This window comes from Cucumis melo, chromosome 1 (genome assembly GCF_025177605.1).
Source record: "Cucumis melo cultivar AY chromosome 1, USDA_Cmelo_AY_1.0, whole genome shotgun sequence".
NCBI lineage: Eukaryota > Viridiplantae > Streptophyta > Magnoliopsida > Cucurbitales > Cucurbitaceae > Cucumis > Cucumis melo.
This window is the reverse complement of record NC_066857.1, coordinates 15,232,059-15,303,290: the sequence shown is the minus strand read 5'-3', so window position 1 is coordinate 15,303,290 and position 71,232 is coordinate 15,232,059. Positions and strand designations below refer to the sequence as shown.

The 71,232-nt window shown below is 33.4% G+C and overlaps 7 protein-coding genes across 15 annotated transcripts in view; 5 read left to right on the top strand and 2 right to left on the bottom strand.

Annotated features, from left to right (window-relative positions):
• The window catches only part of LOC103490209 (uncharacterized), a 9,218-nt gene extending 7,970 nt beyond the window's left edge, over positions 1 to 1,248 (top strand). The window contains exon 13 of the mRNA XM_008449613.3: positions 292 to 1,248. Coding sequence (XP_008447835.1) covers positions 292 to 945 — 654 coding nt within the window. The 3' untranslated portion in view covers positions 946 to 1,248. The remainder of the gene's footprint in view (positions 1 to 291) is intronic.
• A 2,768-nt stretch (positions 1,249 to 4,016) lies between these two features.
• Positions 4,017 to 5,858, bottom strand: LOC103490208 (amino acid transporter AVT3B). Its single transcript, XM_008449612.3, has one exon. The coding sequence runs from the start codon at positions 5,686 to 5,688 to the stop codon at positions 4,375 to 4,377; it is 1,314 nt and encodes a 437-aa protein (XP_008447834.1). The 5' UTR covers positions 5,689 to 5,858; the 3' UTR covers positions 4,017 to 4,374.
• An 8,129-nt stretch (positions 5,859 to 13,987) lies between these two features.
• LOC103490207 (alpha-1,3-mannosyl-glycoprotein 2-beta-N-acetylglucosaminyltransferase) lies at positions 13,988 to 23,013 on the top strand. Of its 2 annotated transcripts, none has more exons than XM_008449610.2 (19): positions 13,988 to 14,225; positions 14,478 to 14,528; positions 14,972 to 15,059; positions 15,765 to 15,827; positions 16,321 to 16,355; positions 16,445 to 16,521; positions 16,610 to 16,655; positions 16,779 to 16,841; positions 18,807 to 18,873; positions 19,733 to 19,801; positions 19,880 to 19,949; positions 20,049 to 20,110; positions 20,765 to 20,855; positions 20,954 to 21,047; positions 21,198 to 21,260; positions 21,343 to 21,381; positions 21,496 to 21,666; positions 22,247 to 22,375; positions 22,571 to 23,013. In XM_008449610.2, exons 1-18 carry the CDS (start codon positions 14,157 to 14,159, stop codon positions 22,352 to 22,354), a joined length of 1,326 nt encoding a protein of 441 aa, XP_008447832.1. In that variant the 5' UTR covers positions 13,988 to 14,156; the 3' UTR covers positions 22,355 to 22,375; positions 22,571 to 23,013. The 2 variants fall into 2 exon arrangements, with proteins under 2 accessions (XP_008447832.1, XP_050945850.1); XM_051089893.1 differs by having other exon boundaries at positions 13,994 to 14,225; positions 14,478 to 14,619.
• Positions 23,014 to 24,789: 1,776 nt separating this feature from the next.
• Positions 24,790 to 31,882, top strand: LOC103490206 (protein NUCLEOLAR COMPLEX ASSOCIATED 4). Its single transcript, XM_008449609.3, has 15 exons — positions 24,790 to 25,295; positions 25,404 to 25,496; positions 25,590 to 25,663; positions 25,958 to 26,019; positions 26,103 to 26,130; positions 26,580 to 26,674; positions 27,630 to 27,697; positions 27,815 to 27,916; positions 28,333 to 28,391; positions 28,479 to 28,653; positions 29,345 to 29,518; positions 30,041 to 30,197; positions 30,792 to 30,849; positions 30,930 to 31,035; positions 31,298 to 31,882. Exons 1-15 carry the CDS (start codon positions 24,906 to 24,908, stop codon positions 31,469 to 31,471), a joined length of 1,815 nt encoding a protein of 604 aa, XP_008447831.1. The 5' UTR covers positions 24,790 to 24,905; the 3' UTR covers positions 31,472 to 31,882.
• Positions 31,883 to 32,730: 848 nt separating this feature from the next.
• Positions 32,731 to 42,293, bottom strand: LOC103490205 (uncharacterized protein At5g43822). Of its 8 annotated transcripts, none has more exons than XM_008449605.3 (6): positions 41,875 to 42,293; positions 41,672 to 41,790; positions 40,864 to 41,043; positions 40,461 to 40,517; positions 39,904 to 39,977; positions 32,731 to 33,309 (listed from the first exon to the last, which is right to left on the bottom strand). In XM_008449605.3, the coding sequence occupies exons 1-6, from the start codon at positions 42,004 to 42,006 to the stop codon at positions 33,269 to 33,271; spliced, it is 603 nt and encodes a 200-aa protein (XP_008447827.1). In that variant the 5' UTR covers positions 42,007 to 42,293; the 3' UTR covers positions 32,731 to 33,268. The 8 variants fall into 8 exon arrangements, with proteins under 8 accessions (XP_008447827.1, XP_008447828.1, XP_008447830.1 ...); XM_008449606.3 differs by having other exon boundaries at positions 41,672 to 41,781; positions 41,875 to 42,284; XM_051089859.1 differs by lacking the exon at positions 32,731 to 33,309 and adding an exon at positions 34,181 to 35,831 and having other exon boundaries at positions 41,875 to 42,284.
• Positions 42,294 to 46,630: 4,337 nt separating this feature from the next.
• On the top strand, positions 46,631 to 52,513 carry LOC103490204 (glutamate receptor 3.2). The gene is made up of 6 exons (XM_008449604.3): positions 46,631 to 47,535; positions 48,622 to 49,967; positions 50,127 to 50,404; positions 51,152 to 51,183; positions 51,267 to 51,661; positions 51,925 to 52,513. Exons 1-6 carry the CDS (start codon positions 47,220 to 47,222, stop codon positions 52,324 to 52,326), a joined length of 2,769 nt encoding a protein of 922 aa, XP_008447826.1. The 5' UTR covers positions 46,631 to 47,219; the 3' UTR covers positions 52,327 to 52,513.
• A 1,476-nt stretch (positions 52,514 to 53,989) lies between these two features.
• Positions 53,990 to 56,104, top strand: LOC103490202 (40S ribosomal protein S11-like). The gene is made up of 6 exons (XM_008449603.3): positions 53,990 to 54,126; positions 54,233 to 54,273; positions 54,399 to 54,499; positions 55,344 to 55,488; positions 55,577 to 55,666; positions 55,754 to 56,104. The coding sequence occupies exons 1-6, from the start codon at positions 54,115 to 54,117 to the stop codon at positions 55,842 to 55,844; spliced, it is 480 nt and encodes a 159-aa protein (XP_008447825.1). The 5' UTR covers positions 53,990 to 54,114; the 3' UTR covers positions 55,845 to 56,104.
• Positions 56,105 to 71,232: the final 15,128 nt, after the last annotated feature.

The window sequence follows — 71,232 nt, the reverse complement described above, 5'->3', positions numbered from 1 at the left end:
AAAATGTACATGTCTTATCTATATAAAAGTGTTAAATATATCAATATGTATGTTTCTTTCTTTTTTTTTTAAGAAAAGAAACTATACATATAAACATATATATATAATTTCTTTTTCAATACCTATGAATTTGAAATTTCTTTTATCTGTTATTTTATCTTTCATGGTGATCCTGGAATCGACTTGTTAAATTGTGCTTGTTGCCTATGTTCATTTTGCTTCGTTTATTCATTAAGCTGTTAATGAGACCTGATGATGCATAATATTTAATTTTCCATTTGCTCTTTCTAGACCGACAATGATGTAAACCGGGACAACTACTTTTTCGATTCTGGGGATTTGGGCTTGAATCCTATCAGAACGGATCCGTTCCAGGCTAAGAGAAGCACCTTTGCTTTTGACGAGTCGGTTCCCAGCACCCCACTCTTCAACTCGGGCAATTCGCCGCATAATTACCACGAGGGATCAGAAGCAAACTTTGACAGTTTCTCGAGGTTTGATACTTCCAGTGTGCACGATAGTGGTTTTTTTCCACCACGTGAAACATTTTCACGCTTCGATTCAATGCGGAGCAGTAGAGATTTCGACCAGGGTTCTGGATTCTCATCATTTGGTCAATTTGATACAACGCACAGCAGTAGAGACTTTGACCAGAGCGGACCCTCGTCACTGACGCGTTTCGATTCAATGCGTAGCAGTAAGGACTTCGACCAGGGATTCCCTTCGTTGTCACGATTCGATTCGATGCAAAGCAGCAAGGACTTCGACCAGGGATTCCCTTCATTTTCAAGATTCGATTCAATGCGCAGCAGCAAAGACTTTGACCAGGGTCATGGATTCCCATCATTTGATGATCCAGATCCTTTCGGATCAACTGGGCCGTTTAGGGCGTCCCTTGATAATCAAACTCCAAAGAAAGGATCAGATAATTGGAGTGCATTTTAGCCAGGTTTGCGTTGCTCATTCTACCTATACGATCTATTTTGTCTAGAGCCTTCTAGAACGGTTTAAGCTGTGGGATTATATGATATTATTTGAGATGTAGGTTTGTCCTCAGTGTGCCATCTTTGCCTCAGGTTGATGCTTGTCATGTATTTTTTTTTCCTCTTTCTTTTCATCTTGTGTATTCAATTTTTTATATAAATTTTAAATTCATTTGTATGTTTTTCTCCCTTAACTTTTTGAAAAAAGAGAATCCTTTGTAGCTTTGGCGTGAATTAATTTGCAGAAGTATTGTTTCCTGTTGAATTATGATGCCCGAGACTTCAGTTACTATGTAATTTTTTTTTAAATTGTAAAAAACACCGTTAAAGTTTGCAATTATACTATCAAACTTTTCATTGTAAAAGTTGAGCTCTCAAACTTATATAAGTATTAATATTAGAGTTGGACCCTCAAACTTATACGATGGTAGAAATTGTAACAATTGTATGAGTTTGAAACTTTTATTTTTCTCATTTAGGGGTCCAATCTACTACAATTATAAGTTTGAGGGTTAAGTAGGGTGTAATTGCATCAACCGTCATATTTGATATTTGAGTTCGCCTTTTTTTTTTTTAATCATCATTATTGCATTTTGAGTCATTTTACGATGTTTTTGCTAAATAATGAAGTACACGTGTATTAGATTTTTTTTGCTTTGTTTTAAATCTTTATGTACTTTGAGTTTTATGTTTCTATTTCGAATGATATTTGTTTTTACTTCTGGAAATCCTTGGAATTATCTCTATTTACTTTTCAATGTGTCTCTTGTTTGTGTGCTTATTATACTTTTCTTTTTTTTCCATTCAGCAATCGTGAGATGAAAAATTGAGCCACATAACTCAAGCTTATATGTGTATATAACTCAAGCTTCAATTTGCCTCCTTATACGTGTCAAATATAACTCAAGCTTCACTTTGTCTCCTTATATGTTTGTATATATATTATAAAAATAATAACAACTATGGAATATATTAGGTAGTCTTTTAACAAATTTCTTTATGGTTAACTTAGAACATTTAGTGCGTGCTGGAATCAAACTCATTTATAAAACCCAAATGGGAAGAGAACTCAACCAAACATTATTTAGCCATAGTAACCTATCACTCTTAGCAACACCATCAAGCCAAATTAACTTTAGATCGAAGATATGGACATAAGAGATGAATTCAAGTGAGGATGATAACCTAAATTTCTCCCCGCCAAACTCGAACTTCACTTTAAAATACTAGCTTCTCCAAAATTATGAAGTCATATTAACCATCGAGAATCTCAAATTGTTAAGTTTTCTTGTACGATAGACGTGTAATTGCTCTTGTTATTAATATTAACCATTGTCTAGTTTCGAGTTAAAAGCATGTATTTTTTAGTTAAAACGATTGGATTACCTCATCTAATTTTCTTCTAATGATCTAGACTAAAATATATGCTCGTCACTAATAATCATCGGAAACAAATATCAACTATGTTGAATGTAACTTTAGTCACAAATAGATAAAAGAAGTAAGGTACATTTATGCACTGAAAAAATAAAAGTATGAAAAATATTTAGTGCTACGATAGTACATACCATCTCCATTGATTATTTGATACGATATTCCATAATTTGTTAATTTATAAATATTTATTGTGTGAACTTTATACAATTCTTAATAAATAGAGTATAAAATTTTTTCACACTATCGTAAGTTCGTAGTCCTAGAAATTTAGTAGATAAATTGTAAAAGTATTCCCAATTTAGGGTATCAAATCCTTCTTAAAAGTTGATATAGTTTTAAGAGTTTACAACAATGATTGTTTATTTAGAAATTTAGAACTTTTGTATTCTAATATTGTAATCCTAAAAAGACAGTGTAAGAAATAGCATTCTATATTGAATTAGGTTGACAACAATTGACTAATATAATATGCTTTAAAGGTTGTCTCATACATACAAACAGATAAATAAAAATAATCATTTTGGTTCTGAATTTTCACATTTGTCTCTTCCGGTGCCTAATTTTTCTTTCAATTAAAACAAATAACCGTTTTGATCTTTGTTCGATCTCAATAAAAATTATCCTCGAAATATTAAATTTAAGATTTAATAAATATAAGAGTAATTTAGGTAGACGTAACAAAATCCAAAAATTTTTACGACCTATATGGTAAAATAAGAAAAACTTATGATACGTGATCAACTTTTTCATAAACTTTATATATCCCTTGCAATTAATATTTTCTTTACGATTTATTAATCTCCGGTCATCTGGGTGCAATTAAGGCTTGGATAACTAAAGGCAGAAGTTTTTCATCTTGGGGCATATCTCGGAGCTTTCTCGACTGAATTGAAAGATAGTGGTTTTAGAGATGGAACTCAGGTCAACTTGGGGAGTTTCCAAGCGAGACTGGGAACATAGAAGGATATTTAAGGATTCTCGAGTAATTTTGGGCTTGAGTCTGACCGAGATTAAAGGTAAAAAAAGGAATTTTGAAAGATCTCGAAGCTATCTTGAACTTATTTCGATCGAGAGTAACCACACGATCGTGTTCTTTCATTCCGACGCGTGGTATGTTCGAGATTGTATATCGAAATCTATACGATTGTGTATCATGTGCATGTAGCCGACTTATCGTATGTTGACAAGGTAATTTTGGTATTTTACAATGTGGGTCTGTGAGTTTTTTTTTTTTTCGTTTTCAAAATTGTTCTACTAATTGTAAATATTTTGTCAATTTATTATATTTTTTAAAAAATCTTAAAATAAGAGAATCTTTCAAAAAAAATAGAAAAAGAAAACAAACTATTTATAAATACATACTTTTGTAAATTTTTCTTATAGAAATGAATTCTTAAAATTTATAGCAAAAATGTTAATAAAAAATAAAAAGTAATGAAAAAACTGAAGTTTAGAAGCTAAATTTAAGATTTATTTATCTAAAGACCAAAGACAAAAATTGAACAAATATAAAAACTAAAAATAAAAAATATTGGTCTGATTGAGAATAGTGGGGAAGGGAGAAATAAAAAATAAAAACCAACAAACAAATGAAAATGTTGAAAATAATAATCAACAACTTTTAATTTAAAATCCATTGTACAATACAAAGTACAATTATTTGAAGTATAAACTACAATACATCATAATATACCCAAAAGGCCAAAACTATAAACAAGATCTTAAGATTCTTAATTAACCACATATACTCAACGTCATAATATTTCCATAATTAAACCTTCTTGAAAGCATTAAATAGAAACAAAATAACATCAAACCTCCATTGATATATGAATCTCCTTGAAGCTTTGCATGATGAAGATGGATGATATGAAGAAGCTAAGTTGAGTTCCTTAGCAAAAGAGAGCAACCCCATCATTTTTCATCTTTGAATGAAACCTCAAGAGAATTAAAACTACTTCCATTTGTAAGCTGAAATTGAAGAAGATTCTTTAGCAAAATACATCTGTTCAACAGCACTAATAGTTCCAGCAACTCCAAGAACAATCCCAGAAACAACAATGAACAAATCTACACACCATCCTTTCCATCCCATTTCTTCTTTGAAAACAAGTAGATGGAAGAATGCAGGAAGAACAAAACCCAATGAACAGCACAATCCACTTCCAACCAATGACAAGAAATCTGTAAAATTAGGAACCCACATAGCCATTAAAGTTGCTAATACAACAAGTAACCATCTCAGCCAAACACAATATCTTCCTCTTGAGAATCTTCTCTCAATAATCTCATAAGCTGGATTCATCATCAATGGCATAGTGAAGAATAAGTTTATACAGAGACCTAGTTTAACAATGGCGCTTAATAATCCAGGACCCATGTTTGAAGTAATCACATCACTCGTTTCTTGTCCAAAAGCAAAGTAACCCAGAACCCCAAATCCACCATATAGAGCAGCAATAAACGCCATTGAAGTACCTAATATCTTACCAAATTGATCTCTGTCTTTCATCTCTGATTCTAGAGGGAGAATCATGGCGATTCCTTCAAAGGCGTAAGCAGCTACTCCCATGCCGTAGAAGAAAACTGATAATCCTCCAAAACCTTCCACTGGAGGCCGATTCTTTAAGAAAACAGAAACATCTTCAACAATCACCACTCCCATAGCTCCTAGATCAACTACATCTGCAAAAATACTCAATGGAGCCAAATGAGTAAGGGATTTGATCGAATTCAGACCCAATTGGAAGGGTAAACAACCAATTATGTATAAGATTTTAGGGGAAGCTCCCAGAAAATCGGAGCCTAAAGCCATGGAAGATGAGTTGAACAAAGTGCTCAACGTATTGCCGATGAAGACTAAATACCCAACGCAGAAGCCGGTTTGAGCTAAAATAATTAGAATATCAACGATCGCCCGGCCAGATGAGCCACAGATGGTAAATCCTAAATCACCAAAAGAATTGATCTCGGAGGAACCGTCGGCGACGAGCTTCCGACGAGTGTAGACGAGAAGCATCATGCAGTAATAAGTGACGGCGGCGATGGAGAAGAGCATCATGAGACTCATAATCCATCCGGTGCGCTTGAAGGCATAAGGAAGGCCGAGAACACCGGCGCCGACGATTGAGATGAAGACGTTGGCGAAGGTCTTTGCTTGAGAGGACCGAGGGAGTCCGCCACCAAGGAGGGGTGTGTTTTCTCCCGGTGAAGGAGGCTTCCGGCTGTGAGCGGAGGAGTAGACGGGTGAGGTCTTTTCGTTCCCCATTAATTCCGGCGAAAGAAAGAGGTTGATGAGGTGTTGTGTTTGTGTTGGTGAATGAAGGAGAAAAGGATTATCTGCAAAGTTTGGAGATGATGATTTAATGGATGATTTTGAGAGAGTTTAGATAGGAATTTTCATTTCATTTCTTTCCCTAAATATAATTTTGGTTCTTTAGTTTTTTTTTATATATATATATATAAAACAAAAAAAATGATAATAATAAAACAAATTAGCAAATTATTTATTGTTATTATTTCTATGGTATGATATAAAAAATTTAATCAAATATAGTTAGAAAAATGATTGTAAATTTGCTCGGAAGTAATTGGATAGAATCGTAAAATTTGTTATACTTTGCACATGTTTTAGTACATTTTGCTATATTTGAAAAATATCATATCCTCTATTATTATTATTATCATCGTTTATCAATTATTATTAAAGTTTGTGGGTAACTTTAGCTATATTTTTAATAGTTGAATTATAGTAATTATATTTTCAAATAACTCTAAATCTAATGTTTATCTAAGTTGATCGAATAATAACAATAATTTTATAAAAAAATAAATATATGAGAATATTATTTAAAATGTTACGGTTAAAAATGGTTATATTTTTAAAAATAGCAAAATATTAAAATAATATAACAAAATTCATCATACTGTTTGTAATCAATTTGAAATTTTTTTTGCTAGTTTCATTTCATTTTTTTTTTAATTTTTGCTATACATAAGAATTACTCTTAAAAATGCTATATATGAAGAAAAAATTGATGATGAATTAGCATGACAGACTAAATTTAAAATTTAGTGAATTATAAATTTGAAAGTATGTAAACTAAATTTAAATTTTAATAAATTTATTAGAATTGCATGGACTCTAGTTGAATAATTAAAGTATGCAAATTAAATTTGGAATCAGCTTGAAAGTGATATTTTAACATTTTTTTATTCAAATCTATAAAAATAACGATATATAATTATTAAAAGTAATAATAAACCTTTTGCATTATATTTTGGATATAGTTTCTATTTTTCTTTCTAAAATGTTTAACAATTATTACAAAGCATAGTGATCAATGCGTCTATCTTGGTTAATACACAAACACAAATGTATTTACAATCACGAGATAGAACGTTTGAATCTTTTATTCCCATGGTTTGGAAAAAATGAACAACCTTAATCGGACATCAACCTCTACATTTAAATATAAAATTTAGACAATATATCAAATAATGAGCTACATAATACAATATTCTAGGGAAAAAAAATACTTAAAAAGTCAAAAAAATTATTTAACATCGATAAAGCATTTTAATTTCTCTTGCAATTATTAACAATATTAGTATACATTCTTTTTAAAATTTTCTTCTCTAAGATAATATTAACAATTATAAAAGAATAAATTGAAAAGAAAAACATAGATTAATCGACCTTTTTTTATTTTATTTTAAATTCTGTCGACTATAAATATAGATGAACATTAATAAAAGTGTACCATTTATAAAATTTTAAACTTGATTATGTTGTGTAAATATTTTTAGCAATGTTGTTATTTATAATCATTTATCAATATATTAATACATAAACTATCAAATAAACTATTAAATTGATAAATTCTAAAGGTTAATTTTCATAAATATAACAAATTACTTCAATATTTACGGCTCGTGTAACAAAGTCAACGAAGTTAGTTATTTTTTAAATATTCCAAGTCACTCTTATGTCTTTCTTCTCTTCTTCGATGCAATTTCTTTCTATCATCTATCTTCTTTTTCTCTCTTTTTTTATTTGTGATTTATTTCCATCGTGTTTTTTATTTTTCTTTTTCTGTTTTATATGTTGTTTAGATTTGGGGAAGCAAAGCGATTTCTTTTCATCGTTTTTCTTCTTTTCCTCTGTTTAGATTTGGGTAATGTATAAAAAATCTTGAAAAAAAAATCGTTCGAGTAGCCAAATCTAAACGATCGTCTAGAAAAAATAAACAATAGTGTAAACAACTCTAAAAGATTGTGTACTAAAAGAATTTTAAAAAAAAAATCGTTTAGCCAAATGTAAAGGATCATGTGCTAAATAATATTGAAAAAAAATAAAGGATCACCAAATTTTGAACAAAAAAAATCATTTAGATTTAACTACCCAAATCTAAACGATCAAAGTACTAAAAAATAGCAAAATCTAAACAATCATACCAAATATATTACACGTTGATGGTATGGTTGACATGACATTTTTTGTATTTTCTATTGGAGTCTGTGTACTTTTTTCGTTTTCAAAATCGTTTTATAGTATAAACATTTTATCATTTTGTTATATTTTAAAAAAAACCCCAATTTTAAAGCATGAGAAAAAAAAAGTAAAACTTGTGAACTAAAACATGCATTTGCCTATTTTGGTTTTCTTTTTTAAAGTGAAATTATATTATGAATTTATTATTCTTCAATGAAGATAAAAACAAAAAATGGAACAATCATTCTATTTTGGCTTCATTACATTAATTATTAAAGCACGCAATGTATAGTCCTCTAAGAATAAAACACCTCATTTTTCTTTATTTAAAAAGTAAATAATAATAATAATAAAAACAAAACACGTAATGTATAATTAATTATATACGCGACTTCGATATGTCAATTGAACTATGTTCGATTCTCTCATACTGAATTAATAAATTTTTAGCTAAATACATATTTATACATGATAATTTTTGCATCGTTTATAGTTTATATTTTTGAGATTTAAAAAAATTATATGTTCATTGTTGTTAAGTTGTATTAAAGTTGGCTTGTCTTCTACCTATAGTACTTAAAATTTAAATAAGGATTCAAATATTTTATTTGACCAAACTAACCGTTCTATATTTTGTTAGACATATAATGATTAGTATATAGGTAGTGATTATTAATTTTTTAGTACTTTATGGTTGTATCTATGTTGTTTAAAGATTCTTCATTTTGATGGAGATTAGTTAACTACTACAAAAAAAAAAAAAAAAAAAAAAATGTTTACATAACTTTGAAAAAAAAATGTCATTATCAATTTTCATGACTATTTTTTTCTACCATTAAAGTAAGTGTACAGATGACTCGTGAAGAGAGTGTTATGATTGATTGTTTCATAACACTTTATTTTAATCAATGATAAATGTCTATTGTCACTTAATATTTATCATTATACTGTTTTGTATGACAAATTTACATTGTTAATAAATGTTTCGAGAGTTGACTTTCTCTGTTGATTAAGCATTTACCTTGACAGTGAAAATCTGTTACACAAAATGTTAATGTTGACATATTTATAGTGCCAATAATATTGTAATGATGACATATTTATTGATACATCATTGAATTGCGATAATTGACAGTATGCTAAAGTCATATAACTACATCTCACAACATTCTTTATATGTCAAAAGTTTGTTTTTATTATGGATACCCTATTTGTTTCATATATGTTGTTATACTTTATGCTTCCTTTAATTTTGACATCAAACGATATACAAACGTAAACATGAATTTTCATATATAGTAGAGTATATCGTTTATAGAATGAAGCTATAGATAACAAAATTAGTAACTAAACTTTGGTTAAGCCATTTCAAATCAAATAAATATGAATGTTCATTTATATATCATTCAACCTTAGCATCATGTGAAATATTGAACATGATCATATGCTATAGGGTGATGAATTGCTTTTTTGAGTTATTATAGGATGCCAATAAAAAATAAAACTTTGAAGTTTGTAACTATTTGATCTTTAAATTTTTCAAAAAATTGTTTTTCAGATTCTTGAGTTTTCAATTTTTTTTAGTTATTGGACACTTAAATTTTTAAAAGTGGCTCATCAATTATAAACTTATCTACTTAAATTGAAAGTTTAAGGTTTTAATAGGTATAAAATTTAATTTTATATCAAATAGATCGATTATTTCTTTAAAAGTTTAAATATGCCAAGGACACATTATACACATTTAAAAGTTCAAGAATTTATTTGACCTTTTCGACAACTTATAACCAATTAATTGATACAAATTTTAAATTTAGTAACTATACTTGTGATTTACACTTAAAATATCCCGAAGTTAGCTCGATCTAATGACATTGCAACCTCAAATGATGTAAACTATTCTAATGTGGCAAGAGATTACATGTGTCACATACAATTTTTTAGAAGAAGAGACATTTTAAACAGTCTCACTCGATTGGTCATGAAGGGAATGCACGAGTAATCTATAAAGAGAGATCAGCTCTGCGACCTTACTTTTGTGTGTTTATTAAGCTCGGCATCACACCAGTGGAAAGATCTCTCACGTGGTCGGTTCAAAAAGTGAGACGCCAAGATCCAATCGCAAACCATAAGTTAATGGATTGGCTCATTGATTTCGAAGATATATTATGGATAATTGACATGAGTGTGTGACCACACTACCCTTGTCTTTTGCTTGGCAAGTTATTGAGTCCATTGTTCTGTTGCATCCATGGTCTGCCCCACTGCTTTGATCACTCATCCATTATATATTTATATTTAAACTTTTCAAAGTAACTCTAAATGTTAATAGTATTGTTTTTAAACATTTGAATTTTAAAATGTTCTAAAAAACACTTGGAGTTGTCGTTAAATTGACAAGTAAAACTGACAACAATAGTTATGTTAAAAACTCAAGTGCGTACATGACATAATTTATTCAAATTGATTCGATAATTAAAAAGTAAAGATTAATTTTATAGACGATGTTGTAAATGACTTTAATGATGCATTTTGAATTGAAAAACAATGGTAACAACACGATCTTAAAACTTATATATATGTTTGAAAATGAAGGGTGAACGATACTATATATGCTTTCCTATATTTACTGTCAATTGTCTCGTCATTTCATTTAATTTATTTTATTAGTTCATAGTACTTTTTAAAACATATTTCTCAATGTTAATGTTACTGCATTAGTATATTCAAGATATGAAATGTGAAAAATGTCTTCTCTAACAATAATTCTTTTCGCTTTACAGTAATTTCAAACAAATTTTAAACAATGCGAAACTATTGCTTTCTGATTTAAATTCTTGCAGCCTTAGGCGCATCTAATCATAAGCTTTAGAAAGAATTACTCTTTTTCGTAATCATACCTTTCTTTTAAACATTGTCATGAATTTTTTTGAATGATCATGTACAACAATTTTGAAAAACAAAATTGTTTAGATTTTGGTAGCCAAATATAAATGATAAATATGTGTAGAAAATCTAAGCATCACGTAGCCAACCATCTTTACTACCAAACATATTATGCGCAAGTGGTCAATTGATCGGGTGCTGATGGAGGCGTTTTTGGAATTTTCCATTGTGGACTATGAAATTTTTCCGTTTTTGAAATTGTTTTATAAAATGTAAATATTTTGCCGTATTGTTCTATTTTTTAAAATACCCATTTAAAATATTAATGAAAATGAAAATTAATGCTCATTCGATAACTATGGTGTATTGTTGTTAATTTGCAAGTGCTATCCGCTTTTAAATTTGTTACTTTTGTAATTTATAAAATGTAGTGATATGAATCCTATGTAACGACCCAACTCCTTAATTATACCAAGTCGAAGTCATTACTATTTTAAAAGACACATAAAATTTATAAATTTTTAAAATAAAAAAATAACACAAAACCTCGAATTTCTCATTTAAAAGCATAAACAAATGTATATGAAAATAAATCTAAAATAAAATCCTAACTCGGGCCCTATCTAATTTTAGAGAAATAAAATAACAATAAAAAGAATAAACTAAAAATGCAAATACTGGAAATCCGAACAATGACATAAAGCGGAAGCAAAATGATCCCTATGGCTCGCCACGATCACTTCTTGTCAGTGCCTGAAAAATTTAAATAAGAAAAAGTGGGTATAAAAATATACTCAGTAAGGGACCCACTATTAGTCCCACTAGGCAACTATTAACTTTCTATAAAAGTCCTGTAAAGTGGTATCCCTGAACTTGCACGTTCCCGAACACGTGCAATCTGTGATCTCTTAGGAACATATCTGGTCTTCGGTGAACCCAAGGGAACACCTAGGACAAACTGGTCTTAGCATACCCGAAAGAAACACCAAGACAATCGGGCTGTGAGTGACCCCATCGAACCACTCATAATCATGTCTATGTCAATGTCATACTGGACTGGTGACCTCGTCGGGCTACACAATCATAAAAAGGTGGTGATCCCGAGGGACACCCATGTGGGTACGACTCTAATAGAAAAGCTAACAGCTCACTTTATCCGTAGCATGTAAAATGTCATTAACATTTTTATAAACATGACATATCATAACAATCACAACATACTTAACTAATATCGCAAACATAAACATAACGCAGTCATCCTCATCAACATATTGCTAGTCTACATAACATCAGTCCACGACATCAGTCATCAATAGAATGTCAGTCATCATCAATAACATTGAGTTATGCAATTTAACTATCATCCAAACATAATCATAAATACATGCGCTTGATTAATTTCAGTCGGAAGTCTAGTAGTAGAATCTCTTATTTGGAGATTAGCTCATAGCAAAATTATCCTAACAGTCACGATCAACCTCCCCAGTCAATCCCTAAGCACAAATGAACCCAATAACTGAAATTAATAAACTAATTACTAATTGCCTAGGGTCCAATTCCAATTATCTCAATTTACCCAAAGTTGAAGATAATACCAAATTTATCTTTGGTTTAGGAAACTTCCTCGGCTCAACCCCTAATTGACCTATCAAGAAAATAATTCAATTAAATCCACGATTAAATTATGTAAGGTCTAAAATTGATCTTTGTTGGGAAACAACCAACATCCAAACAAAACTTACTAAAAATAGGTTAGGTGGCTCAAACGGCTAGGAAAACAGGGGTGGCTCGGCTAAGGCTTTGAAAACGGCTCTGGTAGGGGCGGCTGGCACAGGCTTGGGCGAAGGTGCGGGTTTGGGTTCGGTTTGCAGCGACGCACAAGACATTTGACGATTTTGACGACGCGACGGACGGAAGGCTCGACGAGTTGCGACGATTTTTGCTGCTCGACGGAAGGGCGAGCGAAGATCGTCCGGCTGCGGCATTCGGCGGTTCGCGACGGTCATACAGAGACGGAACGAAATCGTCTCGATGACGACGCGGAGACGGGTGGCTTGCACGACTCGACTGGTGGCGCTGCTGCACGACGGAAGGACGAGCGGGGGAGACCAACGACGACGGATGAGGGATGGAAGTCGACTCGGCACGATGACTAGGGTTTCAAGGGGAGATGAGTACTCTTTTTTTTTTTTTTCCACTTTCACGCTTTAGGAGGGTTCTTTAAATAAAGTAAATATTATTATTATTTCTTTTCTTTTTCCCTTAATCCAAACCCCAAAACAAACTAAATCTCAAATCTTCTCTCTAGTACCAAACATCATTATCTTTAAAAAACAAATATCTCTACCCAAATATCTTATCCACAAACAAAATTATTTTACCTTCAAATTTAATTAATTATACAATCAACCATATAACTAAACAATTTTTTCTCAAATACAACCAATTAATACATCAACTCCAACACTACAACAATCAGATAATTTTCTAATATCAAAAATTCAATCTTCACAAATAAAATAAAAAAAATTAACCAAATAACACCCCTAATTACAAAAAGAAAAAAAAATTAAAACTTAAGATAATCAAAATAAATTATCTTAAATTTTTGGGCCGTTACACCCTATTATCATAAATTTTTTACTACTTTTGCAAATGCCCCTAATCTATATTGTAAAAAACATGATTAAACATATATAATTATTTACATTATTTTAGAATGTATTTTGACATGTTTATTAAATTTCTAATATAAGTGCATTCTTTTGTTATAGTTTTACCATGACAAGTTTTATCAAATGTTTGATGCTTAAGTTCAATTAAATGACATAAATCTAGAAGAAACGATTAAATAAGGAAATACAACTTCAAGTCAAGAAAAGATAAAAACCATGATTTTGCTTTCTAAATCATCTTCACGAGGAATTAAAGATTGAATATCAAGAAAAACGATCGTAAGCAAAAGAAAAATTGACGAAGGAAGGAAGAAAGAAGATAGACAAGGAGGACAACTTGAAATATTTTAAAAAATAGCGAACTTTCTTACGGTGTGACGTTGGAAGTAAATATTTGGATAGTTTGTTATATAAGTAATTAATTTTGCATCATAATTTTAGTTTTTTAATCACCGATAAAAAAGAAAAAAAAAAAAAACCAAAGCGATATTTTAGTTTTTTTAATCACCGATAAGAAAGTGAAATTCACATTCATTTCTAAAATTTTCAGTCGAGCCTCATGAACTGACTTGACTCCTAGTCGTCGCAACTCCAAATCCGATCAATTCATGACAGAAATTCAACCATTTTTCATATTTTAATTACCATCCCTTTGGCGTTTCCTTCATCTTTTCCTCATTCATGGCGAATTTTTTCTGCGATTTCCGCTTCCTACTTCTCATTGCAGCTGTCGCCTTCATCTACATCCAGGTATCCTATCCTTCCAACTCTCACGGACTCTCTAATCATTTTGCTTTAATACCAATCAATTCCTTCCCCTAATTGTGTTTATTTTATGCCTGCTTATTTTTCCCTTTCCAACTTCATCTGTTTTTTCAGCTCAATCAAATGTTATTTTGAATCAGTCAAGTTAGTTTTAGCTTCATACCTGTTAATTTTGTGAATTCACTGCCATTTTTTTAAAAAATCTTTGACGAATTATTTTTATTATTTTTTGTTTAGATACGGCTATTCGCAACTCAATCTCAATATGCAGATCGGCTGGCGGAGGCAGTACGTCGTTTATTCTTCTCTAATATTGCATGGGATTATGATTATAGTCAATACACGATTAGAGTTTGTGTTATTCTACAATGTCATCAGTGTTAGTATTCTTTATGACCTTAATTGAAGTTTCTGAATCGACAGCCTATGAATTAGTTCTTGAGGACTCAAATTTTTTCCGTGTTACCCAAAACAATTATTATTAAGGATGCTGTCGACGACTATAACCTGAAAAAAACAATTGTTACGTTACTAAAATACATGATTCTAAAGAATTGAAGAGACGGTACGGGAGTTTGTTTGTATCAAATGTTATGTGGAGCTAGAAATTTGAACATATGATATTTTAGTTGAAGTTATAAACCTTAATTGATCTGCTCAAAGCCTGATCGTTTTTGTTGACTGCTAACGTGGCTGCAATTTCCATCTATACGGGCGATTACTTATTTCAGGTTGAATCAGAGAATCATTGTACCAGTCAAATGCGATTACTAATTGATCAGATAAGCATGCAACAAGGACAAATTGTGACCCTTGAAGGTGTGGGATCTGTCATATTGCATTAGGGGACTATCTTAATTGAACGTGTCATGCAAATTAACAAACTTTCAATCTAAATTGATGAAAATGTCAATCTTAGACAACATTTAAACTTGTCCATCTTTGCTTGGATTGGATGTTCATTCCAGGCTCAACTTCTAGAATCCACCATATCGTAACCCAAAAATTTAGTGTTGATTCTACATCTAGTAGGTTTAGCTGCTCAAAGTTTATGCTAATGATAAATTCAGAGCATAGCACATTTCTCAGCTCTTAAATGAAAGACAAAATGTATTTCAAGATAGATTCCGTTCTAGCTCACATATTTATATTGTATAAAAAGGGTAAAATGCGGCTACTTCATTCAATATCATTGTTCCTTCTCATGCTTACTTGGCGACTCTGGATTGCCTTGATACGGAGATTGTTGATTCTTTTTCTTTTATTCATCATTTTCATTTGCAGCATTTTTCTTAGTTTCTTCTTGTCTTGCTAGAATATCTTCCTCACTATGATATGATACGATATGCCCCTTGAGAAGCAAATCCAATAGCTTTATTTATTTAACTTATTTTAAGTCCTTTAATTTCTAGTTTTCTTTTTATTTAGTTAATAAGAATCAATATCTTGTTACTCTCTCTGTGATTGGAGGCAAAACCATCAGAATTATTCCACTTATTTCTAATAGGATTTCTAAATCTTCAGATGAAAGAAAACGCAACTTTGAAGAACGCCTCCAGCTGAAGGCTCTTATTCAAGATCTTGAAAGTATGCGCCTCAGTAGACTTCATTTTCTGCTTAACAGCTTACTTCCTGAATTTTACCCATAATTTTTTGTTAAGGAGGTCAGAAAACCCATTCAGCAGTATTTTTATTTTTCATGGATGTGGCTCTTGTCATATGTTCAAATTTTAGGTCTCTAGTTACTGAAGTGGAAGTATGTAGAAAAATGAGCCCTCCATAGAACACTAAAAGCGGCTTGATTTGAATGCTCGTAATTCTATTTGATTGAGAAAGGGATGACGTTTTGACTTCCATTTCAAAAAAAAAAAAAAAAAAACAAAACAAAGAAAAAAAGAAAAAAGAATGATGTTTTTGTAAAAGCATTCTATTTCACCATCTTGTTCCATAAACTTTTATCATCTGACACCTCTATGTATTTGTTTCTTTTACGCTTTCCTTTAGTAGGATCAAATTGACATTCACTTGTAAGTGTTATCTTGAAGGCTCTTGATTGTTTTTCTCTTTACAAAATCTGTAGGGAAAGGTCTGCAACAACTTACGGACAAAACACAGGTATACTTAAGATGAAGTGATTCTAACACTTCTCTTCCTTCCGCATTGTAAAACCTTAAATTTACAAATTATTTTGCTTCAATTTTTAGGAGCCTGTGGCTGCTGTTGTAATTATGGCATGCAATCGTGCAGATTATCTGGAAAGGACTATTAAGTCTGTTCTAAAGTAAGACCTTTTAACCATTCTAGTTGTTCACTGCAGTCAATGCATTACAAATCTTTGGCTTTACTTACAACTATGCGATATTATCTAGATACCAAACAACTGTTGCTTCAAAATATCCTGTTTTTGTTTCCCAGGTATGTATCTCAAATTCTTATGTGGCTACAAAAACCTTTTCTTTTTTCTTTTTCTTTTCCAATCTATGTTCTTACTTGTCATACACATATATACACACATTTTTTATCTGTGTTTACTCACAGGATGGTTCCAACCCAGAGGTAAAAAACAAGGCTCTTAGCTATGATCAGTTGGCCTATATGCAGGTTAGTGAAGGAATACTCCATGGTCCCACAATATACCTTATTCATTATGTAGTTTCTATATAGATATTGTGCCCGCATTATGTGTATGTATATTTTGAAGTGATAATGGTGTCATTATGTCATGGACTTTGTTGGGCGTAGGATGATGATTTGGGATAAGTTTGTTAAGGTTTTGTATTTCCATTTTCATTATCTTGGTAGGGGTTAAGTGATTCCCCCAATAAGGAACTCTACCTCTTAGATGGGAAATGCCTAGGACAGTCCGAACCATTTCCTTAAGTTTTACTAATTACTTGGTCAAAATGCGATTTTAGTATGCTTCTTTTTACTCGGTCAAAATGAAACGAAATATTATCAAATCTAGCAAAATGTCACTTGAGTCTCTTTCGTTGATAGACAATGATATTTTGCTATATTTTTAAATATTTTCAACAACTTTGCCATTTAAAACAGTTGTCCTTCTTTTAAATGATGATTAACAGTGGCGAGTTTTGAGGATATAAGAGGTCTGGGAATTGAGGTATTTTGAATTTTTGATGCCGCTGCTTGGTCCTCCCACTCTGTAGGTCCATTATTATCATTACTCCTTTTCCTTTTATAGCTAATTGGGAACTATTTGAATTTACTTAGTATTGAGGATAGTAATTACTCATAGTGACCATTCTCCTTATTTATTATTTTTTTGGGCAAACCTTTTTCTGTTAAGCCTGTACTCCCTATGTAATTATGTTTTTATTATCTTTTTGGGCAAACTTTTCTGTTAAGCCTGCATTCCTTATGTAATTATGTTTTGATAACTAAAATAAATGTATGATTGAAACAACGAAGAAAGTAGTAGAAAGCCTCCTTTGAAGAGCCTTGTCCTCAAAATCTCCGAATCTTAATGAACTACCTCCTACTGGGGCATGTTCTTCAAGAAGGAAAAACAACCTCTTCCTAGTTCCCTTAGGCCAGTCTTTCTCACCCTCAAGTTCTGTAGGATTTTTTAAATTAATTTAAATTTATTATGATTATATATGTCAATGAGGGAAAAAAACAAGAAAACTCACCTCCCTCGAATCTCCATGACTATCTGAGATGAGGGACTTCAGATGAACTCATCACATCATTTTGTAAGATCTTAACTAAAATTTTAGCAGCTTGTTTGAAAAGATCCTTCATGCAATGATTGTGCTTCACCAGTTGGTTTATTCATGGTTGACAAATTAGTAACTCCATCTCTAATCAAGATGGCATGGACACTCACAAGTCAGATGGATGTAAAGAATTCTCTAAAAATAGCTATTCTAACACCTTTTTACGAAACTTTTATTCTACCAAAATTAACTGTTCTTGAAGTAGTTTTCAGACATCTACAGCTTGGTTTGAACTACAGGATGACAATAGATTTCCTACCTCAACTGCACTGCTAAGAACTAAATACTTATACCTAACCAACTTTTCCATACTCACTTCCTGTCTATTGATACTTGTTGTAAGGAAAAAACTAAGACATCCTCGGCCACAAACCAGTTAGACTGACACATTTCAACCATATGCTAATTAGATAGACATGCTCACCTGCTAGCTTCCCCATTCTTCCTCCCGGTGACACTGGGGATGCATATAGGTATCCTCAAGCTCCTTAAAATTTGTTGGTAATCATTCTTCTTTTTTCTTGAACCAATTGGAGATCTCTTTGTTATCGACATTTGCACGAAATGAGGGAGAATATCTCATCTTTCCCTACTCCCTCTGGTTTTTGTTTGTGTCAAATGCTTCCTAATTCCTAGACACAAGCATGGGATTCTTTTCGAAGAAAATGATGGAAACGGAGGCAATCCAATGAGTCTCATGCATGATTATTGGGAACCTATTTTTGGGTCTGATGCATGATTTTTTATAGATATGGTCACCATACGCTCAAGATGATCTTGCTTTAAGGGCCATTTCACTCTCATCAATTCTGATTTATGTTTGTCGCAGCATTTAGATTATGCAGAAGTGGAAACTGAAAGGCCAGGGGAGTTGATTGCATATTACAAAATTGCACGTATGGTTACTTTTTCTTTGTTGTACATCTGGCACCTAAACTTTAAAAGTTGTGTCAATTTAGTTTTTGTACTCTAAAAAGTTTCAAGTTTACATTTTGGTCTTTGTATTTTGATTTTTTAATCAATTTTGTGTCTATAGGTCAAGATGGTTAGCTTCAACTGTGTAGTGCTTTTGTGGTACGTTGACAATATTATTTGAAGAGTATATGTGGGGCCAATTTCTGGAGATTTAGGTAGTTGGTGGTATAAGCGTTAGACTCATGGAGTCAAGGGCAAAGACTTATCAGGCATAAAATTTGGATTTTAGAAACTTATTAGGTTCCTTTTAGACTAAAGAGCTTGAATAGATACAATCTTGAAAGTCGAGGAAATTTAATTAGACACAATTCTCATGGTGTAGATCCCAAACATAAATTTAATTACATATGTAGGTATTGGGTTGGGTAACAGACAAAAAGTCTCGTTGCAATATAATGGGACTGAATTGTTACTAATAGTCTATAACTACGTCTGTGGATGCACAAATATTGAATGAACATTCCCCTACATAAACACCATCGAACTTAATTTTTGGTCTCTATGACTAGCTTCATTTTCATATTCTTTATCGTATAGAATGTAATGAATCTCTAGCAATATTCTCAAATACTAGTACTTTACTGAGGAAAATGGAAGGCCACCATATTGGTAAGTGTAAGAGGAGGAAAATTATACCTATGCTTTGGAAGGTTAATTAGGTTTGCTTACTCATTATCTTCATTTCCATGCTTCACAATACCCTAAAGAAATTCCGATTCACATTCTCTGGAGTTGTTGAATATGTTAATAGGGCTCACATCTGAACATTTGGTTTCCCAGGTCATTACAAATGGGCATTGGATCAATTATTCTATAAGCATAATTTCAGCCGAGTGATTATACTTGAAGGTGAGGTCGACTTTACTACTCTTTCCTTTTATCCCCATTTTGTTGCTCTTGTGGATAAAATTTTTTATTTTTGTACAGATGATATGGAAATCGCTCCTGATTTTTTCAGTTACTTTGAGGCTGCAGCAATTCTACTTGATAAGGATAAGTGTGTCCAATGCATTCAACCTCATTTTCAGTACTTTCTGTTGGCTGTGAGTATATGTACAGCAACCCAAATGTTTGTAACTCTTTTCAACATTCACAGGACCATAATGGCAGTCTCTTCATGGAATGACAATGGACAAAAGCAGTTTGTGCATGATTCTTGTAAGTTAGTTTTAGATACTTTCTCCATACATTGGTGGGCCTGATATGAAAATTCGTTAATATAATATATTCTTCTCGTGAGCATTGCCAGAGTGTAATGGTGGAATTATTTTCTCTCCGTTTTAGTGCACAATATCCATGTTTCATACAATTATTTTCCCTTATGTCAAACCTTGAAATCCTATAGTTAAATACATGTTTGGTGATATATAATTAAATATACATTCAGTCATTTGGTGATCGTGACTTAAGATGATATATAATTAAATTTAATATTCCTCTTATTTGTGGGGTTGGAATATGAAGAAGGTCTGTCAAGTAGAAATGATTATTTAATTTGGGAGGAAACAATGGTGCAATGGTTAGAACATAGGACCTTATGAACCAACTTGCTTTGATACCATATTAAATCATCAATTGACCCAAAAACTTAAGCTGATAGGTGAAGGTAAACTTAATTATATATCATCTAACAATACCTATTGTAGGTTGTATTAAGGTTAGAGTAGCAGTTAGTTATGCAAGCTGCTAAAATTCACTCATCAAGTTTTGCTGTGGACAACTTGGTTGCCTAAAATTTTATTGATTTTATACATTTCAATCTTTAGTGATTTGGCTCATTCTTATACGCCTTTCTATATTTATACCCTGCAGATGTACTGTATCGCTCAGATTTCTTTCCAGGACTTGGTTGGATGTTAACCAAGTCTATATGGGATGAACTATCACCAAAGTGGCCCAAGGCATATCCTTTAAATTTAGGTTATTCTTGAATTTGGTTCAAAATGATCTTATATAGTATGGTGAACTTTCCGTAGAACTGTTTCTTTGACAAAAACAAACTTATTGGGATGACTGGTTGAGATTGAAGGATAATCACAAAGGTCGCCAATTTATTCGTCCAGAAGTGTGCAGAACATATAATTTTGGTGAGCATGTAAGTAACTTTTCACTTATCCACTTCCTTTGAGCCACGAGGAAGAGGATAGAAAGTATTCTAAATTAACATTCACAAGCCATGACAACTTTTATCTATATGTTTTGCATTTTTAACGTCGGTCTTTCGGAATGTGTGGATCCTTTGCAGGGTTCCAGTATGGGCCAATTTTTCAAGCAATACCTTGAGCCAATCAAGTTGAATGACGTTCAAGTAAGCACTTTATGGTCTTCTTGTTGTCATTAAGTCGAAAGTGAAGCTGAATTTGAAGTTCTCTATCTTTTGCTTGCTACAGATTGACTGGATGTCTATGGATTTGAGCTACCTGATGGAGGTAATTTGCATTCTTAAGTAATCAAAGCGATTTTAGAAAAAAAAGAATACCCATCACTAGTTGGGATTCTTTTTGTAGGAAAAATTACGTCACTAATTGGGACTTTTTTTGTAGGATAAATATGTGAAGTACTTTGCAGATCTTATTAGAAAAGCGAAACCTGTTTATGGAAATGATGCAGTTATGAAGGCTTATAATGTTGTGGGTGATGTTAGAATCGAGTACAGAGACCAGTCAGACTTTGAACGCATCGCTCGGCAGTTTGGTATTTTTGAAGAGTGGAAGGTAGTTGTCTGTCACCTTTTTACATCTCAACGTTCAATTTCTTTTTTTTTTTTTTTTTTTTGCATAATCTTTAAGTTATCTAGGATTTAATTTCCGTGTTTTCTTGGCATCCAAATGTTGTGAGGTCAGACGGGTGTACATAAGCTGGCTCAAACACTCACAAATATATATAAAAAAAAGGGACAGATACAAAACTGAAATGTTAGGATTTTTAAAATATTTGTGTCTAATAGGCTTACGACTTTTTAAAATGTCAAATTACAACCATTTATGCACAAAATTGAAAGTTTAGAGGCTTTTTTAACCCTTCTAAAGTTTTGGTCCGGCCAGATAAAAAAATCTAAATCTTAAGTTAAAGAAACCTATTAGACACTCTTTTGAAGTCTAAGAACTTGTTAGACACAACCTTGAATTTCCATAAGACACAACTTGTAATTTAATCTTTTCTTTTATTGTTTCATTTTTTCCGCTTTTATTGCACTTTATGGTTCCTTTAATAATACAGCTTCACAGCTGTTCAATTATGCTTGTGAATGCATTTGTTAGATTAAAAGCTATCCCATGTTCTTTCATTCCTTAGGATGGTATACCAAGAACAGCGTATAAAGGAGTGGTTGTTTTTAGACACCAAACCCAAAGGCGTGTATTCCTGATTGCCCCGAATTCTCTCGAGCGCTTGGGAATATAAAAGCACACATTGTTATATGAGGTCAGTAATCACATATATTACCACCTTGGCTCTCCACCGTGTAACTTGATCGAATAAATCCCCAACGATGCAATTCCATTGAGTTTCATTCTAATGCAATGTTACACTAGTTTCCTAAAATTTAATGTTCCGATAATGAATCGAGTTAGCCAACAGGGCAGATTTAAGGTTAACTGGGAACGTTTTTTGTTTCAGTATCTCACCTGCGCACCCAAGCCATGTTAACTCTCCATTCCATACAGACACAAGAGGCGATTGAGCTACTAATTATTTAAACTCATTTCAGCTTCTCTAACAGCCCATTCTCAACACTTACTGCATAGGCAAAGATTTGGAGTTCCCACAGGTTGGTTTTTTCTTCAGATCGATGGAAAACATTGTGCTGGTCACAGGCAAGAAAAGACTGTCTTGGTGGTTAAACTCGATTAATCATTTTCATATGATAAGAGGAAATTGCTGTTGAAAATTGTTTATATGTCTACCTTGAGATCTGAATGTCAATTTCAATGTTTCTTTGAATGTGTGTAGTGGGGGTTTTGGGATTTTCTCACTGCTACAAATAAAGAGAGATGGAATAGTAGAAATATTAATTTTTATGTTGTAGGTTTCAACCTAAATCTGAGACTTTTTTGCTAGCATTGCTGATTTAGCTTGAATTTGAAAGGGATTGTAACTTGAAAATCATAGCTTTCTTTTCTGCTTTGTCTAACAGTCACACCCTTACAACAGGTTTTTCTTTTGAGTTCTAACTTTGTTTATAACACAAACATTGATTTGAGTTTGTTTTTAAGTTGTTGGCATCGATTCAACGCTTGTATTGACCAAAATGGTAGTTTGTGTATGTGTGATCTGTTTAGATAACTAAATGTTACTGGCCTTTCATAATTGTTTCAAAACTATCTTTGTAAAGGAAAATCCTTTTCACATAATATGTATGAAAAATTTTGCAATTTGTTTCGGAGAAAAATATAAATTTATTACTATAAACTAAAAATTTCACCTTACAATTGGATCAATTTATACCTGCAGTGGATAGACATTTTGAAAACTTATAATTTTATTAGTTAAACTTCTTTGAACTCAAATAGGATCAACTTCTTTGAACTCATGTAGAATCTCTTTTAAAAATTATCAACCTATACGTATAAATGTTAGTCGTTAATACTCATGATTTAATATTATAGAGTTTTCTTGAGACACAAATGCTGTATAGTTAGGTAAATTGTAGTGTGAAAGTTTGAGACTAGATGTGCGTAAGTGGTCGAATTACTTACATATGAAAGAATAAATATGAAAAACATCCATTTATACTCTAGATTTTATGGTTGTATTAATTTAAATTTTGAACTTTCTAAATTTACTAATTTACATCAGCTTTCAGATTTTGTTTTAAAAACATACATGAAACTTTCAATTTTGTTGATCAAACGCTTAATTTTCACAAGTCAATCGATTTAGAACATTATTAAAATTGCTTATAATTCTTTAAATGTTAGATTAATAAAATGAACAGTTATCATTGATAAAAGGAAATCATGACAGATCTAAGTTTATTTGTTTGTAAAGTTAGAATCTAATAAATAAATTATAAGTTTAAAAAACAAAATGTGATGGAGGTGGTAAATTTAGGGTCGTAAATAAGTACGTTGTCAAAAAAGAAAAATGATGGTGTGTTTAAATCTAGGAGAGTTTGATCTCCAACTTAAAATTGGTGAAGTGGGTTACATTAACCTACTTTATGTTTGGAGCTCCAAATACAACCGTGATATTTCCAACTTTTAACCTATAATTATCTACCGGAATACTATTTGAAATTTCTCATTAATATAATATTGACTATTTACTATTCAAACTAAATTAATTTATATTCCAAACACTATGCATGGTTAGCAATAAATAAAGTATAACAGTGTTCGGTACATTTCATTTTTATTCTCAAACAAATTGTTTAAACGTCTTTGGTAAATTAATACTAAACTATCATCTTTTTATATATAATAGTAATAATTAAATACACTTCTAATATTTATTTTATAATTATTTAAAAGAAGTCTTAATTTTAAATGATAAAATTGATGTAATCTGTTTTAAAAAAAAAAAAAATCCACAAACTACCAAATCACAAAATTTATTAAATATTTTATCAAATGTTCTATTTTGAAACTTAAATTTTATTAAAATTTGCATCAAATAAAAAGGGTGTAAAATAAACTCTCTCTAATTTGTAAGTAAAACTCAGAAAAGCCTTCAACATTCTTTTATAATCACTTCTAATTACTCAATACTCAAAATCACTTCTAATTTCTAACGTTACTCAAAATCCATCCAAAGTTCAAAATTAGAAAAAAAACCGCGAAGGACATCATATTCCCGTTTAAGTATAAAAAGCTATCCATGAACAGAATAGTAGACCCCAACACCCAAACAGCTCTATTCTTCCAATTCAAAAACCTAACTAAGCCGCCGTGTACCACCGTAAGGCTTCGACAGTTTTTCCGTTCCCGCCTTGAGCTTTCTCTTTGCTGCTTCAATGGCGTCCATTCCCTCCAACGATCACAACGAGAAGATGAAGAAGAAGAAGACGAAGAATGAAAAGACTCACAGCCTTTCTGACCTCAAAACCCTAGGGCTTCAACTTCTCTCATCTCGAGCTCACATCAACAACCTTCCTCTCCTTCTCACCTTCGTTTCTCCTTCTTCACCTCCTCCTTATGTCCTTGAAGCTCTCCTCTCCCTTCAGTCCTTCTTCATCACCAACCTCCCTACCCTCCCTTCCTCCTCCAAGCCTCCCCTCGCCGGAGACGACGTTCAGGTCGACGCCGAGTTCATTTACCGGACCTGGCTCCGTTCCAAGTTTGATGAACTCGTCAAGTCGCTTATTGATGTAGCGGTTTCTTCTGAATGCGACGACACTCTCAAGGTGGTGCCCTTTCGTGGCTTTTGAATTCTTTCTGTTGTTTGTTATCCATCTGTTTGGTGATTCAGTTTAATTGAATTGTGTGTTCTTTCTATGTTGTGTGTCGTTTAGGAGATTGTGTTGGATGCGATTATGGAGTTTGTTAAAGTTGGTAACAAGGGGAAATTTCACTCTGCTGTATACCACAGGTTTTTACAGAGTATTGTAAGTTGCTTTGCTATCCTTAATTACCGTATTTTTTTTTATGTTTGTGATTGTGTTAGAGCTGTGGATTTTACATATTTTTCTTATATGTAGGCTCGTTCTTCGACTCCAGTTGATACTCTGATAGCCTTGCTTGTGAAAAAGTACTTCCATTATCTCGATGTCCGGTATGTTTCTTCGTCTTCTTCTTTTTTTCCCTTTAAGAACCTGTGCCTAATGTTTAAAATATCGTCCTGCTTCTTGTGCACTGACATGACCGGGATTTCATTTCAAAGTTTATTCCCGTCCCCTTTAGCTATGATTATGTACCCTTTTCCTTACATTTGTTGATTCCTATGCCAAAAAAGATGTATGGCTTAGTTTTTACCATATCTTAACATTTTTATCGAATTCTTGAGAGAGATGCTTTGGAATTCCAATGACTATGAGATCCATTTTTAACCTGCTTCTCTCTTGTACAGTTATTTTACATATATTAGCATTAAAGAACTAGCCAAGATTTTCAAGGCTGAGTACATGTCTGGTATTTTCTCCCACCTATTCTTGACATTTTGTTATTTTTCTTTCCGGAATGCTTCGTTCAATGGAACTTTCTTCTTCTTGTAGGTGATGGTGGTGGCCATTCAAAAGAAGGGTAAATGTTATTTGATTTCAAATCATTGTCCTAAAACACTGTTACCCTTCAACATAGTATATTAATATTGTATTTACCCCTTTATGTATATGATGAGGGAGGGAGTTAGCCTACTTTGTCTTAAGGAATAGGGTAAAGTCTCCAGATGTGGGAGTTTTTACCTTGTCTACACTTCATATATTTTTTTAGCTCAACAATTTAGGAGTGGTGATTCAAACACTTGACATTTAGGACTCATTAGCAAATTAGTTTATTAATTTAATAAAGGTGTAGTTTCTTCAATTCTTTTTCAGGCCATATGATATTTAGATCACAAGGAATATATTTTTAACCACCTTAAACCACAATTTTGTTCTTTGCGTGGTCCCCATTGATAATAATTTGAAGGCACTGGAATTATGAAGTCTTTTAAAAAATTGGTTCATCACTGGTGACCTTTCTCTGTGCAGAGTGGAGTTCATTCACATTGTGCACTCTATCATATCCTCCATTCCCCCTTTGGAAAACTCAAATCAATCTGACTACACTATGTGGGTTGAATCAGGTAATTTCCACAGATTGGGTTTTTGGGCTTTTATAGAGTTTTTTTTTTTTTTTTTTTCATAGACAGATCTTGATTTATTAACATGTTGAATTTAGCATCTCTAACCTTCCTAAAGGGCGTTTTCATGGAATTTTTTGGAGACAGTAAATGAACTTTTTAATTTCATATTGACATTTAATTTAGTTTGGGTGTTAAAATGGAATTATGGACTCCAATTTAAGATGGGTAATTTCTAATATGGCCAAGGGTCGACGACTTTCAATTTTATTCTGAGGCCAATTTAAGTAATTAGATTTATAGGTTATTCCTTCTTTCTATAAACAAATTTACTCCTGGATTCTTTCATTTTATGTTTAAACCCTCACGGTGTGTTTAGAGAAGTGGTCTAGATTGTTGCTAAGGGACCCTCCAATCAAATGACTAATGAAAAGACTCTTTTATCCAGCTGGAGAAGTTTTAGCATTTATAGTCTCAACCCTCATGGTGTGTTTAGAGAAGTGCTCTAGATTGTTGCTAAGGGACCCTCCAATCAAATGACTAATGAAAAGACTCTTTTATCCAGCTGGAGAAGTTTTAGCATTTATAGTCTCAACGTTCTTTTATCCAACCGAATAAGTTTTAGTATTTTTAGTCTAAACACTTTTTATCCAGCTAGAGGTTTTGTTTATTTATTTATTTATTATTATTATTATTTGTGCTTTGTTGTTGTAATCTCTATGGATGGCATACCTTTTTGTATCTTGCATTTAATCAATGAAATTGTTACTTTTATGAAAAAATAGAATAATAAAAAGATCATTTAAGAATTGCTGATAAAGGTTCTAAATTTGCATTTTTATGAATAAAGAGTCACGGCATTGTGCATTACAATTATCCTCTGTGTTTACCGTCAGCACTTCTTTTCTTCTTTTATGGAGCAGAGTTTTTGCTTAAATTATTATTTTTTCAATTGAAGGTGATAACAAAGTGCTTTCCGATGACCAAGAAGCAAAGCAGCTTAAGATGAAGAAAAATGACGAAGAGGTCGTTACAACTAGTTTGTTCTTTATATATTTTTATTCTCTCTTTTCTGTATTGGTTTGGCTACATTGAATTTTATTATCATTCCTTCTTTTAAAGAACATCACTAACACCCTTCAGGTCTTAACCGCATCAAAGATTGTTAGAAGAATGAAACTAAAATTTTCAAAAGCATGGATTTCATTTCTTAAGTTACCGCTTCCAATTGATGTGTACAAGGAGGTAACCACTCTGCTCTGAAATTGGTCTGTATCATGGTTTTGGCACCTGTTATAATTGACTCAACTGCTTAAAAAGTCAATATTGTTTCTGAAAACAATTTTACATCTCATTTTATCTTTGATATAGTTATTTTATTTTGTGGGGAGAGAACAATAATGCAGTTATGATTCCTTTTGCTAAAAGAAGGCAGTGATCTTCACGATACCTCTTGTATCATTGTACTATATTATTGTCGTTCTCTTTAAATACTTATTTTTCATAAATACATGGGTTGGTTATTCAGGAATTCTTCTATGATTTTTTGTGTTACAACCTACCCTTCACCATTGCTTTCATATTGTAATTTTTTTTAATCCTTTTTTCTTTTGGGCTCTGTTGTCATCTATTATCTTTTTGCTCATCCTTTTGCTACTCAGGTTCTTGTAATTCTTGATCAGGAAGTCATTCCCTATCTTTCTAAACCAATTATATTAAGGTTTGCGATAATTTGGCTTGTATGTTCTCTCTTATAAATAAATCTTGTATTTCTCATTTAACACATTTACTGTATAATAAAATGCAGCGACTTCTTAACAAAATCCTATGATATTGGTGGCGTCATCAGTGTTATGGCTCTCAGCAGCCTCTTCCTCCTAATGACAAAATATGGTTTAGAGTATCCAAACTTCTATGAAAAACTTTATGCTCTATTGGTTCCTTCAATATTCATGGCAAAACATCGGGCCAAGTTTTTTCAGGTAAAGTTGTGTGATCTCTATTTGTTTTTACTTTATCTTTTTTGGGAATGATCTTTTAGTAGTTGGATGGTGATTTCAATTATCTCCTTGGAATTTTAAATGCTCTTCGTTCTACGGAGTATAATTATCATTATCTCCCAATTTGAAGACGATTTGGTTGCCTATCTCACCTAGTTTGAGTTAATTCCCATAGATAATACGATGTAAATGGAAGGGGTTTTGGCATGCTTTTCTTGGTGTATTTGGATTGAAAGAGATCTCGAAAGAGGTTTGGAACACTGTTAAGTTCAATATATCCTCTTTGTGGATGTCAGCTTCTAGGTCATTTATCAGTTAGGTTATTTTTTTTAATATTTTTTTTATATTGGAGTCTGTCTGTACTTGGCTAGAGTTTAACTTCTTTGGCAAGTCCTGTTTTTTGTATGGACTAGTGTATTTCTTCAATTGTCTTACTGAAAACTCAGTTTCTCAAAAAATAATTGTTTCAGGTTGAGAAGGTGATAACATATTGAAGCCATTCCTATTTGTTTATTTTTTATTTTGTTATTCTGTACATAGGACACATATCCATATCCTAGGGATTTGATTGTCATTAACGGTGAAAACCAAGTTATAATATAACAAATGACTTTTCTAAATGTATGGTTCATTTTCGGTGATTTTCTAATATGTTTGATACCATTCTTGGCAGCTTCTTGATTCCTGCTTGAAGTCGCCACTTCTTCCAGCATACTTGGCTGCTGCTTTTGCCAAGAAATTGAGTAGGCTATCACTTGTTGTTCCTCCATCAGGAGCACTTGTCATTATAGCTCTTATTCACAATCTCTTACGAAGACATCCCTCAATCAACTGTTTGGTTCACCGGGTAACTTATTATTTTCCTTTGATTAGTTACAATATGTAGTTGAATAAGATGTTTAGTTAAGGGTATACTTTTTATACATATAGTTTTTCTTCCTCTTTTTCTTTTTAATTTGGAAACGGTGGATTGAATGCTTGATCTCTTACCCATGATTGCATTCTTTTTACTGCTAGGCCAATTCATGATGGCTCCATAATACAATTGAATAACATTTTACAAATCCTTCACCAACACAACAATTATATGACTCAACCTTTTTTCCTAGTTAACTAAGAACTGTTGGTTTATGCTCCGAAACAGGCATTTGTTTCCCTGAAAAGACACCTATTGTCATAAATAAGTGCCTTAACTTGAAAACATCTTCGTTAGGTGGATTTGGATTTCTGTTTGAGAATTAGGATATTGGTTATGATTGAAGTTAGCACTGTTTTTAATCTTTTTGCTAAAGATAAATTCTATGACCTGCATCAAATTTTCTTTTTTTATTTTTTTATTTTGGGTGTAATGTATGCATGATGTGAGCAGGAAAATGTTGGCGAGAGTAAGAACGATGATTCCACAAGTGAAGAGGCTGCTAAAGGCACAGATGCTTCAGAGGTTGATGCTGATACACCCAAAATGAAGCCAGGCATCGATCATTTTAACTACGAGGAAACTGATCCTATTAAATCTAGTGCCTTGAGTAAGTGTTGTCTTTATTGACGTGGAAAGTCATGCAATGAATTATCTGTTGTGATTAATGGATTGTCGAAACCATTCCTTGAAGATTGTTTTTATTCATGAATTGTAGTTACCTTTCTAATTCTAGAATCCTTTTTCCTTTTGGTAATTTGGTTCTGTTTATACTCTAATTTCTTGGATTTTGTTCTTTTCATCATGTGTTTGAAAATTTATTCCATGCTTCCAATTGGATTCTCTCTCTGTTGGATGGAATGGGAAAAGGACATGTTTATTATTTAGTATTCTTGTGATGAACTGTTAATATCGCCATGACTTGTCAAAGTTGCTTTCTTGATTTGCTTTCCAGTGGTTTACTCGAGATCTTTTACAATTCATGTTTAAAAATTATCAGATCTAATGACCGAAAACATTTAACTATATGTCATGTGGGATATTAGTTACTAGTTCTATTACTTGCTTGTTCCGCAATAGTCCATGTGCATTTGGATCTTGCCTTTTTGGTTAATCCATGACATAGATGCCACTGTTGGATGCTTTGTTTTTATTTTGTGGTGGTTTAATATTTGGTTTTTGTTAACAAAAATTATTGGTACAGGAAGTTCACTTTGGGAAATTGATAGTCTTCGACACCATTATTGTCCTCCTGTTTCAAGGTATGCAGTTTAATATAGATCAAGAAACTTCTCTTGGTTTGAATTTCATACTGAAAAACTAGTCCTTTATGTTCTTGTAGGTTAGTTTTGTCCCTTGAGAATGATCTGACTGTGAGATCAAAAACAACTGAAATTGATGTTAAAGATTTTGTCGCCGGTTCATACTCTACAATACTCGGGCAAGAGGTTGGTTAGCTATTTTATATATTCTTGTAAGGTCATAAATTGTCATTTTTTGAAATTTTAATGGTTAAGATTATTGACTATTATTCCATCTAAAAGAGTGGATGTTTTCTCCTTTGTTCGGGATGAATCTCTCAGCTACTTTCGACTTTTGATATCTTCTCTGAAATCCGTCCGTTGCATCACTTTCCTTATGAAGAATTAAAATCGGATGAAATAGAATTCGAATTATTATTTGTTCTAAATGGTGTGTCTTTGGTTGCAGTTGAAAAAGAAACTGAAGCGAGTCCCTCTGGCATTCTACCAAGCACCCCCCACCACCTTGTTCTCGGAGTCTGATTTCGTTGGTTGGAGTTTCGATTACGAACACAGTGACAAGAATAATATTGATGGTAGCGATCATCTTTCAGCAAAAAGACAATGCATAGGGAGCTCATAACTTAGGTTTCTTCACCTCCAAATTCCGCCTTGGGACATTTTCGTTCCTCCAGTGAGAACTCTACATACAGGAGCCTTCATCAGAATCTCCAGACCGTCCTCCGAGGTTAACTGTCGGAAAATCGTAAGTTCTTATAACTCAAGAGTGGCAGGTGAATTTTTGTAGCCTTTCCATGAGTCATTGCCTAATTGAACATTCTTCCAAACAAAACCTTACGGTAAGAGGTAACTGTACCAGTTTTGCTTTATATTTATCAAGGTGTGTCAGCCCATTGTATACATTTTTTTTCTTTGTAGTTATTTCCCAACTTGAAGACACAAACTATATGTGATTTTGAAATTGTATTCTACAGAAATTTTGTGGTGAGTTTACAAACTCGATTGTAGCTCCTGAGCTGCGTCGATTAGTTTTGATCTATTGCAAAACAAAACTATACTTGAATGCTACAGGATTTAATTTTCTTTTTTTCACTTTTATGATTTTATCTCAACTAAAATATTAACATATACGAGTATATATATATATATATATATATATATATATATATATATATATGCACATAGGAAAATTGTCAAAAATATCAAATTTGACAAACTATTTACAAGATATCTGAAACAATTATATTTTTCTATTAGCGTCAATGGTAGACAACGATAGAAATTGATTTCTATCATTGATGCTATCCAAAAATTGTGTAATTTATTTCGCTATTTTTAAAAATATTCCATATATATATATATATATATATATATATATATATTATATTATCATACAATAATAATAAAAGAAACACAATTGCTTTTACATTCTAGTGTATATATTCTTACGACTGTGAACGCTTCAAATTAATTCTAACAATTGTGAAACGCTTCAAATTAATTCTAACGACTGTGAAACTAGTAAACTAACAATTGTGAAAAAGTAGTTTTTCAGTATAACAATCTATGAGATGGGAAATTGAAAAACCTCAGGTGAGAATTTGAAAGCTAACATAACATTTCCATATTATATCTCCTCGTAGTTCTAAATTGATCTTCCATAATTTTAATGAAAATCTCTATTACCAAATTTTGTTCATAAATACAATCTTTCTCCAACTGAGGTAAAGATACATTAACAGCTAAGAAGTTAGCGACGTCTTCAAAACTACATAATTTAACAAATGTTCAAATAGCTTATGAGGACATACCTTACGAGAAAGATGGTAGTTTAGAAATAACAAATTGTTATAAAGAAAGTATATAGTTTACAAATCAAAATTCCATGCAAATGACAAATCCGAGCATTAAAAATAATGAAATGGTAATATTTAATTTTCTACAACGGGACTATCCAATCCATCCATTTCAAGAATGCATATCTAGAAGCTTCACATTTATAATTCTACACCCTCCAAATACCAAAAAGGCACAAAAGAAAACAACAAACTACTAAGAACATTAAATTGATATTGTTGCGGAGACGGGGTGAAGGGTGATAGATAATACTTTACCTATTTTATACTAAGATCGTTATAATGTATCGAACTTGCAAGGCAAATTCTTTACCTTTTTGAGTTTAGAAATGGAAGATTGAATCTACATTTGAGCGGTTGGTTGCGCTTTTATCTGTTAAGCAATGATCATTATTAAGAATAACCACCCGGTGGAATATCCTTGAAGTTTTATCTTCTAGTTGGTTTCGTGGTTCGTTCAACTCTTCCAATAGTTGATATTGGAAGTATATGAGATATGCAGTGATAAAAGCATGTGTATGAAATCATATGTTCTTGAGTTGTTTGATAGTATCATACATTAGCTAGGCTTCTAGAACCAGTATAGTATCAAACACGAATTGAACTGCAAAAGAGGATCAAGAATCAGATTAATTTTTCGATATGAAAATACCACAATATTATCAATAATAGTATACTACCGTATTACAAGACACTTGTAGGAATGATTTCAAAACACTAGTCATTCTCATACGACTCTGAATCATAAATAAATTGTGTTTAAGAATATAAAACACTAAACAATTAAAATATTTAAAAGATTAAAAGATATATTTGGGAGTGGTTTTAATTGTGATAAAAGTATTTTTTATACCAAACATGACCATAATAGAAGGGGAAAATATGCTAGAACATACAAGGAAAAGAAAAAACAATGGGTGGAAATCCAACGAAAGGTCAACCACTCCTCTGGCAACAACAGATGACCACTAGAAGCCAAACCAAACTAACAGAATATGTTATTTCTTTATTTTTTATTATTATTATTATTTTCTATTTTTTTTTTGAAAGAAACATAATATTTTTTTAGACAATGCTTAGTATACTTAACGAGGAAAGTTCAGTACGACTAAACTAAAGTGTACGAAACACAGATTTTAAGACAGTAAAAGTTGACGAGGAACGTCAAATCTGGTCAATGCTATCATAGCCAATGATAAATCTAATTGTGCAGTGATTTCTATTGATTCATCCAAAAGTTTAAGTGGGAGGTCGAAGGCAAATTTAATTATATATCACCAACACTCCCTCTCACTTGTGGATTTGAAATATTTGAAAGACCCAACAAATGAAAATCAATTTTACCTCACTTGTGGGCTAAAATATTTGAAACGTCCAACAAGTGCAAATTAATTTTTAATTGGAATGGAAACGACAATGCAGGGACTTGAAAGCAATAAACACGAAACTAAGCTTACGTGGAAACCCAAGAACCGAGAGAAAAACCACGATGTTTTTAGTTTTATTATTTTCTGATAATCATACAATAGGTATAAGAAGGGAATAAATAGAAAAGTACAAAAAGATAAAAATGGAAAGAATATTTAGGGTAAATCTCCCAAATGGGCTAAGCCCACTAATTCTAACACTCCCTCTCAAATTGGGACGTAAATATCAATGAGGCCTAACTTGCTAACACAAAAGTCGAAGTTTGGTCTGATAAGTCCCTTGGTGAGGACATCAACAACCTGTCGGCTCGAAGGGATGTGCAGAATGCATATGCTCCCACTATCAAGTATTTCTTTGATGAAATATTGATCAATCTCAACATGTTTAGTTCTATCATGCTGAACTGGTATGTTAGCAATACTAATAACGGCTTTATTATCACAAAAGAGCTTCAATGGAGTCTTACATTCTTGATGAAGATCAGATTGGACTTTCTGAAGCCAAATTTTCTCACATATACCCAAACTCATAGCTCCATATTCAGCCTCAGCACTGTTCTTGGCTATAACACTTCGCTTTTTACTCCTCCAAGTTACAAAATTGCCCTCAACAAATGTACAATAACCGGAGATAAACTTTCTGTCAACAACAGATCCTGCCCAGTGCGAGTCAATATATGCCTCAATAGTCTTTCTGTCTGTCTTTCTAAACATCAACCCTTTACTAGGTGTCGTTTTTAAGTATCTCAGAATTCTTTTGACAGCTTCCATGTGTTCCTCATAGGGAGACTGCATAAACTGACTGACAACACTCACAGCAAAGGAAATATCAGGACGAGAATGGGATAAGTAAATCAATTTACCCACAAGGCGTTGATATTGTTCTTTATCAATTAAAACTTGATCATCAGAGTTTCCTAGTTTACAGTTGAATTCAATAGTTGTGTCACTAGAACGACATACCTGTCTCGATTAGCAAATCAAGGATATATTTTCTTTGAGACACGAAGATGCCTTCTTTAGATCTGACCACCTCCATTCCAAGGAAATATTTCAGATTTCTCAGATCCTTGATTTTAAATTCATTACCTATTCTCTGCTTAAGTTGACTGATTTCTGTCCGATCATCTCCAGTTAAAACGATGTCATTCACATAAACTATCAAAACTGCAATTTTCCCTCTCTTGGAAACTTTTGTAAATAAAGTATGATTAAAATGTCCGACTGTACCCTTGGGACTTGACAAAGGTAGTGAATCTGTTAAATCATTCTCTGGGTGACTTTTAAACCATATAAGGATTTCTGGAGTTTACAAACCTGCTGACCAAATTGGGCTTCAGAGCCAGGCGGGGGCTCATGTAAACCTCCTCACTAGATCTCCATTCAAAAAAGCATTTTTAACATCCAGTTGATATAGAAGCCAATCTTTGTTTACAGCAATAGGAAGAAGGACTGACAGTATTCAACTTAACAAGAGAAAAAGTTTCTAAATAATCAACATCATAGGTCTGAGTAAACTCTTTTGCAACTAACCTTGCCTTGTGTCTGTCAAGTGTTCCATCTACTTTGTATTTGAGAATGTAACACCCATTTGCATCCCACAGGCTTGTGTCCCTTGGGTAGAGCACAAATCTCCAAGTGTTATTCTTTCCAAAAGCTTTCATCTCTTCCATGACAGCATTCTTCCATTCAGGACACTCTAAAGCAATGAGAATATTTTTTAGTATTGTGGTAGAGTCAAGGCTAACAGTAAAGGCTCTAGGTGAGAGATTCTCGTATGACACATAATTAGATATGGAGTGATTTGTATAGGATCTAATACATTTTCTCAGTGCAATAGAAAGATCAAGAAAATGATTATACTTGTCAATTTTCCCTGTATGATCCTCTTCAACTTCATTGTTATTGGTTTCTGTTCTGACTTCAGTCTCATCACCACTGTCCTTTTCTTCCACATTTTTAAGAACAAAAACATCAGGCCTGTCATTCTCACTCATTTATTATTAGTACAAGGTTCAGTGAGGTTTCCATACCTTGATCTCGAGGAGGTTCGGAGTCTTGGATTGGAGTCAGCGACTGACTAGTAGGGGTCCCGACTTCTTTTCTAAGATATCTCCTGTAATACTTTTTTCAGGGAACTTGGTTTGTGGGTAGATTATAGGAAAAGGATCAATGTTATTCACGGTATTAGGAATAGGTTCGATAAATTCAAAGGTTCTGTTAGACTTTTCACTCATACTTTCCCTCCAAAGATGGCTAACGAGAAAATAAGATTGGTCCTCACAGAAAGTAACGTCCATTGTGACAAAGTATTTCCTAGACAGCGGGTGAAAACATTTATAACCGCACTGGTGAAGGGGATACCCAACAAACATACAAGCCTGAGCCCGAGGGGCAAATTTGGTCTGATTAGGGCCAAAATTGTGGACATAAGCGGTACACCCAAACACACAAAAAAGAACCTAAAAAACAAGACGATTATAGGGGTAGGACTCCTTAAGACATTCTAAGGGAGTCTGAAGGTGGAGGATACGAGAATGCATTCTGTTGATTACATGAGCTGCTATAAGAATAGCATCTCCCCACAAATATGAAGGAAAGGAAGTGGAAAGTATAAGGGAACGGGCTACTTCCAGAAGGTGACAGTTTTTTCACTCGGCCACTCCACTTTGTTGAGGAGTGTAGGCGCACGAGTTTTGGTGAACAATCTCCTTGGAGGCTAAAAATTCACTAAGGTTATGGTTTTGAAATTCCCGACCATTATCACTCCGAAGAACATCAATTTTTTTTATGGAATTGTGTTTCAATGGTGTGATGGAAGTTTTGGAAAATAGAGGAAACTTAAATTTATCGGTGATAAGGTAGACCCAGGTAAGACGGGTATGATCATCAATGAAAGTTACAAACCACTGTTTTCCAGATGAGGTCACCTTTGAGGGACCCCAAACGTCACCATGGATAAGGGTAAACGGTTGTGTGGGTTTATATGGTTGCGAAGGAAAAGAAACCCGATGTTGTTTTGCCTGAATGCACACATCACAAGATAACAAGGAGACATCTATTTTAGAAAAGAGATAGGGAAACAAATATTTCTTAAGTAAAGTTCGGGTGACCCAACCAAAAATGTCACAACATAAAGTTAAGTTCAAAAGTGCTAAAATAGGAAGACAATAAACTAGTCCTAGAGATACTACTACCGAACGTATCATCATCAAGGATGTAAAGTCCCTAGCTATACTGGGTAGTGCCAATCGTCCTCCCCAAATTCAAGTCCTGAAAGCAAACAGATTCAGGTAAGAAAGTAGCTTTACAATGCAACTCACGGGTGATCTTACTAATATATAACAAATTGTAAGAAAGCTTAGGCATATGCAAAACATTTTGGAGTTAGAAACCGTCAAAGAGAACTATTTGTCTTTTCCCAGCAATCGGGGCTAAAGAGTCATCGGCTATCTGAATTTTCTACCGACGCAGGGGGTATAAGAGACAAAATGCTCTGATGTCAAGTGATATGTGGCCCTCGAGTCTAAAATCCAAGGATTCTTCCCATCAACACTAGTAAGGCCAAGGGACTGAGACATACCTAATTGAGCAATGACGCTTAGAGTAGGAGAGTTAGTCTGACTAGCAGTAGGGCCAGTTGGCTGAGAGGTGCTAGTAGTCTCCCTAACATCGGTACGCCCTGAGTTCTATTGCTCGTTGGAGGAACGTTTGTTACCTCTTGGGGACCGACCGTGGAGCTTCCAACACTGATCCTTGGTATGCCATTGTTTCTGCAGTGCTCATAAACGAGAATTGGTTTTCTATTATTCTTTTAATTATCATGGGTCAAGGATCGAGCACTAAAGGCAACAGAGTTAGTTATATAATTTGAAAGCACATTAGAAAACGAAATTATCGGGTTCTTGGAATATGTTGGTAGATCGATCAATTTAGACTATGTCAAGGATACAACAACTTCAAAAACAGCTCTCCTATAGGTTTGGTTAATCCCGAGACCACAAACATATGGCTGTCCATAATTGGAGGGTGCCGATGACTCACTCGCTTCAATCCCCAATCTGTTATGGAGTTGGTTAGCCTCGTTCCTATAGAAGAAAGGTTGTTGTAAAGGGTCGATAGACAGATTTGCATTGTTGTATAGATTTGACAATTTTGCAGGTTGCTGTCCGACGACAATGGGCGGCGCGTGCGGTGGGGGATGACCGGAAGGGTGAGATGGTTGGATAGGCAACGACGTGTAGAATCGAATGGGACAGGTGGTGAGATTAACGAACGACGGTGCGTGTGGTTGTTTCTGGCCGGAAGGTTGGGCAAATGACGGTGAAGGTTGGCCCATTAGATAGATCAGCGGCGTCTGAATCCTTTGGAGAAGTTTTTCCATGGTGATATCAACGGCGGCAACGGCAACTTTTGTTTTGGTCTAGGTTTTTCCTAAACTTTTTTCTAGGGTTTTGTTGTTGCTTCGCTCTGATACCATATTGAAAGCAATAAATACGAAACCAAGCTTACATGGAAACCCAAAAATTGAGAGAAAAACCATGATATTTTTAGTTTTATTATTTTATGATAATGATACAATAGGTACAAGAGGGAAATAAATAGATAAGTATAAATAGATAAAAAAGAAAAGAATATTTAGGGTAAATATTCCTGATGGGCTAAGCCCACTAATTCTAACAATTTCAAATCAAGAGATTTCTCGTCTTCTTCCCTCTTTCGAAGCTACCTACTTGAGGGCTTATAAATAGCTTTGGCAAAAAGAACATCTCCAACGAGAGATAATAATCTTCATCTTTTATGAAATAAAAGAAGAAAGTACACTTAGAAGTAGTAGTGTATAAACCACTCAACCGTAGTTGTAAAGCGATAGAAAATAAGAAAAATATGAAGATTTGCCTTTAGTGGTAAATGAACACTTCAAAGTCAGGAGGACCACGCAACTACTTCAAGATGGTGGTTCATTAGAAATTGGATAAAGCCCAAAGGGCAAGGTTCATGACAATGAAAGCCATTAGATAAGAAAATATACAACATATGATCTTAGACACAAAACCCAGAAAGGAACACAATGAAAACGTGAAAACCGAAGTAAACATTGCACCTAGAAGAATGGAATCACTAAGGGGTCGTTTGGCTAACCAACTTAAACAACTCAACTTCTATAGAGAACACTATTGAACTAGCACATTTATCGAGTAACTTCACCTTCCCAATTTTTGTACTTTTTACATTTACAAAGTAATTTAATCTTTAACTCCATCTCTACTTTCTACATTTACCAAGTAACTCCATCTTGTTTTCATAATCTACTTTTCACAATAATTGAAGAACTCAATCTTACAACTCTATCCCCAACACAAACTTACTAACTTCAAAATATTAATCTTAAACTTGTTAACTCCACTTTGTGGGCCAGACACTTCCTACCATTCGAGGTTGAACATTCAACATTTTCTAGGACATATAACAACATTTACCTAAACCCATCTTAACTTTCAAATCTACACATTACAAGGTTCTTTTTAGGAAAATTGTCAAAAATAGAAAAATTGACAAAATATTTACAACTTATAGAAAAATAAAGTTCAATAAATTTTGTCATTTAGTGATTTTTTTCTATGGAGTATAAATAGTTTGTTTTCTTTTTTCTATTTTTGAAAAAAAAAAAACCCTTCTTTTTATTGGCTAATTTGATTTTTTCAACTTAGAAGTGACACATTCATCAATAAAGTTTAATATACGATATGCTGAAAGTATCAAATGCTAACCTTCCTCTTTCTTAATGTTAGGTTGGTCAACCAAGAGTTGATGTAAGGAGCTGAGGTCTTGAGCTCCATGATTCCTAACAATTCAAGATACACAAATTTTTGGAGAGAGAAAAAATGGGCAATAGTAATTTACATAACTTGGAGGGGGAGAAGAAGATGATAGTTGATGGCCAGTACTAGAAAAGGATGTTTCACAAGCAACTATCAGAAGAAAATTCAAGCTCTAAAACCGTTTTTTTTTTCTTCTCATTTTTGTCACTAATGGACCACCCATTCGAAGCCACTAAAGAAGTTGTTTGGTTCAGTATCATTTTTGCGGTGATAACGAAAGTTTGGAAAGAGACAAATGCTAGAAGCCTAGAATTTTCAAATAAAGTCTACAAATGAAGTGCATGATTCATCCATTTTCAATGCTCTATTTTGGTGTTAAAATTATATATATATATATATATATATATATATAACATGTTCTTTTTTTCCTTACATTACCAACTTCATTAATCCTCTAGTTGCAACCAGAACATCCCATCAAATTCATCAACTGGGAGGAAAATTACCTAGCTTTCCAGAAAAGTTCCGGAAGTGCTGAGACGATAGATTCTTTAAGACTGTACCTAAAGACATTGAGGGGAATGAAACATAAATATAGGTGTATCGTAACATAAGCTAAAACATCAAGCTGAATATATACGTGAGAATTCAAACAGATATCGCATATTTTCTCAAAAATGAAACAACGAATAAAGAAGCCAACATAGGTTAGTTGGTTTCCGCTAAAATGATCAGGAACAGAATTTTCAAATGAAAAATATACAAGGGTGCAAAAAACTAACCCCACAAAAAGGAGTCTTAAAACTAAGAAGCGTACTCCAATGCAAGCCTAAGATGATCAGTTTTTAGTTTGCACTGGATACACAATTTTTCTTTCATGACATAGAAAGAGATGGGGAAAGTTCTTACTCAGAGCGGTGCATGTTGCAGAGAACCATTAACCCATTCAAACAATCTTCAAGGCTGGGTTTTAAACCAACTCTTTGTTGTAGTTGTTTTATTGATGGCTGATTGGAACCGCCTTTAACTAATTGCTTCCCGTCACGATAAATCTTCTCCATTGAATTGACAACGTTCCCAAGTTCTTCCCTGAGATCTTTATTTAGATTCATCATTCATGAATACAAAGGTAGCATGAATATTTTAACATACCTTTTCGATTTAAGAAGCACAGACATAGATACGACACGACAGACACAATTGCACCATTTTTTTCTTAATCTAGGACATGGGCACAAGGGCAAATTTTATTATAATTTACAAGTATGAGTAAATATATCATTTTTACACGAGAAAGACATATAGAGTCAATGAGTTTGATGCATTTTGCTTTAAATCTTCATTTTTCTTTATTATATATGTGTCTATTTAGTATAACTAAACAATTTTGAACCTACAACTAGGATCTAAAAATCTAACAAACAAGTGATCCATATGAGTCCAACAAGTGTTCGAGTTCCAAGTGTTTGACATGTGTCTGACATAAACACACCAGTCAAACTAAAGTGTATGCACAACCAACTTCATGATCTCCAATTCTTTTATTCAACATGTTCGAGTGGAAATTCAAACTTCTAACATCTTACTGTTAAAGAGGTATGACTTAATTAGTTGACAGTTGGTCCTCAAGTACATGATCCCCTTTTATTTTTGTTTACGATTTTTTCTTCTGCCATATCCTACAAATCACATGTAAAGGCAAGAAAAACAAACTTACATTGTTTTTTTAATGGAAGAGAAACTAAGTTGCAAGGATTCCATCTGCTTCCCCAATAACGCCTCTACAATGCCATCCATGCCAGACAGACTTCCAAAATTCTTAGGATCCTGAAGCAACTGACAACAAAATTTCAAAGAATATAATCTTCAAGCTAAAAAAAATAAAAATAAGTTCAACAAAAAATCAAAGCTGAGACTGACCTGCAGCCTCCCAATGATGGAGGAAGCATTTTGGAACTGCGAAATCAAACGAACTTGAAGTTCATCCCAGCGATCCATTTCATCCTTGAACTTCCTGAATCTCTGCTGATACTTTTTCACCATGGCCTCCATAGATTGAAATTTAGACTGTCACAACACCGCCGTTACTGAGAAGAAAGCAGAGGAATCGAGCCGCCGTAGGTAGATTTGGGCGTCGTGGTTCGTGAATAGAGCATCGCCGCTGCATGAAGGAGCTTGCGTCGCAGTTAGTTGGGCTTCAGAGGCGCCGTTAGTCGTCGCTGACCGGAGTCGTTACGGTCGCCGGTGTTAGTTTGAGAACTGGTGGCTGCCGCTTTGCACAAGAGAATAGTGGAGGTGAAAGAAATAAAAGATGATGTGGGCTTAGGTCATAAATTTATATTTAAAATATTGGTTTGTATATATATATATAAACAATTAAGTAAGCTTGAAAATTAAGATGTCTTTTTCTTTTTCTTTTTCTTTTTAGTTTTTTTAAAATTAATTCTATTAACACCCAATTTTCCGATGTAAATATTCACTTGTACCAACGAAAAAATTGAAACTATTTTTAAAAATTATAGTAAAATATTGTTGATAATTTAAGTCTTTCTTTTATTTTCTATCTTTTATAAATAGTTTTAATTTTTTTATCGATAAGAATTTTTTAATAAAAGTTGTATTTTTGTTTTAAGAAATTTGCCAAAAATTCAAGTAAGAGATAAAGAAACTATTATAGAAGATAAGAGAAATTTGAAAATATTGAATAGTTACTGAACAAAGTTTGACTCATTTTTAGATACACGTTTTATTTAAATTTAATTAAGAATACGTTCCATTTTTTAACATACTATTTGACAAGCACTCTAAAGTAACTTTAAAAAATATGGGTTTGTGAAATAGGTTAGCTTGACATTCAGAACATATTTAGATTGACTAAGAAAATATATTTATGTATTTGGTGGTTACACATTCTATAAAAGTTGGAATTATTATAAAAGATACGACTATTAAACACTACAAACCAATAATTTAAAAATATTTTTATTGGTCAAGTTTTTGTTATTTGAACTATTTACTCATTATGATGATTGTTATGAGTTATTTCTTTGATATAATCAATGTAGTTGATCGACAAAGGTAGTCACTAAAGCATGTCGTCCAACTTGGCCACTAGAGACTATCCACATTAAACTCTATACTAATCTCTCTTGCATTAAAGAAAGGGTTGTCCTAGTGGATCGAGTGAGTGAAAGTGATGTTGTATTTGGTTTTTTTGTTCGTGTTTAGGAGTCAAATAATTAAAAATGTTACATGAGTTCTCGTCTCAGTTCGAGAATATATTGGTTTATATACCTTTAAAAAAAGTTAAATTTAGTCCTTCCAGATTAATTTTTATCGAAGTTGATTACAATTATAACAACGACATTCATCTAACAAAGAAACTGTAAATATGTTTTCACAAGTTTATGAAGAGAATGCTTAAAAGAGACTAATCTTTTTCATAAAATTCCAAAAACAAATCATTGCATCGAACTATTTATAAGATTGATTGAAATTACCCCGACTAAAAAAATGACAACAAAAAGTTTGGCTTTGTTTGGTTATAGACTTCCTTTTAACTTTTGCAAGCAAAATGCCACAAAATTCCTTTTGAAAGGGATATATATATATATATATATATATATTATAATATATTTTGCCAAATAGAGAAAAGGGATTTAGTAGTGAGTACTTGTCTAAGTATGTTATTTATTGAACATTTTTCTAAATGTGGTTGTGAAAAAAGATGTTGCTCTAGTGAAATGAGATATAATATTAAAATAAATATAATATGTAAATAAAATAAAATAAATTAAGAAAATAAGAAAATAAACAATTCTAAAAAATTTATGTTGTTAAGTAATTTCAAGAGTGTATCTTGCAAAACTTACAATTTGGCAAACATGAGGTGGATTACTGGTCATTATGAATCGATATCTCCAAAAGATATGGTAATGTAGTGTGAACGTAGACACATAATAATTGAGACTAATCATGATGGGATATCTATTTTTAATGGTATTTATAATAGTTGTGACTTTATGATTGTTTTTTATCCAATTTCATTGTCAATATAATTAATGGAACAATGAAATATTATATACTGTTCACATAATTTCTTTTGGTTAAATTAACATTTTGTATTGCAGTAGATAGAAGTATTTTTTATGAATAATGTGAAAAACATGAATTGAATAATATTTCAAAGCTCACCTAAATATTAAAAAAAAAGAGGTAAAATATCATGAGTATATTAGTTTGAGATATACATACATAGGTAACATATATATGTATGTATATATGTATGTACATATAATATATGTGCCGTAACGAAAAGAGTTTTAAGTAATTTGATATAATTTTAAAATTATTTTTAAAATAAAAAATAATAATAGAATCGTACGAAAGTCTAACGTCACTTCTTATTTAAAAGAAAATGATATATAAATTAAGAAGAGAAAGAGAAAAAAAATTATGAAAAAGAATAGGCACTTGAGAATGTGTTTGCCATTTAGGATGGTGGACATTGATAACATATACACTTTGAATTGGATTCCAACATTGCCAACCATGGAAGAGAGGGAGCAATTCTTTTTCATATTCCCATTTATATATTCTCATCTCATTTATGCATATATATCACTTCTCTTTTTCTTCACAACTTCAAGGATAAATGACAAAAGATTGGATTTTTCTCTCTCTTCTTTTTTTAGAAAAAAAAATCTTTAACTTTTATTGGTTAGTAGATTTAAGGTCTTCTTGGAGGAGAAATAACTTCTTAGTCGTTATAAAATACGCTGCCAATTGATTTTGAGATAAACTTTCACTTCTTTATCTAATTTGATAGAAAAAATTGTTATAATAGTTTTATTGGTTATTCTCGTCCTAGATTGATTGTGAGATTTGTATAAAAGTTGAACTTATTTTAATCGCATATTCTATGCGAACAATTTTTTGAACTTTCTCTATGGAACCTCAAAGAGGATGAAGATCAATATCATAATGTAACTTGTTTCTTGATTTTTTAGTAATCTTCTGAAACCCTAACTTCTTTTTCAAAGCACAAACCACGTAATGGTAGCCTTATTAAAATCAAGTTTTCTTCTATAAACCGCCTCACAATTTCATTCTAAGGGTAAACAACAAGAAATTCATAAATCCATTTAGAAATTTTCAATTAAATCGTGAAAATAAAAATTACATTTGCAAAAGATTACATTTGAGGAAGTTATCTTGGGATTGACTTCAATAAAAGAGAATCAAGAAAAACTATTCCAACAAATTCTTCAAACAAAAAAGAAACGTCATATCTAACAATTTTCCAACATATAGTATCAAATAACCCTAAAAAAACGATAAACTCAAAGAAAAACATATCTGACAGTAGACGCTTCAAAGACCCATCCACATCTCAATTGGGATTTTTTTTTCTCTTTACAAAGCATATCCCCACCACCAATTTGAAAATGACACCCATGTTTTTGTTCTCCCCCTTATTTTTCCCTCATGTAAGAAACAAATGGAGAAAACCACTCATACTTAGAACTCCTAGGTTTTGTAGGTCACCATTTGCTTCAGTGGAAGTGGCAAATCATGTTTCTGCCCCAAAGAGAGGTGACCCTTAAGATTGGAAATAGATATCTATATGAAGAATTTTCCCACTTGGGTAGTTACTCATCCACAACCTCCATTTAGTGGATTCTCAACTAATTACCAACTTCTTCAATGCTATATATTACAAACGTCAATTCACAAAAAGTTACAATATCATTTATAACGTTTAAAAATACTACTTTTATCTTTGAGTTTGGCTTTTCTTTCTAGTTTTAAATTGTTCCTTTTTGTTCTTGTAGTTCAACTTTGGCTTATTTTAGTTTGAGAACTTTTAAAAAGTGACGTTTTTTATCCCTTGTAAGAAATGAAATAAAAATTTAAATAAAGAAACCAAATTGATTACTTTTTAAAAGTATAAGGACCAAGATGAACTAATTAAAAAATATCATGACCAAAATGAGCCGTAGTTTTAAAAGTATATGGATTAAAATGAACCAAAGTTGAAAGTAAAGAGACTAAAATGAACATTTTGAAGTATACGGACTAAAATGAACAAAAACCAAAAGTAAATAGACAAATTCCAAATTGTTTAAATATCACTACCTAAAACAAAAAGAATCACTGCATCATTTTAGGTCACTGTCGAATTGTTGTGAATCTCATTAGGAATTGTCTATATGATCTAATAGGGTCAAATGTCAAATGAAACTTTGAAACACAAAAAAAAATGACAAAGTTAGATATAATTCAACCTTATGAAAGTATTCTCATTGATTTTGTGGCCCAATATCATATTAATATTATATTGGAAAGCACCACCACAAAGCTCAGTTGGCCACTCCCTTCACCTTCAACCTCCCCTTCCTTTCAACTACTTTTTAGCATCTTTTCATATGCTTCTTGTTTTCTTTCTTTTTTTTCATATGCTTCTTGTTTTCTTTAACCTTTTTTTATTTAATATTAAAGTTTACATTTGTGAATGAACTTTTTCATATCATCAAAATTAATTCTGAAAACGACAAAAGTGATTCTAACCATTGCAACATCACTTTCAAACACCTCCTTAAGATCGAATGGTGGGTAAAATTCTTAACTTTCATATATACTTCTAGTTATTAAAAGAAAAGGGTATGTGCTTTTTCTTGTTATCGTACTTATACTCGTTTTCTCTGTTTTGTTTTTTTTTAAATAAGTTTTGGATCTTGCTTTTCATTATTTCTTCTTCCTAATAGCTTCATTATCTAACACTTTTCTGTTAACCCTTTGATTTTATTCCTTAGGGTTTGTGATTATTTATTCATTCTTGGCTACTACTTCTTGAATTTGCTTTATTGTAAGATGTTCCTTACTCCTCCAAAGTTAAAATCCTCTAACTTAACACCTAAGTTTGAACCTTTTTATTTATTTATTTAATTATTTGTTTGTTTGTGTTTTCTCAGTTTCAAAACAAAGTATTCTGTTCTAGCTTAAAGTTTTTAGTTATCAGATTAGAAAACTTGGTCTTTGGTTTATTCTCAAATTCTATTACCATTTTTTAACTCTTGTTTCATATATATATAGAGACATTTTATTTAGAGCTTATACTAATATTTCTTTTGGTCCTTGCCTTTGTGTTCTATTGCTTATTGAGAGATAGCTATCTTCAAAAATCAGTCTTCAACTCCCTTATATGAAGCCGAATTCGCTAGTAATCCCCAGTCACTCATACGGCCTTGTACACGCTATTAAAAATGTTGTACTTTGTTGATTCGATAACGACAAAAATGAAATTGTCAAGTTTCGGCTTGATGTTTATGAATATGGTTTGGCTTCTTTTAGTACTTTTTTGTGTTCAAGGAATAACTTCAGAAGGGATCAGTTCAAGAAATGAAGTAGTGAAAGTTGGAGCTATATTTTCACTTAGTTCTGTGAATGGGAAAGTTTCTAAGATTGCCATTGAAGCTGCTGAGAAAGATGTGAATTCTGATCCAAGTGTTCTTGGTGGAAGAAAGCTATCTATTTCAATCCATGATGCAAATTATAGTGGATTTCTTGGTATCACAGGAGGTATACTTTTGTTCATCATAAGGTTTTTGCATTCTTTACTTTCAGTTTTGTTCTATTTTGGTGTGAGTTTCTTTAGTTTTGAGACGTTTGTTTTGATCCCTGTACGTTTATAAAATGATAATTCTAGTCCTTCTAAGTCTTGTATCTCACTTTATTTAACCACAACCGTCTAATATAAGAAATTAGGTTCAAATACTATTTCAGTTCATATACTTTTATCTCTCGTCTATTTTACTCTTTGTTCGTGTAGTTTTAAAACGTTTATTTTGGTCTCTATACTTTATAAAAGTGATCGCTCTTGTTCCTTCTTTCTCTTTTATCTCATGTTCTTCAATCTTAACTTTATAATGTTAGAAATGATGTTTAAATATCTTTTTTTATGTCTATTTCCATGTTAAACTTCTATTTTGGTTCATGTACTTTTAGAAAATGAAACTTACATTTACAGTCCTTTTTTCTTTTTTTATCTCATTTTTTCAATCATAAACTTTGATAGTAGAAATGAGGTATCAAATACTATTTCAATCCCCAAACTTTCTGTTTTGGTCTATTTTAGTGTTAGTCTTCATAAGTCTTAAATGTTCGTATTGTTTCTTGCACTTTAAAACAAACACTTGGTCCTTCATTATCTCTTACTCCGTCAGATTCAGCATAGGCCCGGGGGCTGTCCCCTCAATTTTATTGTCTTTATATAATATTTAGTGATTACTGTGACTGTTGGCCCCTTCCAACCCAGTTCAAATCTTATATCTCTCTTTTTTTTTTAATCATAATTTTACCACAATGACACTTATACTCGGTAGCCATAACTTTATATCAACCAGTTGTTTAGAGAATTTGTATTAACATTTTGCAAACAAAGACTAAAATGATCAATTTATCAAAGTTAAAAATACAAAGATCAAAACCAACATTTTATAACTTTTCCATAGACTCAAATTGAACAGGAATTAAAAGTTCATTGACCAAAATGATTCATTTTTTAAAGTTCAAAGTACTAATGAACCGAAGTTGAAAAAACCGACACTAAAGTATAGTATTTTAAGCTTTGAAAGTAACTTTTCTTGTGTTTGTTTGTGATCACAGCAATGAAGTACATGGTGTCTGACACAGTTGCAATCCTCGGTCCAGAAGATTCTACAATGGCTCATATTCTTTCCCATCTTTCTAATGAACTCCATATCCCATTACTCTCATTTACAGCATTAGATCCAACACTTTCATCATTGCAATATCCATACTTCATTCAAACAGCTCCAAATGATCAGTTCCAAATGACTGCAATTGCTGATATAATTCATTATTACGGTTGGCATGATGTCGTCGTAGTTTTCACCGACGACGATCAATGTCGAAACAGTATGATTGATTTAGGTGATAAACTTGAACAGAGAAGCTTGAAAATTTCCTCTAAAGTCCCACTTCCTCCTTTCCCAACAGCAACAAGAACTCAAGTTCAAGATGCATTGGTAAAGATCAAAATGATGGAATCTCGAGTAATTGTATTGTACACTTTTTCGAAAACTGGTTTCTTGGTTTTCGAAGTCGCTCGAAGCCTTAAAATGATGGAACCTGGTTATGTTTGGATAACTTCTAGTTGGCTATCAACAGAAATAGATTCTACTTCATCACTTCCTTTGGACATTGCCAACTCTATCCAAGGGGTTCTTACACTTCGTCTACACACACCCGATTCGAAAAGTAAGCGATCTTTTATATCGAGATGGAACGAGTTGAGTAACAACTCGTCAATTAGGTTGAATACATATGGCTTATATGCTTATGATACTGTTTGGATGATTGCAAGAGGAGTGAAAAAGTTATTGGATCAAAATGGGACTATCTCATTCTCTAAAGATACAAAAAGTGCTGGTAGTCTTATTGGAGACACCTTGGATTTTAGTTCACTAAGAATCTTTAATGAAGGAAATGATTTGCTCGACAGTTTATTGAATATAAGTATGATTGGTTTAACAGGGCCTATTCAGTTTCAGGATAAATCCCCTGTCCGACCTTCATATGATATCCTAAATGTTGTGAAATCTGACATGAAGAGAATTGGATATTGGTCTAACTATTCCGGTTTATCTGTTGTGGCACCTGAAACGTTGTATCAAAAATCAATTAACCGTTCTATGTCAACCGACAAGTTAAATAGCACAATGTGGCCTGGGGGATTGAAAACAAAGCCTCGGGGTTGGGTTCTTCCACTAGATGGAAGACAGTTACGAATTGGCGTTCCACGAAGAGTTAGTTATCAGGAGTTTGTGATGCCGGGGAATGGTAATGGAACAATCAAAGGATATTGTATTGATGTGTTTACTGCTGCTATCAATTTGCTTCCATATGCAGTTAAATATGAGTTCGTTTTGTTTGGAGATGGTGAGGAGAATCCTAGCTATCTTGAGCTTGTAAATAAGGTTGCATCGAAAGTAAGTCAACTTTTAAGAACTAGTTTGGCTTGTTGTGTCGTAGATTCTCGTCATATGATATATAATATTAAAGTTGCATTTGTCTATCAGCTTAGTTTATGTTTTTGTCTCAATAGGTGATTTAAGAATTCTACTAAATTTAAGATATTGGTTTTTTAGGAATTTGATGCTGCTGTTGGTGATATTGCAATTGTGACTAGTCGGACAAAGATCGTCGATTTTACGCAGCCTTATATCGACTCAGGGCTTGTAGTTTTGACCCCTGTGAAGAAGGTGAATTCAAGTCCTTTGGCATTCCTTCGCCCATTCTCACCAATGATGTGGGCTGTCACAGCAACATTTTTCTTCCTCATTGGATTAGTTGTGTGGATACTTGAACATCGGAAAAATGATGAATTTCGAGGACATCCCAGGACGCAAATTGTCACAATTCTCTGGTGAGTACAAAAGACATGAGATGATTATGTTGAAAGGAATGTCAATTCTATGATTAAATGAAATGTTCAAGAAATCGAAATGCTTTTTCGAACATACAAGCTAGTTTTATGCATTATTCACACCATTTTCTGTCATTCGAACACTTCAACATTTCAACTTTAGTTGGTTTTTCCTGCCATCCTTTCAAAATCAAGGAGCATTCTTATGAAAATTTTCTTTTGTACACATATTTTATTTGAATAGCTACAAAGATAAACCAATCTGATACATTAAAAGAGATCAATATTAGAAAAATGGAAACTTGGTTTTTTGAAAGATGATAAATTGTCTCAAACTAATTGTTGTAATGTATGGGAAATGTTATTTGGTGCTTGGAATGACCAAACCTAATTTGTATTCATAGACCTATTATTTAATCTTTTGGACCTAATGTTTAGAGACGTGTTATATACAAATCCTCTAATTTGGTCGACATATTTTTACAATTTGTTTATTTAATAAATATTTTTTAATCGTAAATTTGCTCTCTCCCTCTATCCTTCATGTGCTTTCTTTGTTTATCAATTTCATAACAAGAACATTCTAACTGATCGTAAATTTACATTTCAATTGAAAGGTAACTTTCAGTTCTGTTTTAATTAAAAATGGTTCAACCAAATTGATATAGTCAATATAATAGATAGCATGTTCTTGTTCGTCGTCTTGATATCCATCATGATCTTAGTATTTCTTACATGTTCATGCAGGTTTGGCTTCTCAACTATGTTTTTTGCACAAAGTAAGTCTTTTACTTTGGAGATTCCATGTCTACCAAGACAAAGAGCTCTACCTACAACATGTTCTAAACATTCTCATTTTCAGGAGAAAATGTGGTGAGCACGCTCGGTCGTTTCGTGATTGTCGTGTGGCTTTTTGTGGTTCTAATTATCACCTCCAGCTACACCGCTAACCTCACATCCATATTCACAGTACAACTAGCCACCTCCCCTATTACAGGAATCGATTCATTGATATCTAGCAATGTTCGTATAGGATTCCAAGTTGGTTCGTTTGCTGAAACTTATCTAAGCGAGCAACTTAATGTCCAAAAATCTAGGCTCATTGCTCTTGGATCCCCAGAAGAGTATGCTGCCGCTCTCAAGAACGGAACCGTCGGCGCTATTGTCGATGAGCAGCCATACATCGATCTCTTTCTCACCGAGTATTGCGATTATTCAATACAGGGTCAACAGTTCACCAAAAGTGGATGGGGATTCGTAAGTATATTTCTCATACAATACTTTCAAATTTTTATCTCCTACAAATCCTTATGATAATTTGAAAAGAGGTAAGAGTCGGTATAAGATTTAGAAAGAGTCCATAATATTTGAAAATATTATTCGTTATGGGCAAAATTGAAAAGACTTATAAAAATCGATTGTTGGATATTGACGAAAAAGTTAATTTTATTCAAATCTTGTGTTCATTTCAACGAATTTTCGACACACAAACTTACTTTAATACATTGGTTTTTGGTTAGGCATTTCCACGAGATTCTCCGTTGGCGGTAGATTTATCGACGGCCATACTCACTCTATCGGAAAATGGGCAGCTTCAAAAGATTCACAACAAGTGGTTCTCAAGAAAATCTTGCAGTTCAGGAGATTCGGATTCCGAACAACTTCACTTGCAGAGCTTCATTGGATTGTTCTCCATTTGTGCCGGTGTCTGTTTATTCGCTCTTTTGCTCCATTTTCTCGCCACAATGTGCCAATTCAACCGCCATTTGAAGCAAGATCCAGAAGCTTCAACCACCAGCGCGGACGCGGGTCCCGGTGCTACGCCGCTCCAAAAGTTCTTGAAGTATGCAGATAAGAAGAAGGAAAGAAGGACGAGCTATTCGAAGAGGAAGGTGGAAGATGCATTGTCGAGTGTTCGTTAAAGTCGAGTTTCCAATTTGCGATAAATACTTTTTGTATCTGAATTACGAATAAAAAGGCATTCTTTTCCCACTTACAAATGTAATTAAACTTGAAATAAGCAAATTTCATGTACAAAATGCGTACATATATAACGGCTATTCGGAGCATGAAGTCCAATTTTGAACATAGACGAGTCTTTTTAACGTTTACCTATCTCCTCTTTCATTCCGAAAGTTAGTATTCAAACTCATTAATGGATCAATGAATATATGAAAGAGCCTCCACATTCTAAAATAATCAATGTGGAAATGCTTGTTTCTTTTCACAAATTTTTCATCCAATATCACATATGTCTTTAGGTATACAAAAACAAGGCATTGCATGCATAGAAATGGTTTGACCAACGAACGACCTTGATCAACGAATTCTTCCTACCAATAGAAAAACATATCACCTTTTTCTTCCATCACCACTTTGTCTACCCATTTGACCAGAAAATTAAGATCTCTATGTCCATTCCTCGAAAAATGAGACGAAAGCTACGAATACGTTCTCAGGTGATGGACATCAGGTCACATAACAATATCTATTTTCTTCCTCCATAGTTGGGCTAAACATAATTGAAGATTTGGAGAAATTGATGCTTTTCCCCTGATGCCCTCTCATATGTTGAAATAATAGCCTTGATATGTCTCCATTCTTCCATTGGGTGCTTATTTTTGGAAATCTAACACATGTAAATGATTCAAAGCCTCTAAAGATGCCTTCATATAAAAAATTGGAAGACAAGCAATTATCCTATCACCTTTAACGATATCCCAAATCTTTTATCAAACAAAGCGAGAAAACCATATGAGAGAGTGCCCGGTTAGTTGGATACATTTACAATAATATTGTCTTGATCTCCTCTTATTTTTTCCACCCTATTCTCATTACTCATCATGCTTTCGCCACAAATTCGATCGATAAAATTCTTTTTTACATCCGACAGTAGCTTTTATGTGAAACTAACAAGTATTGTTATCAACCCATTTTAGTCATGGTTCACTCGATCATTGTCTCCAATACACATCCTATTTTTGCAACATTTTATCCAACTCTATCACCAAGTTTTTGAATCATACCAAAACCTAGTCCATCATGTTGATTATAGACAAGAATAAAATAGTTTAAAGTTGATGAGAGATAATCAGTAATAAATCTACCAATTAATGCAACTAATTAATGGTATTCAAAAGGAATAAAATCTATATAATCAATAATAAATCTACCAATGAAATATCTTTTTTTGTTTAAAAATACTATAAAATTAAAAAAAAAAAAATGAAAGAGTATCGAAAGCTTAAAAATGTCCCAAAATATTGTAAAATTCTAATGGTGAAATATTACTAAACACATTTATTAAATATTAGTTTTAGGTTATTCCACTAAACTTGAAGATATATTATTTTTTTTTAGGGATACTACATATATAATAATTATATTCAAAGTAATTAAGCATATAACAACTTAAAAAAATTTGTAAATATAAAAACGTCAGAATTTATGGACGATAGGAATATAAACTCTCCATACTTAATAATTATTTTACTATCCATTATAATATATTTTTTTTATTTTGTATTTTGTATTTTTCATTTTAAAGAAAGCCCATTTTAAAGGGTAAGCCCATTTCTCAAGTTAAAGCCCATTATTGATTGTCGTCTGATCTATAACACTCTGACCCTCAGGTTTAGGGTTTCTGTAATCAAGACTCCTTCGGCCGCCTGAGCAAACCACAAATCCTCCTCTCTTCACAATCCCTAATCATGGCGGAACAGGTTTCTATTCAATCTGAAAATCTACTTCTTTTCACGTCTATTCTGTCTGTTTCCATTTTATTAACTTTAACTTTCCATCTCCCAACTCTTCCTTCTTTTTCTACAGACCGAGAAGGCCTTTTTGAAGCAACCTAAAGTGTTTCTCTGGTAAACCAATTGAAAAGTTATTTATTTTATTTTATTTTTTTGCTTATTTGAATTTTCTTCTGTTTACCCTAATCCTTATTTTATTTCATGTTTATGATTATTGTTCTTTTTGGATATCAAAATAGCTCTAAAAAGACTGCAAAAGGGAAGAGACCTGGAAAGGGCGGGAACCGTTTCTGGAAGAGTATTGGATTAGGATTCAAGACCCCAAGAGATGCCATTGAAGGTTCTGTTTTTTTTTTTACAACTCCGATCACGTTGTGTTTGTTGGATTGTTAAAATGAATGTGTTTAGCCCTTTTAATTTTTGATTTAGCTTAGTATCCCGATCATTTTTAACCTGGCATGGAGCTTCGTTGTATTGTATTTGCATGCTTATTAGTGTTTAATTAATGCCTATAACACAATGAATTGGAGCTGCTTCTTCGTTGCTATAATGTCCGCAGGAATGCTTATTTAACCGCCGTTTGTTCTAATGCTCAGAGTATACAACTCCGTGATATAGAATATATTGGAAAAATATTATGAGCTGAAGGGATAGTTTGGCTGGGGATTTTATTACCTTTTGCTTAGAATGAGCATTTTTTCTGCATACATACAATGACTGTTCCTACTTGATGGATGGTTGAAGGAATCCGATAAATCAAAGACTTATGTTGATCGAATGATGCCTGTCTTTGTAGAGTCCACCAAATATATATCATCAGAATTAATCTTATAATAGCATTGCGTTCATGGAGAGATTAAGATTGAATACTGGAATCTAATGCCCCCATCCACTTCTGAGGCTTGGTCTCCTCACTTACCCTATGTACTGTGTTCACTTTTATTAAGGCCCGATATCTAGGCTTACATTGCAATCGTGTTGATTGAATAAGGATGCAATCCTGCAAAGGGAAATTTCTAAGCAATACGGCATACTCATTTACCATATGTATTGTATGCATCTTTATCTCCAAATTTCAAGCCCCTATACTTGGGCAATGCCTTACCGTTATATTTTTGAGTTGTTGTTGAATATTAGAATGCTATTTACTGACTGATTATTCCAATTCTACTGTATTCATGCAGGGACTTATATTGATAAGAAATGCCCCTTCGCTGGAACCGTCTCCATCAGGGGACGTATTTTAGCTGGAACATGTCACAGCGCTAAGATGGTCAGGACCATTATTGTAAGGCGGAACTACCTACATTATGTTAAGAAGTATCAGAGGTACTTTCCTGATCCGCCCACCTCCCATCAGAGCTGATTTTTTTTCTTCGTGGTTCTAATATGTTTTGTTTCTTCTTTTCCCCTTCAGGTATGAGAAAAGGCACTCAAACATTCCTGCCCACATATCTCCTTGCTTTCGTGTGAAGGAAGGTGATCATGTTATTATTGGCCAATGCAGGTACATGATTTGAGTGATTCTCTCCAATTCTTGTTTTTTTTGTTTCTTTGAAGAAAATTTGTTTAACATTTACTGTATGAACTTCAGGCCATTGTCGAAGACAGTTAGGTTCAATGTGTTGAAGGTCATTCCGGCTGGATCCTCGAGTCGTGGAAAGAAGGCTTTTGCTGGGATTTAAATTATGATGTAGGGGTTTCCGCTTTCAATACAAAAAGAAAAACAAGCAAGAAAGAACTTTTGAGAGTTGTTAGTAGGCCAATATTTGATGGAAGAGGGGTTTTGAAAGACTTAGCAGCAGTCTGGATTTTGATATGAATATGGACTGTTTTTTTATTGTGTTCTATTTGTTCTGATTTCTTGTCTAATTTGGGGTTTTGAAAGTACCAACTTCTCCTGGATCTCTATTAGGTAATTCTAATACATGTCAGTTTTATATTATGAGATTGTCTTTCCACTGCTTGTTTTCAGCATTTCATTTTTATTTTTCTTTCTACCTTGGAACAAGAATTATGTTTGATTGTTTGTGACTTGCTTAGACCCTTGATTCAATAAGGTAACCTTTAGAATTCATGTCATACCTGCTCTCTTTCAGTCGGTATGCTTTTGTTTTTAAAATGGTGTATATCTTGGTCAACGACTTACCTTTTGCTTTATAGCTATTTTGTTTTTGGTTTCTTAATCAAATCCATTCTCTCTTGTATTTTTTATACTTTACAAAAGTAAAATAATAAAGCAATAAATTTATTTAAATACCAAATAAGTGTCTTCGGTCTTAATTTTTCTTAAGAAAAAAACAAAAATCGAATGATTATTTGGAATATTTGTTTTTGGTTTTAAAATTAAGTCTGGTCTCTTATCAATTGTATCGAATTATAGCAAAAAATATACTACTTTATCGACGTAAATAATCTTCTCTTTCCCTTTTGCCAATATTCATCGACTCCATAACTAATTCATTGGATTGATGAAGGAGCTAAGTAATCAATTAACTATTTCGAACTGCAATGTCTATTTTAATAATAATATTTACTTCTTAAATTTTTTGATATTTTGTGCAATTTTTTAGTAGATAAGACTATAAAAATTTTATTCATATCTTAAATGGAGAAAAGTTTCGTTTGTGTGATACTCTGGGATGATTTAGTCCAATGGGCTGTTAATTTTGTATCAATTTAAGGGTTGGTATGTGACAATTTAGTTGTACTTTTAAATTTGTAATAATTAAAATTGAAAATTCATCAACTAAATCATTGCAAACCGAAAAACTTCCGTCTCATTTTAGTGAAATTATTTCTCGAATACTTTAATTTAAACTAAAAATTTCACTTTTAGACCTTTAAAACTTAAACTTAAACTCCTAACGTCACAAGTATCCAAACTTAAGTTATCTTCTCTTATATCCAATATCTAGACCTTAGAGGTTTAGATCCATTAACAATCTCAATGTCAAAATAACGAGTCAATAACTTAAGAGATTACCCACACTTGTCCTAGATGATCTTAAGTGCGCTGAACAATGCTTCATAGTTCTCTAAAGTTTCCAATTTTCCATTTAAATATCATGGATAATATCAAGTTTATGGCTTTATGCTAAAACTAAATGGGAATTCAAGAACTATGAGAGAATTCACTAGATTTACTTCAAGTTTTATTAGAAGCTTGTCGAAATTGCCATGACAACACATTAACGACTTTCTAAATTCGATTCTAGTACCTAAAACCATTTTATGTTTTGAGCTTATAGAGGTAACATCCAAGCGAACTCCAAAGTTATTGGAAAGTCCATTTCGACCTTTCAACTCTAGGACCAAAGTGTAACGACCCAACTCCTTATACTAAGTCGAAGCCATTACAAATTTTAAAAGACAAGTGAAATTTATAAAGTTTGGATAGAATGAAACAAAACCGCAAAATTTTTTATTTAAAAGCATAAACAACTGCAATTTAAGATAAGTGAAAAATCACATCCTAACTCGGGCCCTATCTAATTTTTAAAGAAATAAAATAACGAATAAAGAATAGACTAAAATGAAGCGTTAAGGTTTGAACTACGACATGAAGCGGAAGCATAAGATCCCTATGGCTCACCACGGTCACTTCTAGTCGCTCGCCAGCTTGCCCTTGCCCTTACCTCTACCTCTGCCTGAAAAAAAAAATGAAATGGAAAGAGTGAGTATAAAATACTCAGTAAGGGACCCACTACTAGTCCCGCTAGGTGCCTGTTAACCTCCTATTAGAGTCCTGAAAATGGTATCCAAGAACTGGCACGTTCCCGAACACGTGCAACATGTGATCCCGTAGGAACAAAATCTGGTCTTCGGTGACCCAAAGGAACACCTAGGACAAACTGGTCTGTAACGTACTCGGAGGAAACACTAAGACAATCGGGCTGCGAGGATCCCGTCGAATCACTCGAATCACTACGCAGTCCTAAATAGATGGTGATCCCGGAGGACACCCATGCAGGTACGACTCTATAGGATGAGCTAACATGTACCCTAATCATAGCATACACGTAACATAGCATCATCACGTCATCATGTCACATCATATCATCATGTCAAATCATATCATCATGTCAAATCATATCATTATGTCATATCATATCCTCATTAATTGCCATGCCGTTATGCAGGCTAGTCATCAATGTGTATAACTAAGAAGGTATGCGATCTCTTAATTTCTACTCGTAGGTCTAGTAGTAGAATCTCTTACTTGAAGATTTGCTCAACGAATTCCAGTAGTAGAATTACGCTTTCCAAGCAGCGAAGTCCTAAATGGTTAGAAAACACCAATTCTCACAACTTAATCATCAAACGACCAAGGACCCAAAACCAGTTGAAATAACTTACCCAAGGTCGAGGTTGAAACGCTTGAGCTCTTAACTGGAGAAATCCCACGCTCCAAAATTACTTGGTCCAAACTGTCCTTTAAGAAAACTAATTTAATTTAACCCAAAATTAAATTATTTAAGATTCAATTTTTTTTTAAAAATCTTAGTTGGGTGTTCCAAAGCCCAATCAACTTACCAAACATGTGGAAAAAGGACACAAAATTAGGCTTGTGGCTCGAAATAGGTGAAGCGACTAGGCAGCTCGGCTGGAAAGCAGAAGGTGGCTCGGACAGGCGACTCATGCACGTAGGGCAGCTCGGACAGGCGCGCACGGTTCAGGGAAACACGTACGGCTCGCGCGCGTACTCGGCTGGGGCAGCTTGGCTCTTCGCGCGACTTGCAGGGATGCACATGCAGCTGGCCGCTGGCGGCTCGGCTTCACGCGGCTATGGAGACGCTCGGACTTCTGGAGGTGCGAAACGGCTGGAGGCGGATTGGCTCGGGTTTTCGGGTATGGGCGACGAACTGAGCGCTCGATCTTCCGACGATGCGACGCTGACCAGGTAACGGTGGACTCCAACGGTTGACGACTTGTCTTGCGGCGACGAGGGCGGAACGATCTGACGGGTGATTGCCTCGACGAGGGTCAACTCGAGTTTTCGGGTTCGGGTGCGAGCAGCGGACCGTGACGGAAGGCAGACGACTTCCAAACAAGGAGAGATCGGACGGAGAAAAGGACGGCGAGGCTGATGCTTGTGCACGGTTCGGCTCTAGCGGTGGCGCGGCGACTCGCAAGGGAAAGGCGGCGGCGGCTGGGGGAGGAAATCTTAGGGTTTCTTCCTCTTTTTCCCTTTTCTTTTCTTTCTTTTTTTTTTCTCTTGTGCACGGGTCCCTATGCCTATTTAAACACCAATAGGATACCAATAAAATTTCTCTTTCCCTTTTCCTTATTTTATTTCAAACAACAACTTCTCTCTCTCCTCAAATAAATCTCACCAAATCCCCTTTTTCAAATCAACTTCAACCAACACATTAATCTCTTCTTTCTCCCTTTTTTTTTTCCAAATAAGAATATCACCATTAACCTTAACCAAATAATTAAATTTTCTCTCTCCTCACCCAATTATCTTTATCTTCAACAAATATCTCTACCAATTTTATTATCCAAATAAAATAATTATATTATCCTCCAAACTTAATTAATTACACAACAAAAAATATAATTAATCAAGTTTTCTCGATTACACCCAAAGTTTCAATAATTACACTTAAGATTATAAATTAAATTCTTAATTTTGGGGCGTTACAATCCAAGTATCATGGGTAATTTCATTTTAACGTTTAAACTTAATGGGTATTCAGGAGCTCTAAGAAAGTTTAATAAAACTATTCTAAGCCTTACCAAGAACTGAATAAAGTACCCTTAACTTCAATGAACAACACCCTAACTACCTTCTAAATTTGAAAATTAAGCATCCAACATTACTCAATATTATCATTAAAGTTAAATGGGTACTTTACACCGCTCCAAAAAGCTTAGAAACTTATCGAAGTTGTGTTAAAACGCATGATTTCGAGCTTTCTAATGGTTGAAGAATGGCTCAAACTCCTATAATATTTAAATTTAGCATCAAAATATAATGGGTATTGTGAAAACCAAGTCGAAACTTAATGGATAATCGAAACTCATCAAGGAATCCAACTAAAATAAAGAAGATTTACCCTAAAACTTAGATAAGATGATAGCGAGTTGGAATCGTGGATAGCGGTAACGCGGCAAGGGGTGGTCGTCATTTGGCGAGTTGGGTGGCGCAACGACGGCTAGGTTGACATCAATGAGTCACGTAGTGATTGGAGTGCGTTATGGCTGACGCACCAAAGAGAGGCACAAGAGCGTTGGCTGAGTTACGTCGGCATGCAATCGTTGTCCGACGAGTCAAGCGACGCACGTGGTCGACTGGGTGATGGTGTCGTTTCAACGTCAGAGAAGAGTTAGAGATGGAGAGATGGTTGGTGAAGGAGAAATTTCAATCGAAGGGGGGCAATCAGGACATTTCTAGAGGAATGAAGAAGGAGAAGAAGAAAGAAAGAAAATATCCTTTCTTTTCCTTTTTTTTAATAAAAATATCTTAAGAAAGGACCATGATGCCCTTCCCTCCATAATTTGCTTTCCTTTTGCTTTTATCTTCATTCTTTTCAATATCTAATAAAAAAATTCAAGCCTTAAACACAACTAAAAATAGTTCTAAATTTTCTCTTGAAATAAATCAACCTTTAAAGAGTATAAATAGTATTCAAACTTGTTTTTCACCATTTAGGAGATATTAATAAATAAGTTTAAAGGAGAGCGGAAAAATGGCTTACAGACACGTCGTGAAAGGCACTCCGGACGCTCAAACGAGAAGACGTCAATAAAGGGTTAATGTCGATGCACGATTCACCGACATGGTCAACACGTCAGTAGTGGGGAACTACCGACGTTTGGTAATGGCGTCGCAAATAGGGTACACCGAAGTCATCAAGTACTTTGACATACATGAACCAGCGATGCGACGTCGGTAGATGTCACACCCCGTTCTAAGTTTTCCCCTCTAACTTAGATTTTGTGTGAATTTACTATTTAAAACGTTCCTTTTCAAAGGTAATATTGATAAAATGCTTTTCAAAATTCTATTAAAATTTTGGCAGCACCTCCCCTCAAATATGGGTTAGCCAAACCTGTAAAGAGGAGAAGTTTTGTACTTTTATATATATGCAACTTCAGAATCCACAACACATCAAGTGTGTCTCAATACACACTTATCTAGATAATTTCAGATTTTCAAGCAGGGTTAAGATTCAAACTAGCTATCACATACAAAAGATTACAGTCCAATGAAAGATTTCTCAAAACACGAGTCATTAGCGCTCTCTCGCTACATTTAACCTCCTTAAGATGCAATACAAAAATTAACTATCTACATAAAAAACATGTAGATCTATAATTAATGACGAGAGTTCAACCATTGTTTGGCCCTTGATCGCTACCTGGGGGGGGGGGGGGAGAAAACATTGAAAACATAAGTAGAAAACTCAGTGAGTGACAAGTTTCTTTGAAGTAAAACTCACAAATCATGCTCAAATAGAAAATCTGTAAATATGCATTAATAATAAAATATTAGTTAAAATATCATTATCTCATAACCACTAATCAACCAGCAAACCTGTAGTGAATCTAAGACATTTAAATATATAACCAAAGATTGCTCGCACATGACAAAGACCATGCAACCAAAACTAGCTCACGCATATTTAGTATCCTCCATGATAGCAACCTCCATCCATGATAACATACTAAATATACAGCCCGAAATAGTTCACACGAGATCCATATCCAAAAGGAAACACACGGTCAAACAGAGCTCACGTATACTTAGCACCTACCACAGTAACAACATCCATCCAATCCAACCATGATAGCATACTAAATACACGACATGTACTAGCTCACACGTGATCCACATCCACAAGGAAACACGTGACCAAACAGAACTCACACATACTTAGCACCTACCACAATAACAACATCCATACCGCTTCTATATGTACATAGAGCCACCCACCATGGGTTAAGCTTGGCCTGAAGCCATATCACAATCCTCCATCCACATCCTCACCTAGGCTCAGGTTCTTGGATCTCCGGTCACCGCCTCTTTCAGCCCCAGAACCCACTGACAACCATAGGTGGCGCTACAAAAACACATTCACGTAGCCTTAGAGAAATCACCTTTTCGTTACCATAATCATCAGTTAAACATATTTCAAAACCAAGTATAATATAATCCAAAAACTCGAAACACAATTTTATGAAGTTTAAGTCATTCGCATTCTTAAAATCGTGATGAATAAATACATTGTTTAACTATAAATGAAACTAGGAAATTGGCCAAGTCATAATCATTCTTAAAATCACGATACATAAACACATTGTTTAAACATAAATGATAATGTAGTCATAACAAGTTTAAACCACGGTAATTTCCAAGTGATATCATAAAATAACATACATGTGTGCAAAAACAGTTTGAAAATGAGCCAATCACAGTCAATAACTCAATCCCCAAGGTTATACGCTTCCCCACTTCAATTTGACTTGAAACAACGATCAATGACCCTTAAGTTATCTTCGCATATCAAAATATCATAACTATCTCTAAAATACTTCATCATGACAACTCAAACTATTTATGGTTGAATGGGTCGAATTCCACTGTTCTTATTCACTTTGTATTATTCACTGCATGCTTTAATAGGCTAAAAATTTCACTTTTGGACCCTTAAACTTCAACTTAAACACTTAATGCCATAAGCAACCCAACTTAAGTTGTCTTTTAAAACCATATGCTCTTATATTCGATATTCATACCTTAGAGGTTTAGATCCATTAACAATCTTAAAGTCAAACTAACAAGTCAATAACTTAAGAGATTGCCCACACTTGTCCTAAACGATCTTAAGTGCAGTGACAATGCTTCATAGTTCTGTAAAGGCCTCCAACTTCCCATTCAAACATCATGGGTAATTCCATTTTAATGCTTAAACTTAATGAGTATCTCAAGAGTTCTAAAAAAGTTCAATAAAACTATTCTAAACATTACCAAGAACTTATTAAAAGCACCCACAACTTCAACGAACGACACCCTAACTACCATCTAAATTCGAAATAAGCATCCAACATCAGAGGTTACTCAAAATTATCAATGAAGTTAAATGGGTACTTAACACCCGCTCCAAAAAGTTTAGAAACTTACCTCAGTCATATCAAAATGCCTAATTTCAGGCTTTCGAATGGCTGGATAGCGACTTAAACTCCTCTAATATTCAAATCTAGTATTAAAATGTAATGGGTATTGTGAAAACCAAGTCAAAACTTAATGGGTAAGCGAAACTCATCAAAAATTTCAACTAAAATAAAGAAGATTTTTCCAAAACTTAGATCCAACGATAGGAAGTTGGAAAAGGACGATGTTAGCGATGATTCGACTTTTCGAAGGATGACGAAAGATGGTTAGGTAAAGCACAACTCGGTTAATGACGAAACACAGGGAAGAAACTGGAATAGATTGTGTCGATTGAAACTGTCTGCTTCAAAACACCATGGTTCGAAGGTTGTGCGTGACGTGGGTGGTCGTCATCCAACGATTTGGGGCACACGCAGTTGACTGGTGATGGCGTCGGTGAGCCACACCGTGACTAGAGGCGTCGTGGCTAACACACAAAAAATAAGACACAAGACGCCGGCGTGCAGTTCTTGTCCCGCATCAGAGGGCTGTTTCGGCTTGGGTGACGGTGTCAGTGTGAAGGAGAGGAAGAGATGGAGGAATGGTTGGCGAACGAAAATTTCAACCGGCAAGGGGCAATCGACATTCTAGAAGGGTAAGGAAGGAGAAGAAGAAGAGAGAAAAAAATGTTCCTTCTTTTACTTTTGTTTTTTTTTTATTTAAACTTAATAATAAAAATGAATATTAATAATAATAGAAATGACAAAATTGCCCCTCACTTCAATTTAAGCTTACTTTTTGCCCTTAACTTCATTCTTTTCAACATCTAATAAAACAATTTAAGTTTTAAATCCAATTAAAAATAGTTCTAAATTTTCTTTTCAATTAACTCAACCTTAAAAGAGTATAAAAAGTACTCCAACTTGTTTTTCACCATTTAAGAGATATTAAATAAATTAATAAAATAAAGGAGAGCGAAATGAGGGCTTACAGTAGACCTTCTGATGACACGACGTCGATAGAACCACCATTTGAGATGTATAAGTTGCGTCGCAAAAACCTTATTATAATATTTTTAAAATTTTTTATTATTTAATTTTAATTTAATTTATTTTTTTCTAATGAAATCGAATTCAAGTTAAATTCATTCAAAAACTAAAAATAATTAACGTAAATTTAATATAATACCAAACAAAATTTATATTAAAATTAATTCAAATATACAAAAAATACAGGTTCATAGTTCAGAAATTAGATGAATAAATGGAAACTAAAAACTAAAAACAGAAAGCAGAAAACTAAACACTGGTCATAAAGTTTCCCATACCTTTGAACTTACACAATGACACGAAATTAAGTTTAAATATATATCACCAATAATAAGAAATTGAAGAATGTAAAAGTTGAAAATTGCGTACCTCAATGAAATCAAGGTACTCTAAAAGCTCGGGAGAGTTCTTCAATCATTTTACTCATTTCTTCCATCCACTGAGTTTGTGCTTCCATCATGCGAGCACTTTCTTCGTGCTTCCGGCTACTCTCTTCTTCTACTGCATCAATACAAACTTTTAAATACGTGTAATTATCTTTTACTAAGGGCAATCATAATTCTAACTAAATAAACGCTACTTTACTTCTAACAAACAATCTGTGTTCACAAATAATAAACTACAAGCTACCATAATTGCATGATAGCCACAACACATTAATAAAAATTTCAAATTCTTCAATTTCATCAATTTCAATACAGTTAAATCTCTCTATAACAATCATAATCACAAGTTTAATAATAATTATTCCCTAACATATTACAATTGTTAAAATTTCATTCATACCTATAATTTGGTTCCTAAACAATTAAATATATATTATAACTAAAAAACTCAAACAATTTCAATATATAATTTAAATTACAAAGATATTTACTTATTCAATCTACAATCCACACATACAATACACATACAATATATATACAATCTACAATCTACAATCTACACATACAATCTACTAATACAATATACATATATTTTTTTAGAAACGAAAAAAAAGAACCAAATACACTATTTTTATCAGTAGAGATGACAAACTAAATGGACGATGACAGGAGGATGGTGGACGGCGGCAGACAAGAAGGCGACAAACGGCGACAAACGTACAGCAGATGATGATGAGCTCTCTTGTCTTTTCTCTTTTCTCTTTTCTTCATCGAATGATTATGTGTTCTGTGAACATAGAACTAAAAATAATAAGGGTTCTCCTGACACAACCCAAAAATATCGAGAGAACCCCCCATTTGTGATGCAATCATTTATGGCATCGTTGTTTCTCCAAGAACTACCGATGCCATCACTTATGGTATCGTGAGAACATTTTCAAAAATAGTCAAAACGTCACATATCTTGCGACATTACCTACCTTACATCAGTAACGTCAGCAAAGGTTCGACCTCTTGTGACGCCATACATTTTGGTGTCGTGGAAAGGTTGTCAAATGCTTGGTTAGGTCGCTTACATTCAGGCAGCTAGATCAACTACTTCTCCAGTAGTTGCTCTAGCATGTCAGCAATATCTGAATCAGGAAATGGGTAAACTTTTTCCCATCTTTCTTTTAAAGTCAGACGTCGTCTCTTGCTTCCATCATCCTTCTTTTCAGCTCTCCCTTCTTTTATTTTGGAGAACTTTAGTGGAGTCGTGTTTACGACTATAGATTCCTTCATGATGCTCTTCACTATATGTTTAGCACCCTTCATCTCCTTCTTATCTTTTTTTACTTTAGGAACAGGAAAATCCTTATTTCCTCTACTGGCAATGCTCAATTCTATATCATGAGCGCGAGTTGCTAACTCTTCAAATGTGTGTGGCTTTATTCCTTGTAAAATGTATAGGAGTCCCCAATGCATGCCTTGGGTGCACATTTCTATAGCCAACAGTTCGGTGAGTCGATCTTTGCAGTCAAAACTTAGAGCTCTCTATCGATTTATGTAGTCGATGACTGGCTCTCCCTTTCGTTATTTTGTGTTTGTAAGCTCCATCATGCTCACGGTACATCTGGTGCTGTAGAAACGGTTGAGAAACTGCTTTTCTAGGTGTTCCCAACTGTGAATGACTTTCGGCTCTAGATCGATGTACCACTCGAAAGCATTTCCTTTCAAGCTTCGAACGAACTGCTTGATAAGCTGGTCTCCTCTTGATCCTGCATTCTCACAGGTTTCGACGAAGTAGGCGATATGCTGCTTTGGGCTGCCCTTTCCATCGAACTGCTGAAATTTTGGAGGTTGGTACCCAAGTGACATCCTTAAGTTGTCGATGCTCTTGGTATACGACTTAAAGTACATGAAAGAAGTTTGCAGCGGTCCTCCATACTGAGCTCTAATGGAATTCGCAATCATATCCTGTAACTGCTGAACTGGGAGAGAAGCGATAGAAGCTTATTGTTGTTGTGGTTGGTTTTCTTGCACCACATTCTTGGTGTATGGCTTAACATGAAAGAAGTTTGCGGCGGTCCTCCATATTGAGCTCTAATGGAATTCGCGATCATATCTTGTAGCTGCTGAACCAAGAGACAAGCGATAGAAGCTGATTGTTGTTATGGTTGGTTTTCTTGCACCACATTCTTCCCTTTATCAGTAGCTTTGATAACAGAAGTTTGACTTGACTCAGCAGTTTCACGGGTCCACATCTGCTCTCTCAAAGCTGTGATTTCATGGTCTCATTTCTCTACAACCTTCATCAGGAGGTTACTTTTTCTCTCCATCTTTGCCATGGCAGCCTCGGCCTATATCAACCATCATGACAGATATCACGTCAAGGTCTGCTTTTCTCTTTTCCTTCTTTGACTTGCTAGAGGCAGAATTAGAATTATCATACAAAGGATTTTCTTTGAGGACAATCCCAACTTTATGAGGCTCCATTAATTGCTTAAGAATGCTCTACGCGATGACAGAACCTTGATCCTGCTCCTAGGTGATTCCCTTAGAACGACTGTGCGTGATGGGTTCTGTATAAGCTCGCTTGCAACAGAAGATTTGGATGTAGTCTTCTTGGATGCCATTGATTTTCTTGTATATTTAGATGATGAGAGAGAGATGAGAGGTAGAGATGTCCTATTGGACGTGCCAATTTGTTCACTTGAGATTTCTGGAGAAATTTGGTTCGTGGAGTTGAACTTGTGTTGATGTTGTATTTATGTTGATTTGATGCGATGTGGTTCGATCTCTAGAATTTGATCCTCTGATTCTTTCTCGGCTGGATGCTTACGTTTGATTTGAGGAAGCGGAGTACGTGATGTTCTTGAAGTTGGAGTCTTTGAAGAAAGCTTGTATCTTCAAAAGAGCTTCAATCTTCGAGGGTGGTCGACTTTAGGAGTTAGGGAGTCTTCTAGCTTTTGAAAGAATTCTCTCTAGACCTTCTGGAGTAAAAAATTTCTAACCCCACAAATGAAGAGAACTCCTCTATTTATAGAGTTCCCTGGTGGGCTTTTATGGACTTGGGCCTGATCTGGTCCATGAACCATACTCATGGACTCAATCACATGGATTTGGGTCATATTTAATTTTGAGCTAAATTAAGCTTATTTTTTTGGCTTAATTGAATTTTAGTCCAAGTAAATAATACTTAATTGAACAAAAATAATTAATTTGATCCAATTGTCATAATAAAGACATGTGACATCATTGGAATTGTCCAATTTGTCTTTAAATTTAATTTGGACACATGCCAATTTTTAGTTAATCCCAAATACAAAGTAATGATGAAACAATTTGTAATTTGTTCCAAAATTTCTTATTCAATAGTAACCTTTACTGATGTGGTCAACACAACGTCGTAACTTTTCCTAACGTCGTGCTCTGCAATGTCGACAATTATTGGGGCAATGACGATGTGTACATGCATAGCATCTCAAAAAATATATATTATTATTTAAATGAAACGTTTAAATGATGTCTCCATGCATGACATTGTGGAAGCCTCATGCTCTATCGACGTCATATGTTCGACGTTGGCAGAGCTCCCCAATGCAGAGGTCATGAAAAGGGTCTTCTTACGACGTCCTTTATCCTGATGCCTATTTTTGCATCGATAATTGTCTGATTTTTGCTTACATTTTGTATTATAGATGTCTATGAAATTTTGAGTTTCTTATTTTTCTTTTTTTTTTGTTCATTTTTTGTTGTGTGGTCTTTCTAAGAGACATATTTAATTTACATTTATAATATTTTAGCTTGCTTTGCATTTTGTATTATGGATTATGTTTTTAAATTTTGAGGTTCTTTTTCTTCTTTTGGTCCGTTGTTGTGTAACGTTTTTCTATGAGATATTTTTAGTTTAGATTTATTATCTTTTTATTGCCTGCATTATTGATTTTTCTGAAATTTTGAGTTTTTTTTTTTCATTTGTTGTGCGATGTTTTCGCTACAAGAAATCGGGAGGTTCCCGATGCATAAAACAACGTCGAAAGAAGGAACATTGTGATAGAAGTCTATTCCCGACATCATGTTTCATACATCGGGACAAGGCAAAAATATTATTTTAATATTATCCTTTCCCAACTTGTCATGAAGAACGTCAGAAACAAAGAAGCCAATTCCGATGGTTTTCATCGACCTGTACAAGGCATCGGGATAAACTCAAACATTAATTATGTGTTAGAGAAAGATCTCGATGCCATGCATGTAATGTTGGAAATGAAGATATAGTTCCCGACGGCTTGCATGGAGCGTCAGGATAAACTCAAACATTAATTATGTGTCAGAGCAAGAGTCCTGATGCCATGCATGTGGCATCGGGAATGGGGACACCTATTCTCAACGGTTCTCCACCGACGTTAGAAATAGGTAACATAGTTCCCAACGGCTTGCAAGGGCATTAGGATAAAGTTGAGCATTAATTATGTGTTAGAGCAAGATCCCCGATAGTCCATGTATGGCGTCGAGAATGGTATACATACTCTGAATGCAATTAGTAACTCGTCGAAACTATTTCTAACTATTCTTGACGAATTGCGAAGTGTGTCAGGAGTTCTCCTATATATATCATTTCAGTTCTCTAAAAGACAGAACTAAATTTTTGAAGAGATTTAAAGAGAGGAGAAGAAGGAGAAGAGAAGACATCTGTAACACTGCTGCCTCGCCTTTGCCACCGTTCTTCCATTTTTGGTAAGTTACAAACCATTTCTTGTTATAAAGTGTAATCTTTTTGAAACTTAGTTGTTGCTGTAAAGATATTAAACTATTTGCATTGAGTTTCTTTTGATTTGGTTGCATCAAAGTCAATGGTGTCGGGGATGAGGTTTCCAAAGAAACACCCACACAATGGAGTAATCAAGGCATAAGGTGTGCTAAATCTCTGTACTAGCATCGCTTGCTATATCTATATTATGTTCGGCTTCTGCTGTACTTATTAATATTGCTACTTGATTTCTGTATGATAGAGGAATGTAATTGTGAATATGACAGAGGAACGTAATTGTGAATAAGAGGTCTTCTTGATACATTACAACATCGCTTTATATATTATAACTAGCACCGCCTGCTAAATCTGAAATTGATTTTTGATACATTATAACATTCTTTTTTTTTCCTTATCCATGAGTTCGTTAATTGTGGTCTTCTTGCACTTGTTTAAACTATCGTTGGGAAATTTGAATTGAATTCTGGTTGAAATGTATCATTTTATTCCTTAGGAAAATTAGCTCAAACAGTTCTAGTTTGATTTTAAAAGAGTTAAAATATATATGGTATGCTCATTTCAATTCCCTTACTCCGATGGTTGTTCTGTTGTTTTGTATGTATATTAAAATTCTGATGGTTGTTTTGTTATATGTATATTGATGCTTTTAAATGTATATTGTATGTATTTTTGATATCAAACTTGTTTATTTTAGAGTTATATACAAAGGAAAAACTCAAACAGAGGAAGGGAAGTTGAACATTATTTTAGCTAGTATGATCATAGAGACATGAGCAACATGTGTAAAGAGGATAGTTGGACATTATTGTGAGTTGCATTCGAAGAAATACAAGCTTGCTTGAAACAAAAAGAACCCTAACTCTGGTGGTTCAGAAATTTGATTCGGAAGAGAAGAGCACAAAATGTAAGATCGAGAATCGAACAAGTAAGTTATAGAAAGTTTTCCTCACTTGCAATAGAGAGGGGAGGGATGGAATAGGAAGGGGAGAAAGACTTCTTTTTCTTTTCATATTTTTTAAAGGAAAAAAATACTAACGTATACTAAGGTATAATTCTGTTACATTTAAATACTCCCAAAGATATCGATCCCTACCTCAAAAATCTAGAAATAACGGATACTTCTAAATTCAATCATAGGATTTTTTTAGAGAAAACTGTAAGCTATTAAAAAAGATTGATTAGGAAACTTAATGAAATTATAGATTTAATTGTTTGAAAACATAAAAGTTGGGGAAATTTTCATAAATATAACAAACTATTAAAATATTTACGGCCCGTGTAACAAAGCCCATAAAGTTAGTCATTTTTTTAAATATTTCAGGTTTGCCCTTCCGTCTTTTTCCTCCTCTTCGTTGCGTTTATTTTCTATCGCCTTTTTTCCTTTCCTTTTTTTTTTGTGCTGCGATTTCTTTCCATTGTTTTTCTTCTTTCCCTCTTCTTTTTTTTACGTCGTTTATATTTGAGCAACCAAATCTGATTTCTTTCTATCGTCTTTCTTCTTTTCCTACTGTTTTTTTATGTCACTTAGAATCTAAAAGATCGTGTATAAAGAATCTTGAAAAAATTCAGCATAATCTAAACAATCGTGTACCAAAAGAATTAAAAAAAATCATTTAGCCAAATCTAAACCATCGTGTTTCAAAGAATCTTGAAAAAATAAACAATTATGTAAACAAATCTAAATACCGAAAGAATCTTGAAAAAATTCGTTTAGCCAAATCTAAACGATTGTGTAACCAAATTAAATGATAGAATTTAAAAAATAAATCGTTTAGGTTTGGCCAA

Coding starts and splice junctions, on each gene's coding strand:
- LOC103490208 (XM_008449612.3), bottom strand. CDS start 5,688: ATGGGGAACGAAAAGACCTCACCCGTCTACTCCTCCGCTCACAGCCGG.
- LOC103490207 (XM_008449610.2), top strand. CDS start 14,157: ATGGCGAATTTTTTCTGCGATTTCCGCTTCCTACTTCTCATTGCAGCT. Junction 20,856..20,953: donor TCACCAAAGTGGCCCAAGGC/ATATCCTTTAAA, acceptor ACAAAAACAAAC/TTATTGGGATGACTGGTTGA. Junction 21,261..21,342: donor TCAAGTTGAATGACGTTCAA/GTAAGCACTTTA, acceptor TGCTTGCTACAG/ATTGACTGGATGTCTATGGA.
- LOC103490206 (XM_008449609.3), top strand. CDS start 24,906: ATGGCGTCCATTCCCTCCAACGATCACAACGAGAAGATGAAGAAGAAG. Junction 25,296..25,403: donor AATGCGACGACACTCTCAAG/GTGGTGCCCTTT, acceptor TGTGTCGTTTAG/GAGATTGTGTTGGATGCGAT. Junction 27,698..27,814: donor TGAAGAAAAATGACGAAGAG/GTCGTTACAACT, acceptor AACACCCTTCAG/GTCTTAACCGCATCAAAGAT.
- LOC103490205 (XM_051089859.1), bottom strand. CDS start 42,006: ATGGAGGCCATGGTGAAAAAGTATCAGCAGAGATTCAGGAAGTTCAAG. Junction 41,791..41,874: donor CCATCATTGGGAGGCTGCAG/GTCAGTCTCAGC, acceptor TTTTGTTGTCAG/TTGCTTCAGGATCCTAAGAA. Junction 35,832..39,903: donor TAACATTAAGAAAGAGGAAG/GTTAGCATTTGA, acceptor TCATTGCTTTAG/AGTGTCCTGAATGGAAGAAT.
- LOC103490204 (XM_008449604.3), top strand. CDS start 47,220: ATGTTGTACTTTGTTGATTCGATAACGACAAAAATGAAATTGTCAAGT. Junction 47,536..48,621: donor ATTTCTTGGTATCACAGGAG/GTATACTTTTGT, acceptor TTGTGATCACAG/CAATGAAGTACATGGTGTCT. Junction 51,184..51,266: donor AACTATGTTTTTTGCACAAA/GTAAGTCTTTTA, acceptor TCTCATTTTCAG/GAGAAAATGTGGTGAGCACG.
- LOC103490202 (XM_008449603.3), top strand. Junction 54,500..55,343: donor CCCAAGAGATGCCATTGAAG/GTTCTGTTTTTT, acceptor GTATTCATGCAG/GGACTTATATTGATAAGAAA. Junction 55,667..55,753: donor GTTATTATTGGCCAATGCAG/GTACATGATTTG, acceptor TATGAACTTCAG/GCCATTGTCGAAGACAGTTA.